This window comes from Rosa rugosa, chromosome 3, assembly GCF_958449725.1.
Source record: "Rosa rugosa chromosome 3, drRosRugo1.1, whole genome shotgun sequence".
Lineage (NCBI taxonomy): Eukaryota > Viridiplantae > Streptophyta > Magnoliopsida > Rosales > Rosaceae > Rosa > Rosa rugosa.
In genome coordinates, this window is record NC_084822.1 from 31437503 (window position 1) to 31509591 (window position 72089).

Sequence of the window (72089 nt, forward strand, 5' to 3'; positions counted from 1 at the left end):
GTTCAGCAGGAACGATAAGAATTATCGTGGTCTATCCCCACTATGTCTCATCTCGATCCCTGTTAAAGTGATGAGATCACACATCTGCTGCAAATATGCCTACAAGGAATGACGTCCCTACGAGAGGACGTAACGCCACCCTACACGGAGGTAGGCATGGCGCCAATGCCAAAGAAAGTGACACTCTGGCGTTACAGGCCATGGCCCCAGCTAGGATGCATGGGAAGCCCGTGGGTTCGAATGATACTTTGGCATAAACCAATCCTTGGATCATCGACACTCAAAATCCGTCTCATGAGAATCTTCCGGACTATGGTTATCGTTGGGGGATGCCTCAACGTCAGAACCTATTCCTGAGAATATAGAGCTCTATTAAAATTACACTAGTGTACATGAGATGTGGGATGGAAACTCTATCATGATTGATGATGTAATTGCGCATTTCGTTGCACATGAGTTTGTTGAGTCTGATGATATCGAACCACGCTCCGTTGATGAATGAATGCCAACGTAGAGAAATTTGGCCTAAATGGAAAGATGCAATCGAAGTTAAGTTGGATCCTCTAATGAAGAGGAGGGTTTTCGAGCCAGTGATGCCAACACCTCCTAACATAAAACCTATTGACCAATGGGTCTTCGTTAGAAAGCGTGTTGAGAAAAAGAGATGGTAATCTCGCTTTATGGAGCAAGGCTTCTCACAAAAACGCCCTGGAATCGACTACGATGAGATATATTCTCTCGTAATGGATGTCATTGCACTCCACTACCCTGTCAGTTTGGTAGTTTCCGAATAACTGAACATGCAGCTTACAAATGTGGTCACTACGTATCTCTATGGGGATCTAGATACGGAATGTACATAAAGGTTCATGGTGAACTTCATTTACTCAAGTCAAGTGGCTCTAGACCACGGAGTGCGTTTACAATAAGATTGAAACGCTCACTAAAGTGACTACTTGATTGGGAAGGGATATGCCCGCGCGTTTAAATAGCAAGTTTCGGATTCTATCGCGGTTCATTTTGGACATGATCTTCATTGGAAGCCCTTAAAGAGTTAAGGGAAACCGCTGAACATTTGAAATTCGATATTGAGATGAAGGATTTTGGGAGAACACGATTATGTCTCAATTTGGAACTTGAGCATCGTGTTGATAGATTCTTAGGTATTTTGACAAGGTCAAACCTTTAAGCACCCATATGATCGTCTGTAGTCTTGATCCTAAAAAGGATCCTCTTCGTCCAAAGGAAGATGATGAAGACATGCTAAAGGCAAAAGTGCCATGCTTAAGTACAATAGGCGCATTATTGTACTTAGCTCAATGCACAAGACCGGACATCTCATTTGCAATGAACTTGTTAACTAGATATAGCTCTGCGCCAATGCGACGCCATTGGATTGGTGTAAAAGATATCTTTTGGTACTTGAGATGTATGATTGATATGGACTTGTTCTATCCCTATAGAGAGACAATGGATTTGGACCCATCACACACTTGGAACGCCGCCATCACTGGCCTGCGTCCTCTATCCCCATCCCCAAACGATAAGTGTTTTGGAAGGTTTTGCTGATGTTGGGTATCTCTCTGACCCACACAAAGGTCATTCTCAAACTGGTTAAGTGTTCACCATGGGTAAGACCGCAATGTCTTGGAGGTCTACAGAACAGACCCTAGTTGTTATATCTTCGAACAATGCGGCGATTATTGCTCTTCACGAAGCTGTTTGTGAATGTATATGGATTGGATCCATAATTACGCATGTTCGAACAATTGAGGTTTGAAGTCTACCACAGATGAGCCTACAAGCATTTAGGATAATTGTAAGACCTCGGAAATTTGTTATTAATTCCTAAATGTTTCCTGGGATTAATAAAGTGTTCGTTTGTACGATTTCGTGGTTCGAGGGTGGAGTGGAATTATTTTCGGACGAATAATTATTCGAAGTGCACGTTTTAGGGGGTTCACAAATGTTGACTTTTTATACGTTTAGATTCTGTGAGAACTTCCTTCACGAAAGTCGTAGAGCACGTCGATACGAGTTCGTGGACATGAGGAACGCGAAAATCGGAGTTCGTATAAAGAAGTTATGGCTGTTGGAAAAAGTTTCCATTTTAGTTAAATAGGAAAAAAATCCAAAAATATCAGAAAATGCCAACTTTCCATTTTCGGAAAGTTTTCTCTCTCCCCGAGCCGATCGGCCTCTCACCTTCGCCGGCCGATTTCTTCCTCCTCCGGCCACCTTTTGCTTCGATTCCAAAGGGAATCCTGCTCTCCTCAGTCCCCTCTACACGTCTGTGGTGGTGATTCGTCGTGGGAAGCACCGTAGACGGTGCTACAAGGCCGGGAAGTTTGGCGGCGGCGATGCTTCGAACCCAGATCGGAGATCACGTTTCCGGCCACCATAGCCGGTGATTCTTGGGGGCTTTTGAAGCCCAGAGGACGTAGATGCTTCCCTCCAAGCGGCTTGCAACGATTCAACCTTTGGAGCTCGAATTTGGAAGATTGGGAATCTAGGGTTCTTCGAATTTCTGAACTTGCGAGATAAATTCCGGCCAAATGGCTTTGATTCTGACTTTGTGCTAGTTATGAATGTTTCAATAGGAGTTGAGATGAAGAACTTTGATGTTGGGAGTTTTGTCAAATTTTGACTTTGGTTTGGTGGCGGTGCCGCCACTGTGGTGGTGGTTTCCGGCAACCTCTGAGGCAGTTTATGTTCCTCAGTGCGATCTACTCGTCGATATGAGCGTTTCGATATATAGTTTGTAATTTTTGGAAATCGTATGAGCATGTTATGAATTTTCCACGTTTTAGGGTTTTCGGTTCGATCGGTTTTCTATCCGTGAGGATTCGGCCGTTCGATCTACTTGTAGTTTTGATTTATTGATCGTTGAAGTGTTCCGTAGACGTTGGATGGTCTCGGATGAGGATCTGACTGTTGGATCGTCGTATAATTGTGTTTTGTGAATTGTGTGCTTTGTGTTGTATTGAGTGTGGCCTTGATGTGATTAGGTGATTGACGGAATTGTGTGAGCGGAGTATGGATGATTTTGTGCTTGTCTTGGTTTGTGTGAAGACGCAGCAGGATTTGGAGGTGAGTAAATCTCACGGTGTTTCGGTTGATAAATTAGTTATGTTTTATTTTAGTATATTTTATTGTTAGCATGAAAAATCATTTTCGAAACAAATTATTTGTTTTAAAATATATGAACTTGATCGACAACGGTTCATGGGTAGGTGAAAACAATGTTTTGATATAAAATGATTTTCGAAAGGAATAATTTATAAAACTATAGTTGGTATTAGTGGTCATTCCTGCGTGAATGACTACGTATATATATATTTAGTGGAATATATATATGGATGGTGTGGCGTTGTGATATGTATATGTTTGATGGTTATATTGTTGAAAGAGTGAATTGAAAGTGTGATGTGACATTGTGAGTCGTGTGGGATTTCCTTAAAAGGTTTTGTTCTGAGGGCCAAGTGGTCCGAAGTCCGAAGGTTACAAGTGGTAACCTGGGTTTTGTTCTGAGGGCCGAAAGGTCTGAAGTCCGAAGGTTACAGTGGTAAACCTGGGTGTAATGATATCGGATGCTGTCTGCAGTTGTACTTCTTGGGGGATAACTTGTGTTATGGCACTCAATGGTACATGCTGTCTGCAGTTGTACTTCTTGGGGGATAACTTGTGTTATGGCACTCAAGGGTACATGCTGTCTGCAGTTGTACTTCTTGGGGGATAACTTTGTGTTATGGCACTCAAGGGTACATGTTTTTAAAAGTGAGTTCGGGTGGATTCTTTCCTTTATTGTCCATTGAGGGACTTGAGTTCTTTCTAGAGTGTGGAGTTGATTTCGGTTTTATTTGAATTGTTTGTTTTTATGTAGTCTCCTGAACTAAGTTATATGCAGGGATTACTACCTTTTGTATTGTTTGTTTTAATGTAATCTCCTGAACTAAACTATATGCAGGGATTACTATGGTTTCTTTGTTTGATTTTTAAGTAATCTCTTGAACTAAGTTTCTATGCAGGGATTACTATGAATTCTTTTGTTTGTTTTCATGTGATCTCCTTAACTAAGTTTCTATGCAGGGATTACTGATTTTGCTGAATTCTTATTGTGGGTACAGTTGTGGGTTGTGATCTGTAGTGATTGGAAAATGAATTGAGAGACAGAGCATGTGGGTTTTTAGTTGGGTTGAAATTGTTGAGCATGTTATTGTTTAATTTGAACTTGATGTTCTTGTTGCTTTAATTCTTTTCACGAGTTGAGAAATTATAAGCATGCGTGACGTGAGTCACTTTATTTGAGTTTACTCATACGGGCTTAAAAAACTTAACGGGTTTGTTTTGTTCAATCCCGGTGCACTATTCTATGGTGTAGGGTTTATTGTGCAGGTTAGAATATCGGGTGATCGTTATCGAAACTGAGGTGGACTTTCCGTCACGTGGGTGTAGAATGGCGCTCATACTTGTAGTCTTCCGCTGTGTAGTGAGTTGGTGAGAGTGGTTACACGTTGAATTGATATTCAGTTTGATTTGTAAACACTTGGTGATGTGATATTTGACTCTAGAGAACGAGTCGGTGTTGACATTGTGAGTTCAGTTTGTTTGTTGCTTAGTTTTAATGAAAAATTTTCTATGAGTCTTCTTGTGATTGTTTGTTCTCGCGTTTCGGATTTGAATTCCTTTATTCAAAATTTGGGGCATGACAATAATGCTGCTTGTTTTGAACGAATGAAGTAAGGCTACATCAAAAGCGTCAACACCAAGCATAATCAGCAACAACAGACTCTCCTCAAGATCAAAGTGAACTAGGTTCGATATGAGGACAGTGTGGCAGACTTGCTCACTAAGTCATTGCCTAAATTCCACTTTCGAGAAACATGTTGGTAGCATCGTTTGCGAAAGTTATCCAAACTCCCATGACCGTAGTCATCAGGGGGAGATGCAGACATCAGGGGGAGATGTCTACATGTATGGTCTTGAAACGTAAAGGGTGTGTTGTGCTCTTTTTCCCCTTCGACCGAAGTTATTTTTGTGCCACAGGGTTTTTGTTACTCGGCAAGGTTTTTAATGAGGCAACGAGAGGAGCACCACATTTGGGCGACACAAGGGGGAGTGTTCAAGTAAATCCAGAATATGTGTCTGGCCCAAACTCTAGGTTAATTGACCTAGTTGTAATAGGGTTTTGAATTAGAGATATTCACAGATATCCGATTAATTGTACGATTATCTTTCCTCGTACAACTCTGATTCTATGTCTTGTAATCCTCTATATAAAGAGGCCCCTATTATCAATGAAAGTACGGCTCAATTCTCTCCCAATTCAGTTTTCCTTAAACACAATTAAACTATTATTATTTTTTTCCCGGAATTTCCTTATATTGTCTATATAGTTTTATAATTTACCTAAAACAATTAAGTAAAAATAATAATTTCTATACATGACCCATCATTTAATACAAAAGTAATTCAAAACAATCTGATTTGGAATTTCCTTAAACTAAATTTATTGAATATTATGATATACTCATTACTCCATCTTCCAACCCAAAACCGCCCAAATTAATTAAGTTTGATTAATGATAAACGAATCATAGTGAGACAAATTTGAATTTTTCTTATTGGAATAATATTATGACTGATAGTTTGTCGAATGATATACTATTCCTAAAAAAAACCCTAGAGCGGCGGCAAACAACCCTCTTTGGGTTTTCTCCGATGTCCGTCTGAACTAGCAACACCGTGGCTTCTTGTTGTGGGTGTTGGGCTATCATCATCGAGTAGTGGTGGTGGGTTTCGGGATTTCTCCGATCTGGCGGTAGAGTTCTATAGGTTTTCTTCTCGCTTTGTTGGGATCTTTGTCGTGCGTCGAGGCAACACAGGGTGAGGGAGAGGCTGGACTGTCATTGACCGATTCCGATTCCGATTGAGACAAACACTACTAAAAAAACAGGATTTAAGGACGTTGAAACCGTGTCCTCTAATACATACGAGGACTCATTAAAAATGAGTCCTCTATCCGGGAGTCATTGTAAGTCCCAAACAAGGACACAGAAAATGTGTCCTCTTATCTATACGAGGACACAGTTTGTGTGTCCTTAAAGCTCTAGATGCAATGTCCTTAAATCCATAAGAGGACACCTAAATTGCATCCTTATATCTTCTAATATGTGTCCTCTATTCTATACTAGGACACACAAATTGTGTCCTAAAAGCTCTGAAAATGGAGTCCTTAAAACCATAAGAGGACACAAAAAATACACTCATATGTGTCCTTAAAACTAAAACAGGACACTTAAAAGAGTCATAGAGGACGTTCAAAACGTGTCCTTAAAACTTGTAAAAAACCCAAAAAAAAAAAATTAATTAATAATAAAAGGAAGCTTTCTCCAATTGTACACCCCTCAAAATACACCACCAAATGCAATATTAACTGAATCAAAATACACCATATGCAAACAAATTTATAAAGTATAACAAATTACAGTTCAACAATTCTAGTCAAGTAAATCAATGTCCTGCACCTTGTAGGTTTATAGTTGCTTAATCTGCTTCCCAATATCTTCAATCATAACCTGATAAATATAGCACAAACCAATATCAAGTACATATTAACACTCCTAGAGTGTACTTGTGAAGACAGATATATTGTGAAGACAGATACAACACAATGAGGTTATGAACATTAAGGATGAAACTGGAACGTACTTGCCATTCAGTTTGTCCCTCCGCAATTTTTGTCTACAGGCTTTAGAATGAAACACATTGCACGATCCGGACCTCAGACTGTGATGGAAACAGTACAGATAATTCAAAATTGCATCATCAAGAAGAGAGATCGATGGAAAAACTACATGGGACATGATGAATACAACTTTTATAAAAACTCAAAAACTGTACATGGGTAGTAATATATAAATTTTTGTTTCACAGGTCAGTAAGAAATAAGAATAGAACTGAAAATATAGGTACCATTTGTTCAACCCAGTTTTCTTGAGAATCTCAAAATTTCTAAATAAGCCATCAATGACCACTGAGATGATAACAACAACAAAAAATGAGTTCTTTCTTTAAACAAAGATACTTATGATAATTATTATACTCATTTTCTTGAAACAAAAATGAGTATAATAATTATACTCAAATGAAAGGAAAACCGCATTAAGTTGGTTAGTGTACTTGCATCAACATCTCCATACTTAAAGATTCCCAGTTTCCCACAGGAAAATGGACCTATTTGAAAATGCGCAAAACAGAAATGAGATGCCTTTATATACAAACATCACAGCAATGTCATCCTCTTAGTCACACACACATGAAAACAATACTTCAAAACTGAACTGAAAATGGAGAACACAGAAAAATACTCACAGGCGCACCGAAACAGAAACGAATACTTGACAACTGGAATTCAACAATTTCCCATATTTGATTGCACAAAGCTGAGCTTAAATGCCAACCCTCACAAAACCTACAAAGAAAAATATCGATCACCCACAAAACCAAAGTCAAAAGTGCATGCATCAAATTCAAAACTAACCAACAAAGGTCTAGATAGCAAAAACTCCTATGAAAGGCGGTGTTTTTTGCCGAGCCTCTGACTAATCTATTCATGACAAACAGAAATATTAAAGGGGATCCATATTGAAGCACACTGAAATATTAAAGAACACAATGATGTAAGAGCATCATGACAAATTGACAATGCAGAATTTTGAAACTAAACCCAAGAGCAGCCTTCCACTAACCAAAAAAAAAAACAGAGAAAAGAAAAAATTATACCCAACATCACTTACCAGGCCATGTAAAGGATGTATGACATGTAGTCTACCTCTCAAACGAGGATATATCATCTGTACCAAGGATAGATATAGAACACATGTTAAAATGTTTCTCCTACTTTCAAAATTACATTCAAAGGTTTTTAATTTCTTGGGCAGCCCATTTCAGAAACTACTTATTTGATAAAAATAATTACCTCTCAAACATCACTTTCAGAATATTGCTCTAGTCATTGCTTCAAACATTGTTGGGTCCTGTGGAATGATAAGAGAATAAAAAACCAATTAGACTAGCTATTACAGTTCATCTACTTGAGATTCCTAGTGAATATAAATTGATAATGAAAAAAGTTACCATGCCTTGATTAACTAACAATCTCAAGTATCAAGCTACTCATTATTAGGTTCCAATCTGTTGCACAATCAAGTCTTCATTCAAAATTCCTTCAATATCCAAATCTATATGAAATACAACCTAGAAAATGATAGAGTTTGAAGATTATACCTGATAAACAGATGAGAGAAGAGGGTGCCTCTGCTCATCTTGGCAACCAAACCAGCACCTAAATAAATGAAAGCGAGAAAAATAGAAATACCAAAATCAACAGCTACATATGATAAAACGAAACACATTCCTCAAAGTAAAATTTCAAACAAACTTGAATATACATCCAACCAATTTATATATATCTAATAATGAAGAAGTTGAAGAGAAACAGAACAACAGAATCTGAGAAACCCTTGGATAATCTTACCTGAACGGGATGAGTAGATAATCTCCCAGTTTCGATTTCGATTTGGGGTTGAGAAACAGAATCAGAAATCCCAAATTACATAGAAAATCAAAATCGATTTGGGGTATACCCATCTAATTCTGATTTGGATGAGAAGAAAGCCACCGCCAGTCAAGACTCTTAGATCGGATCCTCGTTAACGGCAACGGAGAAAGCTCGTAGATCCTAGTGAAAGCAAACCAACGGGGAATCATGAGGAAACAATTGTTACCCAGCACCAAAGCACACAGATCTGGCAAGAAGAAAACGGTATAGATAGATCGAGAAGGAGAGAGAATACTTGTCTGTGGTGATTGAATTCGATGAGGAAGAGATGCAGAGAGAGAGAGAGGTAGGTCAATGAAAAAATAGAGGCCAGAGTGGGAATTTGTGTGCAAAAAAACAAGTGGGAAGTTTAACTTTTGGAAAAGAAAAATCGGCGGGAGTGCAAGTCGGGGAGGGGGAAGTGAAATTTCGGGAGGGAATCGAAAACGCCAAGTACTGCAGCTCCGCCTTTTTTATTTCAATTGGATTTCAGTTTTGGAGCCCAATCTTAGGACACAACAAAAATGGTTTACGTGTCGTTAAAAACTGTCCACCCACTAAAAAAATTTCAATTTGAAGTTGTGTGTCCTTAAAAACCTTCAAGGACTCCACATAAATTATGTGTCCTTGTTTGGTGTCCTTGTATGTGTTTTTTCTAGTAGTGAAAGCATATCTGTCAGGGTTGCCTTTGATCTCAGTGGGGTGACGAAGTTGTTGGGCTGCAGCAGAGTTGAGGTCGGACTGTACCAGCCGATATTCTATCGAGTTTTGTCCCTGTAAGGCTTGTCAAAGAAAGATAGTGACGATTTGCCTGGTTTTGGTAGTCACTGATCGAGGAGAGATGGTGTGGTGGAAAGGCAAGCCGCCAGATGATTTGTGGCAGGCGGCGGCGGCGATGGCCTTGCAGCATGATTGGGCTTCTATTTACTCAGCTCGGGTTTGGGCTTGGGTCGTTAGGCCAGGGCTCAACTTGAGTCAGCAAATTTCAGAGAGCAAGAAGACCAACCTATTGCCGAGGTTGTTAGCTGCTGAGGGGACTGAAGATGGTACTACCTCCAACCCTAAGGGGAAGGAGATGGTGCTTTCTTAGATCTCTATATATGGTGCCTAGACATCTGGATGCAAGTCTTTTAAAGCAGGAATTTTCTCTATGAGCTTTTCTAAGATGTTTCTAGTTTTTAGTTTGTACCACAATTGAGTGTTGGCAAAATAGGCTAGATGATTGATTTTTCCTTAGGAAGCGAGTTATTCTTGCTTAGCTAGGCTTGCTCTCCAGCGAGCGTCCTTTTAGACTTTAATGAGTTTAGTATAGGTTTAGATAGGATATCTGGTGTTTGTACCAGGTTTCTTGTGTAAGAGCATCTTTAGCAATGCTAGCCATTTTTAAGTCAAATTTTAGCTAAAATAGCTAAAAAGTCATTTTAGCTAGCCACTTTAGAAATACGTCTGTATCAGTGCTCTCTATTTTAGCTAGTTTTGAATTTATATTATTTTTTAAATGAATATTAAATATTTTAAATGTATTTATAAATTACATAAAATAACTTAAAAGGAATATTTTAAATTATAGAGAGCCTCATCTCGCTCTCTATATTTAGGAGTGAGATAACTAAAAGTTATAATGGAGAGCCACTTAGGAGTCTGGTGCAGTTGCTAAAATAGATAAAAAGCTAAGCATGCTCTCCAAAATAGCTAAAAAGCCAAAATAGAGAGTCTGCTAATAAAGATGCTTTAAGTATTTGTTAGACTCTGGCCTGTTTTCATGGCTTTGATTTCTAATAATATCAAATCCTATTAAAAAAAAATGATATTCCGATAAATCCAATATTTAATAATCATTAAGGTGTAATAATAATTCTTGTCCATCCATACGATGGCCTCAATGCTGCTTCATTATTTTTTTGGCCAATACTACATTTTATTTTTATTTTGAACAAGATTACATTTGAACTTATTTGTTCCTAAGGATAGGGCAACTACTTGTGGTTGCACTATTTCCACCACAATTTTCAATTTTGGCACCCTTCGTCAGCCCTCCAATAAGTTCTGCAGGATCGTAAAAGAACTCCACCTTTACAATTCTCATCTGCTCATCCACCTGAAACCCGAGTCAACTAAAAATTAGCAACCAAGTAGAGGTCAAGAAATTATTTTTCCATAATATAAAGAGAAACAAAGCAAGTACATACGTACCGTGAAAACTGCGATGCCGAAGAATTGAACCAATTCTCCAGTAGGGGCATACCCTTTGAAAGGACCTTCCATGTAAGACCAGTGCCTGAACTTGTAGGCTATCACCGGCGGACCGGAATAGACCTCAAGGACCTCGATTGCAAATCCACGTGGAAAAGTAGTGGTGAAAAGCTTATGGGACGATTCTGCTGTTTCCTCAGCTGGTTTGTAGATCTGAAACTCCTCAGGTAGAGAGCTTTGCAGATCCACGTTATAGACTCCACCCATTTTCTTAATATCTTCAATACTCAGTGGTTCTTTCCCTGCAGAGTATATATGTATGTAAATTAACGTATATGTTTCATCAAAAGATAATTATTCAAATAGAAACAAGTAACAACAGAAATATATATACCATTCTGGACGAAAGTGAACTTTTCTGGATCAACAGATTTGAAGTCCTGAGGGTTTGCTTTGTGGGACATCTCCATCTCGTATGTCTTCAAAAGGTTCTGAACTCTTTCTTCCAGTGACCCAGCTGGCCATATCTTCAGTTATTAATGCACAATTCATTAGCTATATATTTTCAGAGAGAGAGAGAGAGAGAGATCGAACCTTGGTTCTGCCTTCTTCAAAGAGCTTGTTCTTCAAAGAGCTTGTTAACAACATCGTAGTTAGGAGGGGCACCAGATCTCCATTGTGTGTTCTTCTCTCCATCTCCATACATGTAAGAACGATACTTGTCTCGCTGATCAACACCTGAAGCTTCCATGTTGGAAGTAGACATGCGCCTAATTGGTTCCTTGAATATGAATTTTCATGGTACAGTTGACGGCATTTTATAGAAGTGTACGGTACATATATCAAAATGTGACATCATTGCTGAAAATAAAGATTGACTTGTAGACATAAACTGATAAAAGTGGACACGTTCCTGGTTTCATTTGATAGTATCAAACCTCTAATTTTTCTATTTCCCACATTTTCTCAATTGTGTTAACCTAAAACGTTGAGCTTCTTGAAATCATTTCGGGTTCTACTCATTATGCTTATTCTAATATGGGGTTTAGGCTTAATGCCCCCTCTTGTATTCGACAGTTTCTTTAATCAAGGCTTGAGGGCAACCGGCACCAGCCCTTATTTAAAAAAAAAAAAAAAAGTTGAACATCAACAATTAATTTCTTTATGTTAAGTTTCTTTAAACCCTTATATATATATTTATATATATATATATATATATGTATATCAGATCCTATCCAGAGCGAGGCCTCGCTCTGAAATTAAAGTGCGAGGTTGGAGTTTAGGGTCACTTTTCGGTCGCATATCCACATCTCGACCGTTCAGTTTTTAGATACTGATATATAGATCATCTCTGCAAACTTTCAGCCAAATTGCTGATCTCTAAGGTATCTAACTCGCTATATATTCATTGGAGTAACACTATTACATATACTCCATGCATGTTTCACTGTTATACACTTGATATATATATATAGAATCTTACTATGCTAAGGAGATCCGTTCCTTAGCTAAGGAACGGATTTTCATATTTTGATCACTTTTCGATCATATATTTACATCTTAACCGTTTAGTTTTTAGGTCATAATGTATAGATTATTTCTGCAAATTTTCAGCTAAATTGATAATCGTTAAGGTATCCAACTCTATTAAATCAATGAACGAACTGAATCTGTCCAACCTAAACTATTCGTGTTCATAATTGTAAATTGCAGTTTTGGATGCCTTAACGATCATCAATTTGGCTGAAAATTTGCAGAAGTGATTTATACATTAGGACCTAAAAACTGAACGTTTAAGATGTGAATATGTGATCGAAAAGTTGTCAAAATATGGAAATCCATTCCTCAGCTAAGAAACGGACCTCCTTAGCGGAACAAGCCTCTATATATATATATATATATATATATATATATATATATATATATATAGTAATTAGATCTACAAAATGATTAACTTTCAAGTTTCAATTAGTTACGAAAAGTGGATATAGCTGATATACCTAATTAAGTAGTGATATACATCACACCTGACGAATAATATGTCGCATATGTTTATATTTTAATGCATAAAAGAATTTTGATTCGATTTTAATTAATTTGATGGTTTGTACATACCCTCCAGTCCTCCACCCACTCCTTGTCTTGATTCCAACAAATCCACTATCATCCAAAGTAGTTATAGCTCCCAGACTAATCCTTAACTTCATATTAAAATATTTTATTTGACTATTAATTACATTATGCGACCAGGAAGGGTAGGAGTATAAGAAAATTCAACCCCAAAATTATTCTTAAACGAAATTTCTATATGCAAACGAAGAATTGGTCTGTGTTTTTTATTTCTTTTGTTTTTCCTTAATCTTTCAGTTTTGTTTTTTTTTTTTTCTGAAAAATGTCAATTTACCGAATTTGAGCTACACTAACGTTCATGAGTAAATACAACACATGGTTAAGCATTTGAAACAATAACGACTATTTTCAAGAGTTAAATTGTCTAAAAATTAGATATAGCTAGGCAATTTTTAACTTTTATTTCAATGAAGCTCTATGTTTATAAATCAAATTTAAAAAAATAACGCGCGTTGAAGTTGAAACATACGTTTAGAGTTTAGTTATTTTCTTTGTCCTATGACCTATCTAACTAAATATAATTAGATACATGGCCCCCCCTTTCTTTCGAGATTGTGGGTAGGTGCCAGTCACACCAAATCGACTGCCACAGAGGAACGAATATCGTCTAATCCTGTATCTAATTTATAAAAAATAAATTAAAAAAAAAAAAAAAAAACCCTTAACTCACCCCACCCTTACATATGTCAGTGAGAATCGAACACATGACCTATACAATGTTGGAATTATAATTTACCAACAGGTCACAGCTCACCGACATATAAAAAAAAAAAAAATAATAATAATAAAAACTAGAGATTTTAGACAAAGTTAAATTTGACTTTTATTTAACTATTCTGTTGGAATTGTATGCTATCTTAAAATTAGCCAAATTTAAATTGATTTCAAAATGACTAATCTCTTAAAGATGTTTCTCTGTTATCTCCCGTTGTATTATCACACTTAAAATATGATTACAGTTGTTATAGTAATTTACAATCAATATTTAACTCGCAAGCGAGTTTCGATTCAATTCAATCAATTTTATTAATTGCTAATGATTGATGAATGAAACTCGAACACAACCGAAGACGAGGCCAACTAAACCAACGGTATGTTGAATGAGGTATGTTGACGCATAAGTAGTTCATTTTGATTTGTTCTTCATAGTTTATACCCTCCACCCACTGCTTAGACCCTATCCCAACAAACCCACTATCTTCCAAACTACATTTCAGCTCCCGGCCCATCCAGACCCTAACCTCATATTAATGTGACATTTTTTTAATATCTTCTTGACTGTTCTATTCTTTTATCTTTGAATAGTAGGAGAATTCAATTCCAAGTTCCCAACAACTAGTGCTATTCTTTTATCTTTGAAGGAAATTGTATATATGCTAACAAAGAATGGGTCCTTTTTTGAATTCTTTTGTTTCCTTTATATAATGGAAGCAGGTGATTCAGACACAAACATAAAACTATGAAAAAAAAAAAGAAAAGAATAATTCCCGAGTCATGATAACATAATTCTTATATAGAGGATAAGGATTACAAGAAATAGTGAAGCATCAAAAGTCTTCTCCCAGAACCATGCACACTATGCAGAAGTTGTGGCCAAGCTGCACGTTTTCTGAGTAGTAGCAATACTAATAATGTCGATCCATAAGAATGTACCTATTAATTTGACTGGGTAAAAAACAATGATATTTTTTTGGTATCTTTGCAGTCTTCTTAATGGAGTTCTAGTTGACTTTCTTTGAATCTGAAGAACATGGGACTTTAGATTTATAAAAACAAGATATTACTGTCTGGACCTTAATTTGCATCTAGAACTCGTGTGAATTATTCCAAGGCAGCCAAATATGAATTCCAGTGGAGTATCCTAGATGTACGTTTCTTGATTATCAATGAATAGTATGTTATGGTATTCTTCTTTTGCTTTTTGTTCCTTTGTAAAGAAATTTATCTGTGAATAAATGTCTCCAAATTTTATGAAACCACATTATATAGCGCACCTTCCTGTAATTATTATTTTTTTGATCTAATCATCATCCATACTTCATTCCAGCAGAAGGAAAGTTACAACTTACAAACAGGGAAGAACTGTAGTACAAAAACCAAGAGACCTACTTCTAACTCAGTCAAATCATCTTATCTGAGCATAACCTTCTAAACTCTGATAAACAAAAATGGAGCTAAAAACTCCAGAACACCAATGAGGCTACAGATAACCATAAACCGGCAAACGGGCCATAGAATGGTTCGATCCAACGCCAGCATACCAACTGAGTCGTGACTCAGACCCAAGAAGGAAGAATGAGCACCAGTCATCTCCACCTCGTCGGCTAGTGAATACACGTGATAGAATCTGTTTAGAGGATCAACATCACAATAGGCGTTGGTGTTTGAAAGCATTGAAGCACAACAAGACCCAAAACGGGTCAACCACAAACAACAACAAAAAACTAAAACTAAAACTGAAGAAAAACAAAGTGCACCCGCCAGGCTTAGACCAAAGCTGGATCAGAGCTAAGCCAAATCCAGAAACCAAGCCAAGCCCAGATCTAAAAGCAGCTCACACCTGACCCAAACTTCGACCCAGACCTGCAACAACCTCAGCTACAATCTGGATCTCCCATCCAGTTCCTCCAACCTTTGCCAGTGAACCAACCGGCCCCCGATCAAGAACCGATGGATCACAACAGACCTGCAGCCTCTCCGCATGAAGCAATACACCAACCCTTGGGACAAAACGCCAACCCAGATCGAGATCCAAAACCGAAAAGATCTCCAATCTGCTCGACGGCTGCCCAAACTACCCGATCCAACCAACAACCGGATCGGGATTAACAACCCCCAAAACAGCCCTCTCCCCCTCTGCAGTCACCGGATCTGAAACTATTCGACCCTATCGCTTGATTAGCAAACTCAGACCGGCTCGCACCAGCATCTTCCTACACAACCACAACCCAAGGAGAGGAGCATTGGTTGAAAACAAAAACGGCGGGCGCACACCAAGGACTCTCCTCTCCCAGATCGGAGCGCTGCGGTGAGGGCACTGGCAGCGTCCGACCGGGAGAGAGCACAGATCTCACGCTTGGACTTTTTTCTCTAGGCGCGTTCTAAGGCGCGAGTGACTCTTTTCATGTATATGTAGAGGTTGATATCTTTTGTCTTCGTGTAATTATTTTGGTTATAGGGTTGCGTTGCTATGCAAATGCAAGGGTGAGATTATTCTGTTAAATTGATAATATCATTAAATTAAATTATTATTATTGTTTTGAAAAAGATTAATCAAGTAAATTGATATGACAAGAAGTAATCGAATTTACACTGTTGCTTTAGTTACTTATTTTCAAGAGATGTGTTCAATTCTTCTGTACTAGACTACTAGAGCATGTTGGTATGGTACAACGGCCTTCTAGCATGTTCTACTTTTATCTAGATTCAGACTAATTGTAGTTGATGTATACTCTCAATTTTATAAGGGATGTTAATCTAAATTATTACAATCGTTCATAGTTCAATTATTATCATTATTGTTAAAAAAAAATTCAAAAATTACTCGAACAAATTCGTAGTGGCTTTTGGTTTCTTCATCAAACGCTACTCAAACTAATTAGTCTTGAAGCAGACTGCAGTGTAGTGCATGCGTGCAAATCCGCACATGTAGCCATCAAGTTTAGCAGGATCTTTTGGGGTGGCTCATTGAAAACTTTGGGCTGGGCTACGTGGGCTGGTTTCTCCCTGCTATCTTGGATGAAGGTTGGGCTCGGATTCATACATTGCGTCCACATTGGGCTATAATGGTTTTTACATTCACCAAGCTCCTACTAATTAGTTGGCTTTTACTTTCAATAGCCCCTACTTACATTTGATAGGGCTATCCGGGCTTTGTTGTTGTCTACGTACTAAGTGTGTCTTGTCTATCTTAGCTAGTGAGGCAACGAACTGTTTGTATTTCTAAATGGACGTAGCCTCTTAATGATGGAACAAATGAAGTGTTTTCAAGCGGAAATATAGTGGGAAAGCTGATTTAGTTATTCTGGCTTTGATTTAACATTATCTTTTTGGTATGTCACTGTTATAAAGCAAATGGAATTGCCTAGAAAACGTACTAATTGGCACATGTTTGAATATATAGAATAAGTGGAGGCTTCTGTTATTATTCGAGATACTCTCGCATTGATTATTGTAATATGAGATCTAGGCATTATGTTCCCCTATTGTATTTAGCAATTTCATTAATCAAGACTTGAGAACAACCACAACAAGTCTTACTAAAAAAAAAAAGATAAATAAAATCACCTAAATATGATGTTTTAACTCTTTATTTAACATGGTATTCAAGCTCTTTATCCTTTCGATCATGTTATGAGCCCGATTTCATGGGTCAAACTTGAGTTTGGATTTCAGAAAAATGTAATGCTTGTAGCGTAAGAGTTTGAAATGAATGATGAGATCTCAAAATTGTGTTAGCTTAAGTGAATGAATGATGGCCAGGTTTTCGAAAGATGCCTATGTTGTAAAACCATATATACATGCTCACAACATATGCACATCAACTTGACAACAATCACAAAAGAACTAAAACTTACCTTCAGCAATAACAAGCATGGATTCCATCTTATGCAGCTGCAAACTCTGATCACTGAATATGGTCTTCTGTTACTTACCAACTTGCTTCTCAATGGACAGAACTTATGCAAAACGTCGGTAGTAATCAGGGACCAATTCATCTATATATATATATGTATATATATATATATAGGAGACTTAAACCTCAAAATGCTTCCCATTAAAGCATTCCTTATCGGATTAGGTTTCCTAGTTAGATTCCTAATGTATCACAACTTGTAGCCTTTCTTGTAGACTAAGCAATGGATTACTATCCTTAATGAATTGATACACTGCTTCATTAAGTCAGTAGTATTGATCTATAGTTTGTATCCATGTTAAACTAGGTTTGACATTTAGCTAATCATCAATTACTTTATGATGATATGTGTTAAGTCCATATTTGATCTAACAATCTCCCCCTTGGACTCACACATATCATGCTTGACGATTTGCACCAGAGAACATCAAAACCTACTTAACTTACTGAAGTGCGCGCCAGATGACAAACTCAAATCGAAAATCCATTCCAACATGGTCAGATCACAGTTACTTGTGCAGAGCAAGAAACAGTATACATTTAAACAAAAATGCAGAGTTTTAAAACCACTAACACAAGCTTCTGCAATCCACATATGTTCAACCAGAAGTGATACAATATATGTTAATGTGTATCAACAAGTAAGCATATATTAGGTCCTACTTTATGTTTCTAAAACCAGAAACTCAAGAAAATTTACTGAACACTGATGGCTTAAAATTATTGCTTGAACCTTAGCATCATGCTTTACATGATTTAAACCATCTGATAGCAAGTATGATATTCAAAACAATATGATAATTTCCAAAATAAAACAATAAAGATGCAGCAAAATCATAACTGGAAATACGTCAAAAATTTATTGATAATAATAAAATCTGTCATTACAAATGAGTTGTGATAAATAAAACAAAAGATCACAACTGAAAATACAAGAACTCAGAAACATTAGAATTTTAATTGCTCCAACTGGACTAACTCTCTACTGAACCTAAGAATCTAAATTGGCTAAAACTCCAATGCTTGCTATATGCTTCTGGAATGCTGCTATTGACAAGGCCTTGGTGAAGGGGTCTGCTAGCTGTGAATTTGTGTCAATACTCAAAACAGCTATTTCACCATGTTTTACTCTTTCTCTAACACTGTAATACTTTAGATCAATATGCTTGGAATTATTTGACCTTTTACTGTTCTTGCTAAAGAAAACTGCAGCCTCATTGTCACAATAAATCACAAGTGTGCCAGCCACAATGTGACTCAATACTTTGGTCTCCATCAAAAAATTCCTAATCCAAAGTCCTTCACACACAGTTTCATATACTGCAATAAATTCGGCTTGCATAGTAGAAGTTGAAACAAGAGTTTGCTTCATGGTTTTCCAAGCAATAGCACCTCCTGCAAGCATGAATACATATCCACAAGTCGACTTCTTGGAGTCTGGATAATTCCCTGCAAAATCTGAGTTTGAGAATCCAATGAGTTTCAGATCCTCCACTTGCCTATAAACTAGCATGTGGCTTTTAGTTCTCTGCAGGTATCTCAACACTTTCTTCCCAGCTACCCAATGCTCATGGCCTGGATTAGATTGGAATCTTGACAAAATCCCTACTGCAAAAGACAAGTCTGGCCTAGTGCAGACTTGTGCATACATGAGACTTCCTACAAGTCTAGCATAAGGCTTTGACTCCATATTTTCTTTCTCAACATCACTTTTGGGACTTTGCTTCTTAGTTAGCTTATCTCCTTTGGACATGGGGACTTCTCCAGCTGCACACTTCTCCATACCAAATCTCTTTAGAATTTTGGTAACATAATTCTGTTGAGACAAACCAAGTAGTCTCTGTACCCTGTCTCTTTTAATCTCAATACCTAGTACATAGGATGCTTCTCCTAAGTCTTTCATGTCAAAATTCTTTGACAGAAAGCTCTTGGTATCTTTAAGCAGTTTAATGTTACTGCTAGCCAAAAGTATATCATCCACATAGAGTACCAGAAAAATAAAATTGTTCCCAACTGTCTTCAAATAAACACACTCATCCACAAGATTTTCTGTAAATCCAAAAGTAGAAATCACCGAGTCAAATTTCTTGTACCACTGTCTAGAAGCTTGTTTTAGGCCATAAATTGATTTTCTTAACTTGCACACTAAGTTTTCACTTCCAGCTTGTACAAAACCTTCTGGCTGCCTCATATAAATCACTTCATCTAGTTCACCATTCAAGAATGTTGTTTTAACATCCATTTGGTGCAGCTCCTTATCAAAGTGAGCCACTAAAGCCATGATTATCCTAAACGAGTCTTTTGTATTAACTGGAGAAAAAGTCTCAGTAAAATCAATGCCCTCCTTCTGTGTAAAACCCTTGGCAACTAATCTTGCTTTATGTCTCTCTACATTGCCATTTGCATCTCTTTTGGTTTTGAAAACCCATTTACAACCTATAGGCTTCTGATTAGGGTCAGGTTCAACTAATTCCCAAACTGCATTTTGACTCATGGAATTGATTTCTGCTTCCATTGCTAGCTGCCATTGATGAGATTCACTACTTTCAATGGCCTGATTAAATGTAGTTGGATCATTGTCCTCTGCACAGTCCATTTCAATTTCTGCTTCTTGCAGATAAACAATGTAGTCACTCTCTCCCCCCCCCCCCCCATAAGTTGGTTTTCTTGCTCTCTGTGATCTTCTAGGCTGAGGATGTTCAGGATTAGGGTGAGCTACAGCTACTTGATCAGTTACCTGGCCAGTTACTTGGTCAGTTACTTGACCAGTTACAGTTACTTGGTCAGTTACTTGACCAGTTACAGGTCAGTTACTTGACCAGTTACTTGATCAGTTACTTGACCAGATACAGCTACTTGGTCAGGTACTCGACCAGTGACTTGATCAGTTACATCTTGTTCTAGAGGCAATACTACACTTATATTCTCATCTGACACAATTTCCTCAAAATCTGAAGTTAAATCCTCAAGGTTTGTATTGTGAACTTTTTCACTTAGAAACTTTACTTGATGTGTTTCAAAAATTCTAGGTGAATGATGAGCAGAATATAATTTATAGCCTTTAGATTTATCTGGATAACCTATAAAATAGCAACTAACAGTTTTGGGGTCAAGTTTATTCAAGCTTGGATTATAAATCCTAGCTTCTGCATGACATCCCCAAACATGGCAGTGATGAAAACTAGGTTTCCTGCCACACCAAAGCTCAAAAGCAGTCTTTTCTATAGCTTTGCTAGGTGTTCTGTTGCAAATATAATTTGCAGTTTTTAAAGCCTCACCCCACAGAAATTTAGGCAAACCAGTTGTACACATCATGCATCTAACCATGTTCAAAAGAGTTCTATTCTTTCTCTCTGCAACACCATTCTGTTGTGGATTATATGGTGTTGTGTATTGAGCTTTAATTCCATTGTCTTGCAAAAACAAGGCAAATGGACCCTATTGTTGGCCGGATTCAGTGTACTTTCCATAGAACTCACCACCTCTATCTGATCTCACTGTTTTGATTTTCTTTTCTAGTTGATTTTCTACCTCAGACTTAAAGATTTGAAAGGCTTTCAATGCTTGTGCCTTTTCTGAAAGTAGATAAACATAACTGTATCTAGAAAAATCATCAATGAATGTGATAAAATACACATTCCCACAGATAGTTTGATGCCTAAATGGTCCACATATATCAGTGTGTATGAGTTCTAATAAGTTTTGGCTTCTATATGCAGTCTTCTTTCTAGTATTAGTTATTTTTCCCTTAAAGCATTCAACATAGTCTGTTAGATCAGAAAAATCAAGTTCATTTAGGATGTTGTTTTTTTCACCAAAATTTTCAGTCTCTCTTTTGAAACATGGCCGAGTCTTCTATGCCATAAAAATGCAGACTTTTCATTTAGTTTGGTTCTTTTAACACCTGTTAAAGTGCTAGTACTGTTTGTGTTATTTTCAACAAGTAAAATTTCTTGTTGAGCCATTGAACAATTTAACTGTAAATAATCATTCATAATAACACCAGAACCAATTTGAACAAAATTTTTAGAAATAAGAATTCCATTACTATCCATAACAAGTCTACAACCAGATTTTACTAAAAGAGAAACTGAAACCGAATTCCTTCTCATGGAAGGTACATAAAAAACATTGTCCAAAACTAACAATTTTCCTAATACTAAATCGAGCTTTAAGGTTCCAATAGCCTTGACTGCCACTCTCATGCCATTGCCTACACACAGTTCACTTCATCACTTTTTGGGATTCTCCTCCTTATGAATCCCTGCAAAGAATTAGTAATATGAATAGGTGAGCCTGAATCTATCCACCAAGACTGTGGTTCAACATTTATAAGATTAATTTCTAAAGAAAAAACTGTATTAGAAAAAATCTTACCCTTTTTGGCTAACCAATTTTTATAGCCAGTGCAGTCCTTTTTCATGTGTCCTACTCTTTTGCAAAAGTAGCACTTGAACCTAAATGGCCTGTTTTCCTTGGCCACTGCAGCTGTTGAACTCTTAGTTATGGCTTTGGTAGGCTTGAGTTTGTTCTGGGGCTTTTTCCTTTTAGGCTTCTCTATGAGGTTTATGGCTGTAGCAGGTTCCTTTTCTTCCTTGATCCTAGCTTCTTAATCCACACAGATGGATATGAGTTCATCTAAAGTCTAATTTCCCTTTTGAGAGTTGTAACTGGTCCTAAGATGACTAAAACTGTTAGGCAAGGAATGTAGTGCATAATTCACTACCTGCTCATCCCTAACCCCCATCAAGAGCTCCCTGAGTCTGCCATTTATATTGATCATCTTCATAATATGCTCTCTAACTCCTCCTGAACCCATGTACTTTAGGTCATGAAACTCCTTGGTCAGCCTAGCTGTTTCTGCTTTTTCACTTTCTTTAAACTTAGCACCTATGAGTTCCAAAAAATCTGATGCTAGTTCAGGCTCTTCTATACTTCCCCTGACAGTCTTAGACATAGATGTTCTGATGAGGTTCTTAGCCATTCTATTGGATCTATGCCACTTCTTGTAAAGGTCAGTATCTTTCTTGGTGCTCTTTTCATTTAACTCTTCAGGCTTATCCTCAGTAAAGCAGTAGTCTATGTTCTCATGCATTCCCATATAATTTTTGACAGAGTCTAGTCAAGCTCTATAGTTGGTTCCAGTTAACATCAAGACACTATTCAAGTTCATGTAAGAGTTACCTAAGGAGCAAAACAAAAATTCGAGTGAGTTCTCAGTTTGTAAAGAAAATATGTTTAAGTTTTCTGTGTTTTATTTAGCTTTAAGCAACCAAGACAAGATCACACAGAAAACCTAAACAACCATACTTGCATTCATATCAGTCCATAACCAAAAATAATGTTAAGCAACACTTTTGAGCAGAAGCATAACATCATGGAGTTCTTTATCAATATGCCATGCTTAATCAAAACATGTTATCCAAGGAAATTCATCCACATCTTTAGACAGAAGAAAAATTTCCAAGTATCCAAATATATTTCCATTAAGCATGCATACTGCTGTCTTGTATTCTAAAACCACACTTGACCACTTCTTTGGAAGATAAAACTAAAGCATAGTTTTAAAACACAAAACACAATTTCAGTTTTGTTACTCGATCAGGTACTTGATCAGTTACCTGACCAGTTACTTGGTCAGTTACCTGATCAGTGTCTTCTACCAACATCAATGAAGAATGCTTTGTGCATCATAATCACTTATGCCAACAGAAAATCACAAAACATATTAGCTCTTTTACTTTATATTCTATCCAGATTCATCATTGCAAGAAAATTAAGCTCTTGTATCTGTCAACTTTAACAATGTGTAAACAATTTCTGGGACATTTTTGTTCTTCATACAATTTTACACAATCACAGATACAATACCATATCATCAATCAATTGAACATGCATATCAAATCACACATACACATTCAAAAACAATTGTTTCGATTCCAAGAAATCCACAGAACAATTAAGAAATTGTAAATTTCATCCGGTCACCATCTACTCTAACCTAACGCACGCCGAGAATGCTACTAGGGTTCTTGAGCACAATCAAAAACTCAATTATCATGCTATGAATCGAAACAATTTTCACAGAAAAACCTATTTTTGCTTTTTCCCCAATTTGCTGCAAAAAAATCTCAGCGGAAGCATGAATACGATATCCAGATGCAGCAAAACAATTCTCTTGGTATCTTAATTCACAGCAATCGGGGTTTGAATCCCTTCTGAGATGAAAACACCTCAAACACTTCCGAATCCAGTCCCATACCCTCTTGTTGATCGAAACTGACCGTTGTAGAACAACGGTCCTTTGTTCTTAAGGCTTCGGGTCGGGTTTTGGGCCTGGCTCTTGCGTTTGCTGCGACTGGGTCAAGAGATTAAGTAACTTACTTTGATCAGGCACCTGACCAGTTACTTGGTCAGTTACCTGATCAGTTATTTGACCCGTAAAGCAAAAACCCTTTTTATTTTTATTTTTTATTATTATTATTTTTTTTATGTTTGTTTTGCAAAACCCTAAAACGATTATCATATTTGTGAGCCTATGCTCTGATACCAATTGTAAAACCATATATATATGCTCACAACATATGCACATCAACTTGACAACAATCACAGAAGTGAAGGAATGGATGGATTTCAAAACTTTTTAATTAGTGCGGAATAAGTTTAACAATTAAACTACTAACTAAACATAAAATCCATTCCTTTAACCCATGATCTTGGCTTATTGTGATATGTATATAAAAAAAGCATGCATAGTAAGGAAGAACAAAGAGGGAGTTTATGTTCTACTCACCCTTGGAGCGTGATTTTAATCCGATCCAAGTGAACCACCAAAGTTCCTCTCCTTGATCTCTCCTTGTGTGTGTTTCCTCCACCTTGAAGCACCTTGAATTAAGAACTCCTTCTTATACTCCTTCTTGTGCTTGTAATCTCCTCCTTGATGTAACAAGTAAAGCCACAAAAATATATGGCCTCTAAGGATCTTCACCAAGTGAATCAAGAGATGAAGAAAGATGAAAGAAAAGAAGAAATTATGCAAGTGTTCTTCTTTCCTTTAATTTCTGAAAAATGGACCAAGAGAGAACTCTCTTTCTCTCTCTCTAATCTGAAAATAATAGTGTGGAGACACTCACATTTCTTTGTCCATGCTTTCCCTTTTATATAATAGGAAATAACTCCAATTACTAAAAGAAAAATATTGACTTTCATAAAGCCAATATTTTGGCTGGTCCATACATGTTATTGGGCACTAAAAATGTATCTTGGGCTTTCATTTAAATCTCATTTAGTGAAGCCCAAGTCCACACCAAAAAACCCGACAATCGTTTAGGCCCAATAGGTTCGGTTTTACCCGAAAATCCTAATTATGTTCAAATAATAAATCTAATTAATTATTTGCTCATAACCAACTCTTGTTTAATCTTCTTCATATACTATCTCAAGGATCCACTTATATGGTGTGCGATCTCTTAGGTTCTAATTAACAAGGCAGTGAAGTTTATAGAAACCATTCTATTTTGTTTACGAATCAAAAACTCCATTTTTGATTCTCCCTTGTTATTAGGATAATAAATGTTTATTAATCCTCGGGGACTTCACAAGTCATGAGTGACGTCTTGCAACATATCATGACTACCCTAGTTAATGTAGAATGACAAAGAACCTATTCAATTGGAATTACAATACAATACGGTCCTTCTCTAACACTATGTTCTAAATCACATCATCGGGGTATGGAATTGATATGTCAATCCCCTAATGTGATTTTCATTCTTATGTGATTCTTAGAATGTGATTAAAAACTCCTTTTTAAATCTCATTCAATGCTTTGGCCAAAGACTCATTGAATCACATCTTTGAACATACACCTTATTTACTTAAGGATAGAGATTCCTTGTTGTACACTCACATGTCTCCATGACCGAATTGATTATACCAATGAATGCATCTATTATATCCATTAAGGGACACAATATTATTGCATCATCAAGAGATAATCCATTCACTCATAAGACAACTATGGTGTCTCAGGTCAAAGGACTAATTTGTATTATTGCAATTTAGAGTTCAAGTTTGACATGTAAGTAAGACTCCATACAAGAACTCTAATGATCGCGTTCAGTATACTCTTTAAGTTAAGAGCACCCACATACTTGTATTAGTGTCTCTACACAAATGACAAGAGACATATCATCCTCCATATTGAGCATACATAGTATGTGCTAGTCTTTCCGGATTATCAATGTCCAAGTGATAATCCTATGACTAGGAACCTTTTAGGATAAGAGTGTGAAAGAGTAAAGGTCTCACACATCTAACTCTTTAGATTACTTTCTCTTTAACTCATATTCCTTGGACCTTGTTCAATCAAATATTAAGTATAAGCAATGAACAATAAACTTGCCATTTTGAATAATAATAATTACAATAATAATTACATCAAAATGATTGTTTTAGGACACAATTCCTTCAAAAAGAACTAAAACTTACCTTCAGCAATAACAGGCATGGATTCCATCTTATGTAGCTGCAAACTCTGATCACTGAATATGGCCTTCTGTTACTTACCAACTTGCTTCTCAATGGACAGAACTTATGCAAAACGTCGGTAGTAATCAGGGACCAATTCATCTATATATATATATAGGAGACTTAAACCTCAAGAAGCTTCCCATTAAAGCATTCCTTATCGGATTAGGTTTCCTAGTTAGATTCCTAATGTATCACAACTTGTAGCCTTTCTTGTAGACTAAGCAATTGATTACTATCCTTAATGAATTGATACACTGCTTCATTAAGTCAGTAGTATTGATCTATAGTTTGTATCCATGTTAAACTAGATTTGACATTTAGCTAATCATCAATTACTTTATGATGATATATGTGTTAAGTCCATATTTGATCTAACATATATATATGACTTAACCATTAGTTTTCGCTGTGGAAATTGATTGCCCGTGCGATCTACTTGTAATGTCACATATGAAGTGACATGTTGAAGATAGAAAAATCTTACCAACTGCAAATGAAACTATAATTTAAATGTGGATGATTCACTATACTAATTTCAGCAAGGTATTTTGGGAATCTCATTATTGCTTCATCCGGAAAAAAGTTGGTCATGCCTCGGTCATATGTAGTATTCAACGTACAGCTGATGAAAGTGTGCTATCAATTTAAATTTCGAGACGTGGCAGATGCAATTGCAAACACTAGTCATTGTGTGGATGTATCAAAGTGGAACCACTCTCTATCTGTTTCTGCCTCCAAGTCTTTCTTTTCATTTTGATGAACTGGTTGTGGATGTCCCCGGCCAGAGGTTTTATATAAAACATATATATGTTTGTAGGTGTTATTCGGTTGTTTCCTTGTAGTTCTTATTCAGTAGTACGTATCCAGCTTAATTTGTTAATACCAAAAACGAACGATTGGAACATAATGTGTTGGCCTGTCTGCGTCTAATGTATATTAGGGAGATTGTTTAACTCAAGTTCAGACTTGCCCAGCATGGATCTTGGCGCGCAGCCAAGTTCTTTAGAGCAACTGCATGTCTTTTTCAGTTGCTTGAAAACACTTCTGGCATCCGAAGGAAGGAATCCCTCGCGTTCACACTGTACTCTATTTATTAAAATGAAATCAAGTCATGATTTCTTCTGAGTTTATCACATGGGTGGTGCTATTCGCACACCCATTTTTTCTATTCACATACATCTTCTATTTATCTATTATTTTAATTTTTTTTTTTTACAAATTATTCTAACTACACTCGCTTGCAATTCTATTTTTTTTCTTCTCTATTTGGCAAGCCAATCATCCCCAAATCCTAAACCCTTATTTTCCTGCAGACACAGAAAACTTCAAAACTCTTTACGATTTTCTCTTTTCTTTTCCATCAAAAACTTCTCTAGCATAGTCATTCTATCTCTCTAACGTGATACTTTGAAGTTTAATTATGGCAGAACAAGCAACTTTAGACCTATCTTTGGAAAGAAAAAAATTTGATTTGCAATTGAGACATGGAAGAAAAATATGAATTTAGTGATCATTCGAGCCCCTTTGAATCTATCATTCCTGGTAAGATTCTAACTGAAATTATTTGGTGTATTTCAATCAATCGCTCTCCGCTAAAAAGATCGATTTCTCAGCGATTTGGTGGACTAGGAGCTTTAAATTTGTGCGTTCTGTTCATCTTAGTTTGATTTTGGTATGGCTTGCTTGCTAATCATGGTTTTGACTTGAGTTGATTGCTAATTTTGAAATTAGTGATGCTTTGATTTCATTTTGACTTTAGTCATATCATCACTCTACAAAATGTTTTATGTCACTAGGAATGGTATCTTGAATCAACGTTGCTTAATCAGATGTGAGAGGTTTTGGATCTCCTTTAGTTTAGGTGATATGCTTATATCTTTCTTCAATTGTGTATAGCAGTCATGATGACAAACCTAAATCCCCAAACTCAGTTACATTGTGATTTTTCATCTGAGCCATAATCTTTGCCACACTAATTACAGAACTTTTGACAGATTACACTTCATCATGCCCATCAATTTTTTTTTTTCTAATCAGCAATGACATTCACGAGAAAAATTGGTTTATTGTATAATGATGTTTAATTTATGATTGACTTGCCAAATAGAAAAAAGAAAAAAGAAAAAAAAATATAATAACAAGAGAGGGTAGTTAGGGTAATTTATAAAAAAAAATTATATTAAAGTAATGGAAAAATAGAAGGGGTGTGTGAATAGAGAAAATTGGTGTGCGAATAGCACCACTCTTATCGGATAATCTCTGCCTTTACTAATTATTAGACCTGGTATAAATAGTTTTGGAATATGTCATTGATGACCTTCTTAGGTTTTAATTTATTTATTTACTTTTTTATTATATATATATATATATTTCTTATAACAAAATTATATCAGATTTGTTTGCTCCTACTTGATTCATGAAAATCTAGAGTTCTGTAATTCTATATGATATCTCTTTCACTAGATTGTCTATTTGACGAGCAGTTCAGAAACGAATATTAATTGCATGTCATCCAAAAGAAAGGGAAGTGATATACCTAGACTGTTCAAAAACGAGTCTTTATTCATTTATAAGAGCCATAATGCATGTCTTATGATTCAAGAATTATTATATTTGATAGGTTCATCTATGGTGTATTAATGTACCGATACATCAAGTAAACTAGTTTAATACAAAAGCAGAGTAGCTTGATATAGAAGTGGACTAATTCAAAATCAAGCCAAACTAGTGTATTAATGCATATAACCAGAATATCTCTGTATCCAACATAACTTACATACCATAGACCTATTCATACTTGACTCGGTTAAAACTATGATAATAAAATGGCAGAAATATTGCCTCCTATATGATACATCAACGGGTTCAAGATTGAAGACAAGTAGTTTTCAAATTGGAGATGTAATGCAAGTTGTAATTTGAAATATTGTATTGACCCTTACTACTTAATTATAGAATGTCTTCATTTTTTTTCCCCCAGTAATAGAATACGGAATAGCTAGAGTGGGATAATCATCCAGCTAATGCTAAATAGTTATTAAAAGATGAACAAAATGCTTAGTGTCAAAGAATAAGATTTTTTTTTTTTTTTGGGATAATCATACATGAATGTGATGCTGATAAATGACATTCAAATTCAAAATGTATGTTTTGTTTTTTTTTTTTTTTTTTGTTTTTTTTTTTTTTTTTTTGAAACGGGGTTTGGAACCCAGCCTAACTGGGAGGCTCAACCCCACGCCCGAAAATATTATTAATAGAATAAGAATGATGATTGTACAGCGAGGGGGACATATTACCTACACCTCGAGTACTAGTACAAGAATCCTCAAAGAGAGCATCCCGGATAATCACAGGAGTCTCATCTAACCAGTAATCATCTAAGTAATCAACACTAGCAAGGTGTGCCAATCTATGGGCCACACCGTTTGCTTCACGATAGACAGAGTATAGATTAATAGAAGAAATTGCATGCAGATATGCTTTGCAATCCTCAACAATACAACCAACTTCAGAGTAGTCCTCCGTGGCACTTTTGAGTGCAGCAATCACCAAAGAGCAGTCAGTTTCAATATCAACATTGACTAATCCTTGATGAATGATGAGTAAAAGTCCTGCTCTCATGGCTTCCAACTCCATCTGAAAGGCGGATCTAGCATGGGGAAAGGGACGTGCAATTGCAGCGAGACATACACCATCTTCATTCCTGATGAGAGCCCCAATACCCCCTTGACCAGTAGCGCTGTGAAATGCGCCATCAATATTTAGTTTCAGCCTACCTCGAGGTGGCAGCTGCCACTGAGTTTTATGCCTTGACTTCTTCTTTGGTGACCCCGGATGGGCCGCATGGTAGTCCTCAAGGAGCTTGGTAGCCCAGGTAGCAGTATTCACGGGACAAAAGGAGGTCCCCTTCCAAGTAACATTGTTACATTCCACCCATATTGCCCAAACAAGCATGAAGAAGAGCTCTAGCTTGTGATTGGGCAGCAAATCATAAACATGCAGAAGCCATGCATGAACATTAGATGAAGGGTTGTTACGTACCTCAAGTTGCAGCGGGCCCCATAGCTGCAGTGCATCCTCTTCATAATTGTTGCAAAATACACATCTAGTATCCAGCTGCACACATTTTCGAGCCAAATTGACTCTTGTAGGCAGTATATTTTGTAAAGGAAGATAAATATATACACTCTCCATTTTACAATCCACACTCTATTTCCTTTTATGGTAACTTAAGTTTTATCTTTTACTAACTTAAATTTTGTCTTGACAATAGCATCCATGAAACGCGCTCACACGCCTAAGCCCTAGCCTCTCAATCCATGACTTCTCCTGCCATCTCTCCCCGCCCATAGATCGTCGGCGATCCCAGCAGACCGACGGCATAGCCGCGACCCTCATATGCCTCCATCATCTCCTCTAACCCCCTCTTGATTTCGCAATTGATGATCTCCCTACTTCTTTCATTGAGAACGAGCTTGCCTCAATTTGTATCTCCAAGGATCCCTTCCAACGCGGTCTGAATTGTTGTAAGACTAATCTAGTGGGTAGAGTTTTACTCCAACGAAATGGAATTGTCCCCAATGCCACAGAGCCTGCACAGCGTCTGCGCTTCTTCTGGCCATCCTTGTCAGATTGGATGGTGGCACCCTTGGGCAAGGGATTCTTCTTGCTGCACTTGAGTTCCTTAGAAAACATGCAACGAGTCTGGTCTTTAGGCTCTGTAAACTTGAAGCCAGGATTTTTTTGTTTGATTAAGTGGACGACAAGTTTTTCTCCAGTGTCTTACAAAAACATCCTTTGCGCAGGTGTGGGTTAGAGTTTGGGACTTGGGTTTTGCTTACTGGGAACACCAAACCTTGTTTGAGATTACACATGGAGTAGGTATGCCAGTGAAGCTTGATCCTAGAACTGCCAACCATTCACTTGGTCTCTACGCAAGAATCTTGATTGATGTGGATTTTTCTAGGTCTATTCCTCAGCAGTTACAGGTTTTTAGAGAGAATGGTAAAGTAATTGTAATTGGGATCGATTATGAAACCGTGCCAGAGTTTTGTGATGCTTGTGGAATCATTGGGCATGTAGCTTCAAAATGCAAGGCAAAACTGCAAGCAGAGGCCGATATCAATTCTTCGAGTCACCTGTGCCGACTTAGGGATGATCTATGGTTGGGTCAAGATATCGATCGAAGAAGAGAGCTTCACGGTCTCGTCGATCTCAAAAAACGGGGACCTATGAGTGGTGATCAGGCTCAGGGATCCTCTAGTCCAAGTGGAACGGGTCCAACATTGCATTCCGATGAGCAGGTAGATTTGGGGTCAGCTGCCTTAGTATCGTTTGACATTGAACTTACTCTACAGCAAGTTCCTATTCTAATACATGCTGTTGACTGTTCTTCACCACAAGAGCAGTCATCTTTAATTGATAGCAATCCTTCTGGTTTCAGTTGTAATCATCAGGAGCCTCAGGAGCCTACTTGTGAAGGCTCTACTACTCTCACAGTTGATAATAATAAGGTCCTAGTTCATTCCGACGTCCCGATATTGGAGGAAGCACTTCTGACCTACCTTATCAATCGTTGGAGGAAGGTGAATTCACTCCTGTAATCACCAAAAAAAGCTAAGAAGCCGTTGAAAAAGTCTGAGAAGCTCAAGCAGAAAGTGAAACCTAGTTCTAGTTTGTGTTCCTCTAGTTGTGCTCCCACTCAATTGGGAGTTAAACTTAAAATTACTAAATGAAAGTAATCTATTGGAACTCCCGTGGCATTGCTAATGACGACACACAACATGCGCTTACAAATATGGTTCGTACTCTTAAACCTTTAGTGGTTTGCATTTTAGGACCTTTTGTTGTAATTGATTCTATTCTTGTTTCCTATTGGAGGTCGATGGGACTTGTTCCAGTTGCTACTAAAGATAGGGGATCACAGGTCCCCAACCTTTGGTTTCTATGTCATGAATCTTTTAGGGTCCATCTACTTTCAGCAACATTGCAGAAGATCACTGTCTCATGCGACATAGAGGGGATTAATTGTTTCCTTACTGTTGTATATGCAAAAACCACAATTACTGGAAGAAGGCAGTTATGGCAGGACTTGACTACTGTTTATTCTCAAGCGGCTAGCTCTCCCTGAGTAGTCTTCGGGGATTTTAACTGTATCTTGGGGGCTCATGAAAAGAAAGGATGGCCTCCTCCATCTACTACCTCTTACATTATGTTTCAACAGATGTGTGATTGATGTGAACTTTTGGATATTCCAACTAAAGGGCCGGGCTAGCTTATACTTGGACTAATCACAATACTGATGTCAAATTGGATCGGGTAATTGGGAATTTGAATTGGTTGAACTCTTGGGCCACTATGGATTGTTACGCTCTCACCAGGGCAACCTCAGACCATTATCCAATTATGCTTTCATGTTCTAGACTGACAGTGCAGTTCAAATCGATGTTCAGATTTCAGAGTCTTTGGCTTCAACAATCAGGTTCTTTTGACTTAGTGAAAGATGATTGGGAATCACTTGAATTCTATGGTTGCCCTCAATTTGTCTTAGCTTCTGAGCTTAGGGCTCTTAGAGGAATGTTAAGAAGCTGGAGTCGAAACCAAATTGGGGATGTTCATGACCTAGTTCGCTCTTCCAAAGCAGCACTTGATGACATTCAAGATGAAATTTCAAGACTTGGCCCATCAAGGACAGATTTCAACGTGAGGATTCTGCCCAGTCCAAGTTCATCTTAGACCTCTCTTTGCAAGCTTCTTTTCTCCGTGATAAGTCAAGAATCATGTAATTGACTGATGGTGACAGGAACACTTCTTTTTTGCACAATATGGTCAAGCTAAGAAGGTTGAATAGACCATCTCTTTAATCATAGTGGATGGAGAAGTTATTAGTGACAAAGACGCGATGGCAGTCTACTTTGTGCAGCACTTTGAGAACTGTTTCTCTAGAGATCATTTTATTATTGATACCGGACCAGTTGAGAGGGTGATTCCACATGTAGTTACACAGGCATAAAATATCATGCTTCTTTCCATTACGACTTGTGATGAAATTCTAGCTGTTGTTAATGATATGGATAGTTTTAGTAGCCCTAGTCCAAATGGTTTTGTAGGTTGTTTCTTTAAGCATTAATGTTGGTAGATTGTTGCTTATGACGTTACTTTATCAGTTCAGAGTTTCTTTAAGGGTGGGTTTATAATGTTGCATTTCAATTTGAATTTGCTAATTTTGGTTCCTAAAGATGAAAAATGTGAAAGTGTTTTTGTGGGAGAATACGGAACGGGAACTAAGTATGAGGCAATGTAGAGAGGGAGAGAGAAATGACACAAGCATGTATAGTGGCACTATGCCAAAAAACGAATCAGACGAGAGTTTTTCACTGTCGTCTGATAGTGAAAATTGCTGTTGTTAATACTCCTGCCATCTGATGCATGTATCAGACGACATCGCGAAACTGTTGTCTGAATCAAATTTGGACAAGTGCTAGCATTAATATGCATGTTGTCTGAATACCAAAAAGGACAACATACGACTGTGTAGAGTCCGTTGTGCAAGTCATATTAAGTCGGCAGCAATCTCATGGTAAGTAACTTTTGAAGCAAAGTTTGACAAGATCAGTTGTGTAGAAACTGTTGTCCCTTTAAATGTTCTACATCATTTTTTTGAGATAACGCTGTTGTGTGAATTGAAGCAAAACAACAGAATTTTGTAGAAAGCATTATGTGTTTGGATTTGATACTACAGAACATGGTACTTTATTGTTGTGTCTTTTTTCGTTGGACAATTGAAAGTGTTTGAAAAGTATTGTAGTTAAATTGTTCATACAACAGTTTTTGAATTCCATTTTATGATGTTCCATTGTTAGACAACAATTTCTATTTGGAATGAAATGGCATGAGAGAGTCACAAGACATATATTACTAAAACCAATTGACTAACATATTCAAAAACACATCCATTGATTGAACATTCAAAACCAGTTCATTACATCATCATCCCAACATCAACATAATAATCCTACCTAAACATAAAGGCCAAAAACATATTGTACTTGTCCCTATACAGTTCCTTCCTCTTCCTTCTCAGCAACAAGATATGCAGAGTAGAACTCAATACCAAACTGGCCAATCATGCTAACAATAGCTCTAGCAACCTAGACTTCCATGATTTTTGCCATCACTTCACACATATGTCCCTGCACAACAATAGTGGATGACTGTACAAACTATAATAGGCCAGATTGCTCAGAAATCTAACCAAAAGCAAGACTATGAAAATCAGTTTACAACTGTTAGTTGCATCCAACATTCTTGGTGAAGTGATGGGGGTGCATAATCCTGAGCTACTTGTAGACTCGCACATCTGTGCCTGGGCAACAATAACAGAACAAACACACAGTAGTAATTTAAGTAGCTGAATATGTCTAAATTTGGCAACTAATTAGCGCTTATCCAACTGCTAACCTCGGATTTGTTCTTGGCAGGCAAAGAAGTTGGATGCAGATTTTCTTTTCCATGTACAAACTGCAAGAAAATTAAAGTTTGGTCAAGTCATTAAAAAAACAAACAATTTGCTTGCACAACTGAACAAATCATCTAAAAACACCAATCAGATTAAAGGAAAGTATAAAGGCAGCATAACCCATGTAATATAACATGGCAAACCATTTTCTACAGCAAGTGTAATCATTTTGGCATAGGATCTCTGTGTGTAATCAAACACTTTTTACTTTTATTTTTTCATTGCAATGCCAATCTACATAACTGTTTAGTTAAATGTACTTCATGCTTCATGCTCAGGGTGTAGCTAAGAGAACTTCTGGTGCTACACTTCTCCACTTCAAAGTTTAATTAACATAAACCCATCAACCAAAAGTCTAGCTTTTAATTTTACAAAGCTTAGTGAATGCAGAATCGCAGAGAATGACAGCAAAGTGGTTCTAAACAAAACTTAGAAGTAAATGCAGCTTTTCCTCCTCAAAGCAAGCCAATAGATCATCGGAAAAGAATATAATACACCTATAATAGTATGATTAGTTAACGATAAATAAAAGATAGAACATAATCAAAACTAATCCTACCTAAACTAATCCCATTATGTGTCATTTACAAGTCAATGTGAAGTAGCATGCCAGACCAAGATAGTACCCTCACCTTCCTCATGGGTTCGAACGAGGCCCTCAAATTTCATCGGAAACCTTAGCATTCTCGGCCTCCAGCCTTATGTGGCTGTTGAAGCCCCATTAATAGGGGGTCCAAGACCTTGGAAGCTTCCAGTAGAGCTTGTAGTTCAGATTGTCTTTCATACAACCTCTCTTGTTGGTCAAGCAATACTTTGATTTGGTCTGAAGAATAAAAAATGTGGAATAAGCATAAATTACAGCCATTTGAATATATAGGAAAAACATGGTAGAGCATTGTATTTCATTCATGAAAATTCCTACTCAAGTGAACTGAGAGCCTAATATGGATTACAAGACGAATCATATTATTTGCAATGACAAGAAAAACAATACCACAAAAATTGAGGATAAGTCGAACCTAATACATCTTATAAATATAAAGGCTTATGCAAATGTGAGGTATGGGAAAGGCAAAAGGTAGCCAGAGATACCCCTGTTTCGCTGCAACCCATGATCACCCAACCATTGAGGCAATCACTGCACCCTCCCTAAAATCCTAATAAACTGGACAAATGCCTCTTCCAAAATTCATGACCTTTTCAGAAACATCAACTAATCTACTCCATTGTACAATTAAACTTAACATTTCTACTCATATGTACTACAGCCTTAACAATATCATTCAACTTGACCCATTTTCAAAAAAGCTACTGTCTTTACGTAAAATTCATTATTGAGTGAGAATATTACTTATTTCTTGAAACTGATCATTCTGATTTATCACAATAGCCACGAAATTAGGTTTTAGGTTAATAATGAGCCCAAACTAGAATAGCAAAATGAAACAGATAAAAGAGTTTCAGAGCTGAAGAAGAAGAAGAAAGATGGCGGAGGATAATAAGCACCTTGGAAACTTAATTTGAATTTCAACCTCCACGTTCAGCAGCTCTTCTTCTAATAAAGCCTCTCTGGTGAGTTGGAGTAACAGTCTTGCAAATGGGCATCGTGGCCTCCATTTCTCCAAATCAAAGAGACCTAAGTAAACCCAGTCAATTCAAATCAAACAAAGAACAATATCAGTGTCACTAACAATCACAAACAAATGAATACTTAGATCTTGAACAAAATCTTTCAGAGACTCTGAAAAGAAATAAAAATCGAAAGAGACGGAGAGAGAGTAGGAAGAACCTTGAATCTGCAAACCCAGAGTACCTGATGCCGGTTGTGTTCGGTTCCTCCGTTGTCGGCGTTTGGTGCTCAAAGTCGCACCAATCGAGAAGGATGACTCCATGGGGGACGGTTGGACCAGTTGGGGTTCGGATCTCGAAGCAAGGACGTGGTGCCGTTGAACGAGAAGCACCGGCAGAGGCGATGGTGCCGGTGAGGGGACGAAGGCCGTTAACGAGGGAGAGACAGTAGCTGTGGAAAAAGAGCAGGAGAGGAAGGAGGAGACCACGAGGGTTTCAGGGAAGAGCGAGAGAGAAAGAACTCAACCTGGAGAACGAGCTCAAGTCGGAGAATGACCTCGTGGACAGATCGGAGAAGGAGCTCCAGGCCGCTCAGGTCGGAGAAGGAGCAGAGGTCGGGGGCGAGGGTCTGGTTGGAGAAGAAGCTGAGGTCGGGGGGGAGGGGGGGTCAGGTTGGAGACGCTGGAGTCGAAAGTGATAGTTTATTCACTTTGTGTGTGTATGTGATGAAGAGAAAGAGAGAGAGAGAGAGAGAGAGAGAGAGAGTTGGGGAGCTGGGCCTCCGAGAAGAGAGAGAGGTTGAATCGATCTGAACAATTATTTTTTCTTTCCCAAAATAAAACGATGAGGGTTGTGAAAAGCCAAGAGTTTAAATTTTGGCCAAAAAATGGGCGGGCAATGTCAATTGTCAAAAGAGGGAGTCAAAAAAATTGAGTTTTGGCTAAGTGTGGAACTCAGACAACATAAATTCATAGTCATTGTCTGAAGTAGAGTCGCACAACAGATTAAAACATCAATAAATAACTGTTGTCGGAAGCCATTGTCTAAAGGAGACTTGCACAACAGAATAAAGTAGCACTAAATCATTGTTGTCTGAGTAAAATCAGTCAGACAACATCAAAAATCAACCATTGTCTAAATACAAATTGCACAACAGTAAAGTATAAATAGATAACTGTTGTCTGTTGCCATTGTCTGAAAGAGAGTTATACAACATAATAAAGCATAAACAAACAACTGTTGTCTGAATTAGATTGGTCAGACAACATCAAAATACCATAATTGTCTAAATAGTAATTGCACAACAGTCAATGTAATAACTGTTGTCTGAAATAACTCACTCAGACAACATCAAAATATAACCATTGTCTGAATGACAATTGAACAACAGCAATGTAATAACTGTCGACTGAATCGAAAATTTAGACAACAGAATAATTCTTGCTGTCGTCTGATTATATCAGACGACAGTTAAAAATTTCGCTGTTGTTGGAAGTGTGTCGTCTGATTCATTTTTTGGCATAGTGTGGTTCACCTTGCCCTTGAGGCAAGGCTACGTCCACTTAGAGATTCCACTAAGAGTGAGGCCAAGTAGCCTTAGTAGTGATACAAGTATGGGGATCATGGATCCATCCCTTTCCAAGAAGGGGAGGACTTTCTCTTATAGCTAAAGGAAGTCTCATTCTATTCTATATTTCCGATGTGGGACAATAATACACATATTTGCTTCTCTTGAAGCCTTTTGGAGAGCACGGGAGGGTGGCCTCCAAGCGAGATACCGGCCGACCTCCACCATAGCGAGGTAGCCCGGGTGTCGGTCTACCAGATGCATGTCGTAGGCGGGACTAACTATGTCACGGGGCCCACCTACGAGGTCATTGGTTATGCTTGGCGGTATGTGATATAGGCACTATGTACAAGTCCCCCAATTCCCCGAGTAAGAGACGCTTTTTGGTTGGGGAGTTTAAATATGATGCCGCCAAGTATGAGTGACGACCTCGTTGAACGTCATACCCATACTAGTCCCCCAACTCTGTAAGCAAGAGTGTACAAAGAGCATATTGATTGCGCTAGGGCAATCAAAGAGACATTTGAGTCAAATGCATCGAGGTGCATGAATGTTTATATGAGATGCATGTTACACATTGTGTGTATGCACGTATTATGTAGTGTTGACATACGACGTATAAGTCTAGAATGTGTGTGGTTGTGAAAGTATAACGAAGTGCATATGATGTATAGATGTGTGATGAACGCGGTGACGCGTACATAATGATATGTATATGTTGTATGCATATGATGCACATGTGTTAGGACCGGGAGTGTTATTACTCGCCGAGTCCCCCAAGTCACGTAGTTAGTAAAACAGGAATTTGGATTTAGGTTAAGTTTGACGAAGCCGGTGAGGCTGAGAATGAAGCTCCGATATCGAAGTAACCATTGACAATACTAGCAAGACTATGGTTGACCATAATAGTCCCCCAAGTATAGGTTAGAGGAAGGAACTCTAACTTACTTAACCCGAACGTATAAGCCATAACCCGATTGTTTGGCTCATGTGTAATGGGAATGTAAGAGTTGAGCTCGCTCATGTTGAGCGGGTGTGAGTTTTGTCCTATGGTCTTATTAATGGGATGTAAAAGAAATTTAATTGTTCCGAACAACAATAGGATAAAAATTTCAATATTTCCATTAATAGACCATAGCACAAAAAGTATGAGCGTGAAGCTCAATGATAGTCCCGGTCGGGTATTATCTCCACTTGTGATAAGTGGTATGAATAAGTCCCCTAAGTGTAGAGAATGTTCAGGAGGTGAGATGACTCAAAAGCAAGGGACTGGACATTGGCTTGCCCCCTAGGTACCGCTCTCCGGGCAAGGACTTTGATGCAAGGGACTGGATCTTGGCTTACCTATTGGGGGTACCTCGCTCAGGGCAAGGATTTGGATGCAAGGGACTGGACCTTGGCTTTTTTAAGGGAGCTGCCCTTTAGTTATCCCGTCGGGATAACTCGTTCGAGTAGAGGATTTATGAGGGCCTGTAGGCCTCATGTACCCGGTGGGGTAGTTAGGCTTGAGCCTTAGCACCCTGTGGAATAGATAGGCTTCGAGCCTCTTGTACCCGTTGAGGTGAATGAGGGTTTGAGCCTCGTGTACCCGGTGGGTTTAGATAGGCTTAGAGCCTCTGGACCCGGTGGGATCACATGAGGGCATGAGCCTTCTTAACCCAATGGGGTTGAATGAGGGCCTGTAGGCCTCCTTTACCCGGTGGCGGGGCCCCGGGTAGAATGAGGACTTGAGCCTCGGGACCCGGTGGGATCACATGAGGGCATGAGCCTCCTAACCCCGTTGGGGTATCTCGCCTGATTGGAGAGGATTTTAAGTGCTACATTTTACACTTATGTAGTGTCATATGAATATATGTAGCAATTTTAATTGACGGGCAATTAAATAAAGCATAACATTAATACATAGTCATAATAGATATGATATCGAAATTATCAAATGTCGTAGGCATGTGTTTAGGCAAGATAGTTGGCATGCATGAATTATGTTCCATAGAATCAATCATGCTGGATATGTGTCATGAAGGTGATAATAATCATGCATGAATTGCATTTTGTGCCTTTGAAGTTTTGGTGAAAAGGACTAGCTGACCACATAGTCATATAATAGTCACAGGGAACAGATATTCAAAGCATGCGTGCATTTGAAAATAAGATAAGACGAAAGTACTCATCTGTAGCCTGAAGTGCATTGCAGGGAACAGAAGCAGTACGGGGTCTTCTGACTAAAATAAAAACTCTGTTTGTGATTTGGACTTTGGCTTCAATCAACCAAGGAGAAAGAACGGTATTCCGAGATCGAGATGAGGCATGCGTCACCTAGACCGAGGGGAGGTCAGGATGGGTCACCGGTAGGTGAGTTGAGTGCTGGGAGGAGCCACCGGGCTCGGTCCCGGCCGAGTGTCCCAGTTGCTGCCATGGTCATGGGTGAGACCCGGTGGGTTTGAGAGTGAAGGTTGACCTGTGGACTGATGAGTTGTGTCAGCGGATCTCGTATAGTGATACCGCACGGGTTAGCGATCTCGATGGGTCACCGAGATTTTGTCGTAACTCGTGGAGTTCCTAGATGGAGGGGGATGATGAACTTCACTCAAGTGGGACCGAGTTGACACCGGGGAGAGAGGTCACTACCAGGTCGAGTATGGAGTTGTTGCCATCATGAACTGATGGTACCGATGATTGTAGTCGAGAGGACCTTTTTTTTTTTTTGAATCCCGGAGTGTCTCTGATGCTTGAATGAGTTGGTGAAGGAGGTGTGCGTACCCGCTGACTCGTGAGAGTCCTGGAGAAGAGTGGAACTTGGGAGTGGAGTTGAAGGTACTTGGGAGTGGAGTGTGCACATACCCGCTGACTCGTAGTACCCGGTGGCTCAGAGAACCCGCTGGCTCCTCAGAGGCTTGGGTGAGGTTGAGGGTGAGGGGTGTCCTGCATGTACCCATGTACCCGGTGACTCGTGGTACCCGTACATGACTCTTGCTCAAGGTGTAGAGTGTCTTGCTCGTACCTGATTGGTGGTTGTCGTACATGTCCCTTGCTCAAGGTGCGGAGTGTCTTGCGCGTACATGATTGGTGGTTGCCGTACATGACCCTTGCTCATGGTCGGAGGTTCATACCCAAACTTAGGGCCCCTGCTTCTAGCGTCAATGTTTCTGTGGGAGAATACGGAACGTGAACTAAGTATGAGGCAAGGTAGAGAGGGAGAGAGAACTAAGTATGTTTCTGTGGGTGATACTTTTATTCAGTACATTCATAACATCCTAAAATCTGTCTAACATCCATAAATGTCAAGGGTCAGACAAGTGGTTTCTTTACGTGTTTAAGGGGAGTGAGGCAAGTTGATCCGTTATCGCCTCTTCTTTTCTGTCTAGCGAAGAAGTGCTTAGTCGGGGTTTATCTCTGCTGGTAGATGAGAATAAAACTAACTGCATTGCTGCCCCTCCTCTTTAAAGCCTCCTGATATGAGCATTATATGCGACATTTTAAGTGTTTTTCTACTCACATTTTGCTAAGCTATTTCCTTTAACTTTATCATATTAACTTAGTTTAGTGTTTTTAGGTACATTTGAGCTACAAACGAAGAAAATGAGATATAGAAAGCAAGAAATGAAAGAAATGAAGGCAACGAGGAAATGAGGCTAAAAAATGATCAAGATATGAAGAAATGGAGTATTCCCAATCTTATTAGGAAAATGAATCCCAGTTGAAATAGGAATCCTGGATTAACTAGGAATCATGTGGCATGAGGATTCCTGATGATACTAGGAAACCTGAGGGCACTAGGAGACAATGTGGCTTCATGATGATTCTAGAAGATAAAAGATATTTTGGCAAAATATCTCTACAAGATAAGAGATATTTTGGCAATAAATGAGTTCTAATTCAATTTGGCTTCTACAATCTAAAAGAGATATTTTGGGAGGAGTTCTAATTCAATTTGGCTTCTACAACCTAGAAGAGATATTTTGGAGAAAGGAAGAGTTCTAATTCAATTTGATTTCTACTTGCTTTTCGAGGATTTCTATTGGTAGAAGAAGTAGAAAAATATCAAGACACCAAGGCTATATTGAGCAATATAAATAGGAGAGAGTAGACATCAAAAATCATCTTTCAGACCCTGAATCAATTTCGCAACTCTCTCCCTTTATTCTCAAAGTTTTGGCCCCTCTCCATTGTTCAAGCTTTGAAGCCGTGAAGCAAGTTTCATCATCTCCATTCCATCCTTGCCGTGAGCCTCATCATCCTCCACCACCTTTGAAGATCTTCTTGCATTCTTGAAGCTTCTTTAAAAAGTGTAACCATGACCTTCTAGCTATCTTGTATTTTCGGTTTCTTTGTTTTGTAATGATAAAGACAACTTCACTAACGTTCTAGGATTTTGTTTTAAATGGATGTTTCGAAATTCTGTTAGAATAAAGAATATGTTTTGATGTTTAGTTTTCTATAGCCTTGAAGCATGAAAATATTTAGAATTTTTAAGTTGTGAATTGCGATTTCATTATATGTTCTTGGGTGTTTGTTGATTTTGTGCTTCAATCCCACCTTTCATGTTTTCGTTTTCTTTGATGGCTAGCTTAGGATTCGAATTACATGATTGATTCCAGATTAAGATATGCTAGCGTTCTAGGTCTTAATTGCTAAGTGAAAAACCTATAGTTCCTTAGGTAAATCAGCAAAGAGATTTGCATGTTTGATTAGCGTTCTAACTTGTGTGTTCTTTTTAAATCAATCAAACTTTCATGGCTCTTATTACGTTAAGTGTGTTTTGTTAGGGATTTGATCTCTCACTAGCATTGCATGTTTAGTAGGGTTAACTATGGTGCATTCATCTAGTTAATTTAACTAAGGAATGTAAAAAGAACTTTGTAGGCGTTCCTCTCTGTTCTTGATTGATTTCCCCCAAGTATATATTTCGATTCGTGATTTGCAATTTGATATTCTATTTTCGTGTTAATGGTTGATGACTACATCTTACATCTTATCTGTCCATCTAATCTCCTTGATTCATGGTTTGATTGATCATTGTAATTAGTTCATTAGATTAGAATACAAACTTTTCAAAACCCCTTTTACTTTATTATTTTCGTAAGTACCCTATACTTGTGAATAATAATTCTTTCCTTGATATTTAATTGACAGGAGTACCCTCAATCCCTGGATATAACGATCCTTACTTGCTTTATACTAATTAACAATTGACAACAGGGTTAATTTTGAGCTCTCATATTGAGTGTATCACCTCCTGCTCATGCCCTATTTGTAGACAATGTCATAGTATTCCTGCAAGGCAGTATCAGACAGCTTCGCAACCTTATGAATTTCATGGAGGAATACACGGTCAATTCAGGTCAATGTATTAATAAAGCTAAATCTAAACTGTTTTTGGGAAAGTTTGCATCCCACAGGGAAGATAGTAGTCAACGACTTCTAGGCATTCAAGTAGGATCCCTTCCTTTCACTTACCGTGGGGTGCCTATCTTTATGGGTTATCCCAAATCAGATTTCTTGATGCCTATTGCCGACAACGTCTGGTGCAAGCTTAGCTGTTGGAAGGGTAAGCAACTCGATCTCTTAAGCTAGTTGTTCAATTAATTGATTCAGTGGTACAAAGCCAGCTTCCAAGTATATGAGTGGCCTAAAGCTTTTTAGCCAATGTTCAGGGTTGGATTCATAATTTTTTTTGGAATGGAGATCCTCTTAAATCAGGTTTAAGCTTAGTTGCTTGGAACTCCTGCTATCTCCCAAATGCTCAAGGTGGCTTGGGCCTTAACAAATTTATTCACTTTGAATCAATCTTTTCTTCTAAAAATGTGTTGGGATGTTGCCTCAAGATTTACATCTTCAGCTAGATTTCTTCATGATCGTTTCTTATCTGAAGGCTTACAGCCTCCTTCATATTACAAGAAGTCTTTAGTCTAGCTGGGTTTGAGAAAACTTTGGCCGACTTTACTTTCAAGAGTGCAGTAGGTTGTTGGCAAAGGTGACACTATCAGATTTTGGCTTGATAATTAGTTGGGAGAGTCGATAGTAAAAACTCTCAACTATGAACTAGAAACTTGTGATTATTTGCAAGAGAAAGTCTTGGATTTTGTTTAGGATGGTAAATGGTCTTTCCCTAAGAATTTTAGAAGCTCACACCCTGATTTAATTGCCTCAATCTGTAGGGTGCTCTGCCAGCAACAGAAACTAATGATGTATTGGTTTGGGTGGCTGCTTTTTCTGGCTGTTTGTCATCCAAGTTGGCTTATAGTTCTCTAGCCAACCAGCGGCCCAAGCTTGCATGGGAAGAAAGAATTTGGAATGCTGTTATCCAGCCTCGAAAAAGCTTGACCACCTGGAAGATATTGCACAATCGGATTAATTCAGACGGAAAAGAGGATGCAGTGGATAGGTATTGCACTCTGCTCTAGATGTTACCTATGTGGCAGTGATGCCGAGTCTACTGATCATCTCCTCCTTAATTACTTTGTGGTACATCCAGTCTGGACTTGGTTATTGTATTTTTTCAGGTTGCACATTCCTCCAGGTACTTCCCTCACTAATTATTTTAATGATAATTTGCTGACTTCTCTTAACAAGTCTGCCAAGTTGCTCTGGTTTATTTCAGTTTGTAATGTCCTTTGGTGCACTTGGTTGGAGAGAAATAAATTGAAACATAAAGGGGGCATGTGTTGCTTCTTAAGCTTTAAGCAGCTTTGTACTACTTCAATCAAGGAGTCAGCAGAGCATGCTTTTAGGCCTTCCTAAGTTGCTACAAGTGGGTTACCTATTTTCACAATCCTAAGCCCGTCTTTTTTGAGCCCCAAGGCACCTCGTTACATCCCTGTCATATGGTATCCTCCTCCTTCTAACTTTATCAAGGTAAATTCTGATGGTTCATTCTGAGAGAATGGTATTGCAAGTTTTGGGGTGTTTTCAGAGATGACTCTGCACTATTTCTTGGTGCTTTTGCTCATCAAGTTTAATGTCCCAAGTGCTTTGGATGCTGAGGTAAAAGCAGTAGTGGATGCCATAAAGATTGCTACTCAATAAGGTTGGTCCAATTTATGGGTGGGAATAGATTCCATGCTTGTTGTCTCTTATTTCAGAATCCACACCTAATTCCATGGCGCTTAAGAACTTTATGGGCCAATTGTCATCTTATGGTTCAACAAATGAGGGTACATGTCTCTCACATCTTCAGAGAAGGAAACAAAGTAGTGAATGTTCTTGCTAATTAGGGTGCTCTTCATGTTGGAGTTCAGTGGTGGCCTGTCGTGCCACAGTTTCTAGTCTCTTCTTTTGGTCATGACTTCTCCTCTAGACCAGACTACCGTTTCTCATGATTACGTGTTTATGGACCCTCTTTTGGGGTTCCAATTTGTTTCAGGTTTATTGTATAGGGAGACGTTGTCTCTCTTTTTCTTTTTTGTCGAATTGGGTTTGGTTCTCACCTCCAATTTTGTTGTGAACTTTGCTATTTATTTTTTTAATAAATTCAAATAAGGGGAAGGATGGTGGGTTTCTGGATGTAGTTTTCCTCTCCCTTTGGAAAGGGTAGGCGCTAGTCGCAAAGACCGCTAACGAAAAACTAATATCGCCTAATTCCTTATTTATTCCTAAACAAACAAAAAAAAAAACCTTAAATTTTGTCTTTTTATGAGAATTTTGACCAAAGAAGAAAAGAGGGAGTATGAATTACAAATTACGGAGTGTGGATTTCACTCCCCTACTACTAATCCGAAATAGATAAGACAGTTGTCATAGTGAACCTTCCAGAAATAACACAAACCTCATCTAGAGCATTGGAAGCTCTAAGCCACCTTATATATTTTTTTTGCTCATAAGTCGACCCTAGTAGAAAGAAAAGAAAAAAGAAAAAAAAGGCGAAATGTCTCTTTACTGTAATTCTAGAGGAGTTAACTCCTCTTACCCCAACTAATTATTAGTTTTCACCACCACCCTTAAGATGTCTCATTTTGTTCCCTAATACCCAATTAAGCTTCTTCTTTTTTGCCCTCACCCTTTTGTCACATAGAGAGAGATAGTGGAAGAGAGAGAAGTCATAAGAGACTTTCTCGGAGGTTTATGGACTCTGCCGAAAACCTTATAGGAGGTCACCGACCACCGAACTTTGCTGGAAGTTACTAGATCGACTTTCACCGAAGTGGTTGTTAGAGGCAACTAGACTTCACAAATATTGGTCGCCGAGAACCTCTCCGAAGGTCGCTGAATGTTCCTTAAGAGGTCATCGGAGAGGTCGCCGGATATTATTATTGCCCCCTCCCAATAAAACTCCATAAAATTTTATTATCTTAAAAGTTTTTATTGGGGGGAAATAAAAGTTTATTGGGGAGAGGGAAGGGGACAAATCTCCCTAAAATTAGACAGGTGGAATTTTGATTGAGCAAGAAGATGAGGATACACAAGGAAATTCTAAGGCTGTCTTCACACTACCAGTTCAACATGTAGAGCATGCAAAACAGGTAGAGCTGCTAGCCATAAATGAAGGACTGAAACTGTTTTGTTCCTTCCCAGGACAACATGTCATGGTTGAAATGGACTGCCTCGAAGCTACAATATTGGACCTCAAATATCCCAGATATGATATGTTACCATATGAAAGCAACATGTTTCAATTCCAAAGTGACTGAGCACATTCATATGCCAGGATCAGCTTCTTCCGTATCTTCTTCCACCCATTTATATGTCAATTCCAGCTCCTCCGTCGTGGTCATCGAGGATGGATCAGATCGATGTCGACGAATGAACTGCATATGAGAAAGAGATCAGGCCATATACCTGAAACCCAAACCTCAAGAGCTTCCAAATTCCTGGAATAACAACACAACGTACGTAGTTATGTTAGCAACTAAAATCACATTGATTCATACATGAACACATAAAATGTTTTCAAACTTTGATATATACACAGGAGATTATCAAAACTACAGATTGTGACGACATGGCGTATGAAAGTAGCGAAAGGAAGATCTAGAGAAAAAGTTACCACATCGAAGAAACATTGTCGTAGGCCTCTTTCACTTCTTCAATGGAGATATGCCTCTTTTGACCTAGAACTGCACAATTCAACAAATTAAGAGAAAGAGAGCCCTAATCAGGGTCCATGACACACGTGATTGGAAATGAACTCGCTCTAATACCATGTTAAACAGCGACCCGCCATTATGCCGATATTGTCCAAACTTAACCATCGGAGCCACAACAACAGACTAACACTACCTTATCAATGCCTCGCGGATAAAAAAGGAGCAACCGGCGATTTTACTTAGACGAACCGCTGCATCACTAAGAAGATTTAGTAGGATAGAGTACGAGGTAATATTCCATTCACATTAACTACTCGTTAATTACATATTAATCATAATATGAGATAGAAGTTCTACACACCTGCCATAGTGTCACGGGCCGAATTTACACGCAGCGGAATTAGCCCGTGAGGCGCCAAGGTTCCTCTTGAACCGAGGCCAGCCTACTTCCTTCCTTCCTTGATACTCCATTTTTCTTTTTCTTTCTGTGTGCTTCTCTTGTCAACTTGACCATCTTCGACATCATCTTCTTACTTGTTGAGGTTTACCAACGAAAGCTACTCCCGCATGAGTCTCACATCTTGTGACTAACCGATCGCTTCCTTGTGTCATGATCATCTTACAGGACACTCGCCCAACCGATAGGCTTTCGTGTCATCCCGGCTTGCGTCAGCCCATTACTGACCCGCGTGCATCTCGCACGTCGATAGCAAGTAGCATGACCGTGTACCGAGACTAAGTTGGCATTCACACTTCTTCCTTGAGTCATTCCTTAGTAGCTTGCACACCTTCCTCACTTCGTGGGCATCACTTATGCGACCCACTCAGTCTTCAGCTCAAGGGTAACCCATGCCCGCGTACTTTAACCTTGTGCGCATCACTTACACACCTTACTTGACAGCACGTGCCGGCTTACTTCGTCTTGTGGCATCACTGGCACAACCCAATGAACTCATAGGCAACACTTGTTTTCATCCTGCACCTCATGAGCATCACTTGTGCAGCTCACTCGGCTCGTGGACACCACCTGCCGTCGTATCTTGCCTTGTGAGTATCTCTTGTGCAACCCACTTGGCTCTTGGGCAACACATGCCCTCATACTTCGCCTCAAGGGCATCACCTAAACAGCCCACTCGGCTCAAGGGTAACACTTGCCTGTCTACTCAAGCCTTGAGTGCCAACCTGACAAGCCATCGAGGCCTTGTGGCCTTTCCTATCTAACAAGGCTACCGTGTTCTCTTCTTGATGACTGTCATGGCTCCAAGGCATATTCTAGCTCGTAGGCCAATCCTCGAGAGGGCATGCCGTCTTGCTTGTTGGCATGCTGCTCGAGTGAGCGACTCATCCTTGATGCCCCTCTTAAGCTTCCTTCAGTCTAGCACGGGGTCGCCCCTCCCGTGCTTGCTGGCATCACTTGGCTTTGGGCAAGGTCGAACCCTAACACATGCCCACGTCGCTTGTTCCATGGCCAATGAGCACCACAGGGTCCCAACATATCTTCCGTAAGCCCACATGTTTGTCTAACGCCGATGGCATAAGGATCGCCCTCATACGAACCTCGTCCCCGTCGTCGACCCGCAATATCAGCCTTTCGGCCAATACCGTCCACGAGACTTCCTGACTCGTGGAAACATATGCCGCCCCTTTCTGACGACACATGCCCGGTCCCCTAGGCCCCCACGGGTGCCCGGGAGAAGCTCACTTAGTGCCTCATGAAGGCTTCTCCTTGTCCCAAGGCTCGCCCCTCTCGGCATTTCCTTCCCAAAGTGTCACGATAGCACTACTTTTAAGTGCGGCTCGTGACACATAGGCAAGTAGTTTTCTCAGAATACATATCATATAGTATTGCTATTTAATAATCGTTAAAATAGTGATAGGTGTTGATAACCACAATGTCAAGCCAAGAATAAAAAGTCACTTAAAATCACACGTCAAAATTAAGGTCACCATCAATTTGTATAAATAAGCTACTAAATAATTCATATTAATTTAAAGCATCCGAAACCACACATCGATGACAACTGATACCCATGTTGTCATCAACAGTACTATATATATCCATGTTGTCATCAACAGTACTATATATATATATCCATGTTGTCATCAACAGTACTATATATATATATCCATGTTGTCATCAACAGTACTATATATATATATATATTTATATATATATACAAGTGACAAATGGGGTTACATTACATAGAAAGTATCTCCCTCTACAAGAATATCAGTCATTATCCACATTTATGCAATCATAGAAGCTTAGCTAGCTCTATCTCTATCCAAAGAATGAAAAGAAAGATAATGGATCAGAGTAAAGGGTCAGAGATTAGATCTGCCATTGAAGAACTCTCGGTCATGGTTAAAGTTATAGGTGTAATAACAGTCCAAGCTGAAAATGGTGATCATGATGCTCATGATGCTGCGTTTATAAATCATGAGGCTGCTCATATTCCCACCGGGCCCTTTCTTTCTCTTTGCTACTCGCTTCTTCGAGTTCTTGGTCTCTCTCTCTCTCACCCCCCCCCCCCCCCCCTCCTCTCTCTCTCTCTCTCTCTCTCTCTCAAGAAGATCACCACTAGCTAGCTTGCATTTTACTCACTTTCTTCCCATCTAAATTTTGCAGATAAAATAGGACCAACGATGGCTGTTTTAAGACAAGATATTCATCAGAATATTCGGGTAAGAAGAAAACGATCTAAGCGCAATCTACTCTAATAACATTAATTACAAGCATGCTGAACATCGACCTGACTAGAAAGCTTTCCAACCTTAAATCGTATATGCTAGATTTTGCAACAAAAAAACCTGATTTTCTTGCTTTCTGGCTAGGATGTTCATGTTAGAATATATACCAAGATGCTTCACATATGATTTATGTTTCTCTCTGAGGCATCAAATGGGTTCATCTCTACGTAATTGCACTGCATCTCTCAAAATGAAAATTTTCTTTGACCTTAATTATTCTACCTCTCTTAGATTTTTTTTTTTTTTTTTCTCTTTTTCGTGTGTGGTGATGTTTCCAATTAGTAACATTTCTCTCTTCATGAGTAACATATGTATATGATGTCGTCAATTACATTTTAATCATTGAATGTGTTTTATATTGCTTATACTACAGAGCTTTTGTTGTATATTTGATCCGAAAAGACAGAACGATTAACAAATAAACAAAGCTTTGCTAAAAGACAATATACTTTTGGTTATTGCGTGTAGAGATTGGAAACGAGGAACGAATCTGATCCTTCAGCATATTCAAATATGGTTGAGATATTGAAAACAGAAGCCACGGACGGCACTGCAAGAAATCTTACAAGTTGTAGTAGAGCCTTCGTTTGGCTCACCAGGTAATTTGTCTGGTTTACCAGGTAATAATTATTAAACTTAATATTGTTTCCTGCCTTCATCACTGGATTTAAAAGCTAGCTGTATAATCAAACCAAACCCTTAGTTGGCCAGAAATAAAAACTACACTCTTAATGTATTAATTCTAGGGCTGGGCACGGGTCGGGCCGGGCCCGAAAATCAATAAGACCGAGACCGAAATTATCGGTTCAGGCCGGTTCGGGCTTTTTTAGAAATGAAGACTGACAAAAACCGAACCCATTCGGGCCGGTTCGGTCTTTCGGTCTTTTTCTGGCCCAGTTTCCAGTTCAACAAGATTTGCCTGTTTTCAACTTTTCCCTGTTTTCCAAACTGCACTTCTGCACTTCTGTGACTTCTGTCACTCATTCTGGTACCTGGGAGACTAGAATGCATATCCAAATATCCAACAATCTCATTAACATAACAATAATCATGCATTACTAGAAGTTTATACTTTATAGCTTACAACACAAACTCACAAATACATTGTTCATTGTCCAACAGAAAACAATCCAAATTATTCAATCATTTCAAGTTTTCAACCATGTGTTATTGTGTTCAATCAATTGAAATTCAAATTTTAAATGGTACTACAACTGCAACAGAAAGAGGGACACTTTTGCACAAATAGCTGCTCGGCCGGCTCCCTTGCTCAACAGGTCCAGAACTCCAATTTGCACATCTAGTAATTTCAACACTATATCCATCTCCACGATGCAAGCTTTGAAACACTTACTCTGGAGTTTCTGGGCAGCAAAATCAATTCCACGGTGACAGACATCTCCATCTGCTATCTAAATCAGCCATGGCCTTAGAAGTCAAGAAAATATCTTCCCTCTTCAGTGAACCCTCAAACACAAACCCACCAGTCCGCCATCAGTGCCATGTCCCAGATCAAGAGGATTGATCTCAAACCAAATTTTATCACAGATCAAGAGGATTGAAAAAGTCACAGATCAAGACGATTGAACAAGTCAAATTGAAAACCCTTAAATCTAGATTACTCACGGAACTGAGTTGCGAGGAGCGACGACGACCGCGACGGGAGAATCGAAACGGCTAAACGGCTGAGGCGAACTTCTGGAGCTTCGCATCTAATCAAGGAGTCGCTGGCGGAGGAGGATTTCGGAGACGGAGAGTGGTGCAGTAGATGGTAATGGACGGAGAGAGAGTGAAGGGTGAGACCGTGAGCGAGGGACTGAGAGGGAGATTTCAGAAATTGGGGCTGAGATGGTATCGACTTGAATCCTCGATACTATCGAGAGAGAGGGAGGCTGAGGTGAGTGAGGTTGGGTTACTCGACTTGCAGACTTAGCGTTTTAGGGTTGTTAACTTGTTATTTTTTTTTTAATATTTAACATATTATTATATCACCCAATCAAAGGCTGACATGTGGCAACTGATACATGAAATCGGGTCGGTTTGGGCTTTCGGGCCCTGAAAATGTGAAGCCCGAGACCGAACCGATTATATGAAATCGGGTCGGGCTTTAGACCGAACCGAAAATTCCTATATTAAAACCGAACTGAATCGGGCTTTTTTCCTCGGTTCGAGTCGGGTCCTCGGTCTTTCGGGTCCGGACGCCCACCCCTAATTAATTCTGAACTAAACCCTTAACGTATTAATTCTGAATCTACTTCATATTTTAAGGCTTAGATGATATCAACCCTAATTATTTTACTTCTTGCAAAACTCGATGACGTATGGACCGTCATGTACCATGCTCTTGTTTGGAGAATAATAATTTTTTGAATAGAATGAATTATCAAAAGAAGTTGAAATTAGTACCAACCCAGCTACCCAGCCAGCGTAATTAATCTTCACTTTGTTCATATAATTGGCAATCATTATTGATGCTCCATCTTCTTTTATTATAAACTAATAATTAGATTAATTGTTCCAAATATTCAGATCCTTGGATTTTACGGCAGAGTTATTGCAAAATTTAGCAGGAAACCCAGGGCAGAACATGAAGCAGGCAGTGGAAGAATCTTACAACCTCACTTTAAAGCCATGGCATAGATGGATTTCATCAGCTGCTTCTAAAGTATGTTACTTTCTTCTTTCTTCTTTCTTTTAAAGCTAGTAACTACTTATTTCAAAAAAAAAAAAACTAGTAACTACTAATTAGTAACTTGATTGTCCAAAAAAAAAAAACGTAACTAGTAACATGCATTTTCTCGTACCTTACATTGGGTGATGGAACTTTTAAACTATTTTAGTTTTTTTATTTATTTATTAGAACCTATGTTAGTTTCAAGCGAGTTCACTAGCCTTCTTTGAAATCCCTGCTGTTTACATCTAGGTCCATAGTTGTATATATGGAGGCCATTATCCTAGTTTGGACGGAAAGGTATCCTTCGGTCTAGTGGCTCTCCAATATGTTGGAAGACGTCACGACATAAATTCAAATCTTCCCTCTTGATTCAATATTACGAAGAAAGTTTGAACACATTTATGTCAAAAAAAAAAATGGAAAGGTGGGGCCTTATCGATTGCTTACAGGGGCCATATAATCAAGCTCAGGCATTAATTTATGACTTGGGCATGGGCCGGCTTGTACAGCTGTGCTCTAGCCCTACAGCCCGCGAACATGCATGAACTTCAACTTTTTTTGGTTTTTTAGACTGACAGATTAGTGTTAATGCAGGTAGCTTTAATGTTAGTGCCTGACAATGAGACCTTCATTAGTAGTCTCATGGAAAAAGATGAAAGCTATGACAACTTGAAAGTTGAAATGGAAACCTTGGTTTCATTACTTGTGCCTTATCTTGAGCAGATCCACTCCATTCTGGTAAAGTATATTCAAGTTAAAGTATAACAGATGTGGTTCACATATTTGATATCGAACTCGCTTTTTCTTTAGTGGTTGATAAATTAAGCTTAATTTTGCAGAGGTTTTATCACTTGGACATGTTAAAGGCTAACTGAGGTGACATGCATACATAAAGTAATATAGAGATATGAGAGTCACAAGTGAAGTCCCACATATGAACATGTACAAAGTGTATTTGGTTTGTTATGATAAAAAGAAAACCTTGTCTACATGTATGATCCAGTTATGCTTCAGTGCATATGAAAGAGCCGCTGGAAATGATCTCATCCGATGTATAATTAAAGGAAATGACACATATATCATGTAATTTTGTCTGTATCTCAATCCTAGCAACTGCAATTAATGCATATCCTTTTGGCTAGCTTGGCAATTCATTTCCTGCTCCCAGCGCATGATGCGGTCCATTTGCTTAGGATGAGAGCATTGTGTTCTATATATTGAATTATAAAAAGATATATTTGCCAATATGCTATCGTAGATTTCACCTTTGTGTTAATTTGCTACTTTAAATTTTATTTCAGTCAATTTATACTCTTAGGTTTTTTAAATTAGCGAATTTGCTATAATTTAGCTAATTTGCTACTCTGTGCTTTCAAAATTAACCAATTTGCTTCCATAAATTCTCAAAATTAGCCATTTGTTACCCTAAATTTTTGTAAGTAATTAATGTTTTGGACGGACGAATTAACGAATAATATGATGAAATGATAGTAAATTGGCTAATTTTGAAAACATAGAGTAGCAAATTGGCTAATTGTGGAAACATAGAGTAGCAAATTGGCAAAAATAATAAAAAAGCTTATCCTTGAGTTAAAAGGGATATTTCTCTTAGAACACGCCTCCACGCGCCTGTAACCTCGTGTCTGGTTTTTCTTCTCCGTCCGGCGGCACGTCCTACCGACGTCGTCATCTGACGGGACCGGTTGTTGTGCGGCTTTCTTGGCTGCTAGTGTGGTTGGTGCTAGGACGTTGGGTCTGGACTCCGGGTAAGGATGGGGACGGTAACTTGTGATGCCCAGAAGCGAGCACGGAGTCGATGGTGGTGGACGGGGTTGAAAGGGGGAGGCAGGCGGCCTACCCCGTGACGCAACGCTGACGCTCGATGGAGTAGTGGGCGGCCCGGCGAAGGGAAGAGGGGATCAGAGGTCTTTCGGCCCTGGGGAGATCGATCCGATCTGAGTCCATCGGTGGTGCCCTACCAGATCTGGTTTCGGGCCACCGGTGGTCGGCATCTCAGGTCCGGCGATTCGTTTGGCTTTAACGGCGGTGCTTCGACTACGGTCAGGGCTCGATGGGCGAATGGGGGTGGTAGTGCGACGGTGGGGATGCGGCAGGGGCTCGTTTGGGCCGGGTGGGGCCGGCCTTCCCACATTCTTGGACGGATCTTGGGCCTGGGTTCTGCTGTTGGGCCCGATCTGGGTTGTGTTGCTTTTTGTTTTCAGTTTTTTTGTTTGTTTAATTATAGTTTATTTTACGCTTTCAATAAGTCCCAAATACTATATGGTTTGGAGATGTGGGCTCTATCCCGGCTTGCGCACCTTGCGTACCATGTCTGCTCTAGGAAGGCGGCGAGTTCCTTGCTTTGTCAAATGGTCGCAGCCTCCTAGTGGCAGAATGAAACTTAGGGTCACCGGATTATATTTCCGGTGGCAACATACTGGGAAAGCTGATAATATTAGTAACTTATGGCTCCGCGTGAGCATTGTCTTTCCGGTTTGTCACAACAATTGTAAAGCGAATGGAGTAGTCTATAGTGCACTCTTCGCTAAATGGTGCATGTTAGAATGCATTTGCTTAGGTGAGATGCCTGTTATTATCTCAGGTAATTCTCTTGATGCTTATTGTAATTTGGGGTTAAGGCACTATGTCCCCCCCCCCCCCATGTATTCTATGGTTTCATTAATGGACAAGGCGTAAGGGCAGCCGCACCAGCCCTTATTTTCAAAAAAAAAAATGGCAAAAATAAAACCTAAAATAGCAAATTGGCACTATAGTAAAATCTATGGTAGCAAATTGGCTATTAAACCTTATAAAAATAGTTAACATCTAAGGACCATTGGCGAGAATCTGAAAATATGTGTTTTCTGGGTGTGATTGAGATTTAGGGACAGTAGATCATTTGTTGGTGTGATTGAGATTTAGGAAAAATTTCATTTTACCTTCCTGATCTTTACACCCTAAATTATTTGTCCTCATGCACTTTTACTTTCATCATCTGTGCCCCTGAACTTACCAATTTCAATCAATCTTGTTTAACTGTTGCCTTTCTTGCCAACTATTGTGTGATGTATTTTGAAATTGTAGTCACATATATGGGAGCTCATTAGATTCACATTTTCAATTTACAAAATACTTGATAAAAAGGTGCTAAATAAATATATTATAAAAGAAAGCCCAAACATAAGGAGGGAGACTTTTTTATCTCTGTACGCGCTTTAGGGTTTAGAAAAATTTTCCCTCTCCATCCGGCGGCTCGCCCTACGGGATTTGTTGTCGGACGGGCTGTGTTATCTGGGCTTGCTGTGAGGTAGTGGTGTCCTCAGTGGTAAGAATTCAGACCTGGATCGCTGCTTTTTGAGGGAGGTTGTGGAGGTGATCATGGTTGTTGTTGGGTGGTGGTCCGATTCACGTAGGCGGGTTTGGAGGCTGGTGTCATCGCTAGGTTTATCGATGGTCGCCAGATTCAGTGTGGTTAATTGGTGGAACACGGATCCAATTTGGAGCAGTCGAGGTTTTTGCCACCTTTCTCTGATTGTGATCTATTCTGGATTGGCACCGATTTTTGTTAGGTTAATGTTTCCAATTTCGATCTGGATTGGAAGGATGCAGGTCGTGGTGAGCCGGATTTGGAGGGCGAGGGTGGTGAAGCAACCTTCGAGAATCTGGGTCGGTGGCTTCCTGGAAGTGGCAGCAGGACACAAGTGGGCGGTCGGCATGGGCGGTGCTTGAATTAGGTTGGGCCCCACATGGCTATGATTTCCTTGCTAGTGTTTGGGCTTGGGCTCTATTCTTGGGCCCTGCGCGCACCAGCTTTTTCCTTAAAAATATTGTTATTTATTTATGTTATTTAGGTTGATTGCGCTTTTTATGAGTAAGAAGTCCCTACACATGTTGTGTAAGGCGAGTCGGGCTTTGTGCCTGTGTGTGCACTCAAAGTGTCTTGTCTGCTCTAGGTAGGCAGCGAGTTCCTTACTACCTCAAATGGTTGTTACCGCCTAGTGGTAGACTGAAGATAAGTGTCATCGGATCTCTCCTCCGGCGGCAATATAATAGGAAAGTTGTTTTATGATAATTATGCTATGTTGTAATTGGGTTATATATCGAGTTATCTTTCCGTTATGTCACTACTATGTCAAAGCAAATGGAGTAGCCAGTAGAGCACTCTTTGCTAGTTAGTGCTTGTTAGAATACATATTTTCTGTAGAGATTTCTGATATTATTTCAGAAAATATTCTGATGCTTATTGTTATCAGGGGTTTAGGGTTAATGGCCCCCCTTTGTATTCATCAGTTTCATTAATTAAGGTTTGAGGACAGCCGCACCAGCCCTTTATTCAAAAAAATACTTGACAAAAAAACTAATGATTGATTAAATTGGAGAGCACAAGAATTCATGTAAGAAAATTAAAAGTGCATGGCCACAACTAATTTAAAGTGTAAAAATGAGGGAGGTAAAATGAAATTAGCTCTTAATTAAAAGTGCATGGCGACGAAATTACACGATTATCACTTTTTCAATATGCGACGCAATTGAAAAAATAATTGGATGACGCTCTTTTAAAAAATAATTCATTCAAAATCTGTATTTCATATTATTTTAGGTTTCAAAATTTAGGATTTTAGACTGTAGAAAAAATCACCCCTGCTAGGTATCATTAAAAAAAAAAATTATTAGAGAGCGAGCTTGTGATATATGAATTGTAGATTTGTACGTTGGCAGTCTAAGCAAGGGTCTTACCTTCCTAGTAAAAGCTGCATTCCGTTAAATCTTATTCTGTTAAAAGAAATTGACAACTATTAAGGCACTGATTTGGTACCTATGCATACATGAATTGTATGAATTGTAGGTTGTGATATATGAATCGTAGATTTGTAGGTTGGCAGAATCTCCTTGTTTAGATTCTCTTCGAGAAGATTTCTCTTCACCCAGTTTCCACTTCAGTGGATTACTCCTCATCCATATTCGTCTTGAGGGGATCTCTCCTCACACAGATTCATCTTGAGGGAATTTCTCCTCACACAGATTCACCTTGAGGGAATTTCACCTCACCCAAATCCGCTTTGAGATATTTCACCTCACCCAAATTCGCCTTGAGGAGATGTCGCCTCACTCAAATCTGTCTTGAGAGATTTTACCTTGAGGCATTTTTTCCAAACAGATTGTGTTGCCTCTCTATTAAGCCATTTCCTGACTAGAAACCATTCTTAAATTTTACACCTCCACATAACCTTCATATTTAATAATGTATGTTTCTCTATGGATAATAGAGTAACTTTTTTTATTTTTTTCTCTTCTCACATTTTACAGATATTTCTTCATTTTATCTGGATATATCTAATATATCGGAGATATTTGACGATATTGGAGAAATTTCAGAGAAACGGTGAAAGATAAGATATTTTTCCTCTATGATATATCAGTCTCTCCAAAAAATAATATATTGGAGATTCTGTAGATATTTTAATCCCTTGCTCCATACCTATTTATTTGATCGATTTAGTTCATTTAGACAGGAAAATGATGATTTTGTACTCGTTATTGATGCTCAATAAGATTTTGGACTTTCCCCTAAAATAAATAAAAGTTGACTAGAATTAGAATCATAATCCAATAAGAAATATATTATCTATATAATAAAACTAGTCTAAGTAAAATAATTCAATTAGGAAAGAAAAATTTCACATCGACAAGAAAATACAAATAATATGCAATGAAGTTCTAATCGCATCACAAACAATAAACGACAATTCATATAAATCGTCGCCTAATTGGTTTTTGGCGAGGAAGTTCAAGTTGTCACATAATCATTAAGCGACAATCCATAGAAGTCGTCGCCTAATTGGTCTTTTGTGAGAAAATTAAAGTTGTTACATAAACTTTAATCGACAACTCGTACAAGTCGTTGTCTAATTGGTTTTCAGCGAGAAAGTTCAAGTTGTCACATAATCATTAAGTGACAACCTGTAGAAGTTGTCGCTTAATTGGTCTTTTGCGAAAAAATTAAAGTTGTCACGTAAACATTAACCGACAACCTGTAGAAGTCGTCGCCTAATTGGTCTTTTACAAGAAAATTAAAGTTGTTACATAAACATTAACCGACAACTGATAGAAATCGTCGCCTAATTAGTTTTTAGCGAGGAATTTCAAGTTGTCACATAAACATTAAGCGATAACCTGTTGAGGTCGTCGCCTAATTGACATTTTGTGAGAAAATTAAAGTTGTCGCATAAACATTAACCGACAACTAGTAGAAATCGTTGCCTAATTAGTTTTCAGTGATAAAGTTCAAGTTGTCACATAAACATTAACCGACAACTCCTGTGAATTGTCGCTAAATCAGTTTTCGGTGACAAAAACCTAGTTGTCACATAAAAATTTAGTGACAATCCGTAGAAGTTGTCGCCTAATTAATTTTTTGCGAGGAAATTAAAGTTGTTACGTAAATATTAACTGAAATTTGGTAGAAATTGTCGCCTAATTGACATTTTGTGATAAATTGGGTGTCGCAAAATGTCATATGGACGACAACTTTCAATTTCTCACAAATACCTACTTTATGCGACAAATTGGTTGTCGCTGATGGGATCATGTGCGACAACTGAAATTTCCTCGTATTTGCCAGGCTTTTACGACGAATTTTGGGTTGTCACAATGAAATTCCTCACTTTTGCTATTTTCTCTTGTAGTGGTCTAAGTTGTCATCTTCCATTTTGCTCTCTCAATCTGTTCAAAACAATAAAGGTCAGAGAGAGACCGGGTTTGCTTGCCTAAAACTCTCTGATGCTTAAGTCAGTAATGGTTGATAATATCGAGGGAAGAATTAGTTTAGAGAACTTATCTGTTGTAGAAAATTTCTGGCCTTATATAGGCAATGGAGGACGTTAGGCTCTGTCCATTTCTGATGTAGGAAGGATGTGTTTCCTTTGAGTACCTTTACACCGGGGACAGGACCAGTTTGGTTGGGCTTATCGTGGTAGTCCCCGTAGGTCCCGCTGGTGTTTATTGGAAAATAAGTCTTGTTTTGCTAGTATTATTTGCGTATTATGCAGGTGGTATGAACAAACGTACTCCAGCTGTTTCATAGTTATTATTTCGACGACTCACAAGTTCTCACTGAAGTTAAAAAAAAAAAAGTTTAGAAACAACTATTTGCATAAAATCATTACATAAAGGCCTCGTTTGGTTTGCAGAAAGTAAGCATCAGGAAAGGAAAGTTATTCCTTTCTTGCGTTTGGGAAGGAAAAGGAAAGGAAATTCTTTCCTGAAGCAAAGGAAAATAGAGGGTAAAATGGTTCCTTCCATACTTCAAAGGAATCATTTTCCCCCTTATATCCTTACATTTATTACTCTCAACACATTATTTTTTGGATTAATTTCAGTTTACCCCCAGAGGTTTGGGGGTGTCATCATTTCACCCCCTGTATTCTCAATTTTGAATTTTTACCCCCTAAGCTTTTCAATTTTCCTCAACCATGTCCAATGTCTCATTTTCCGTCCAAATTGGACGTTAACTCTGACTATTAGACCCACTTCAAGGGCTAAAATAATCATTTCGAGACAAAAAATTTAAAAAAAAAAAAAATTTCATTTCTTCTTCTTCCTTCGATCCTCTTCTTCTTGTCTCTCTCATCTCCGATGGGCAGCCCCAAAGACTCCTCCGATTCAGGCTGTGACATCAGCTCCTCTGTTCATCTCACCAGCGATTGCTTTCTCGTCTTCGGTGTGGATCCGTCCCTCTCCATCAAAAACAAAGTACTCTAGAGCTAAATCCTCAACATCCACCACCTGAAATCAACTCCAACCAAAATTCCAAACCAAACCCACCGCCCAAAATCCACAAAAACCTGCTTGAAACTCCTTAAACTGCAACACCAGAATTCAATCACTACACAATTCACCAACAAATCAAACTACAACCGCTTACCACGGAAATGAATAAAGCTTATTACCGGATGACGACGACCATTACTCTATCAATTCTTGAAGACTCAATAACAGAATGAATGGGCTTCCCGGCCATTCCAGATGGCTCACCATCATCATTAGACCGGTACTGATCCCCCACCTGAGTTTCTCATTCAATGAATCAAAAGCCACAATCCCAAATTACCAAGCAAGAAAAAAGCAATTGATTATGTTCAAAATCCAACCTTACCTTGTATGCCCAGCAATTGTGAGTAGCACGGGGATCCCTAACCTGAGAGAGGAAGGAGAAAGCGGATTGTTCGTCGGAGATGGAAGCAGCTATGAGAAGAAGAAGAGCTGTCGGACGAGGGGGGGGGGGGGGGGGGGGGTCAAGCTTTCAGCGCTGGCGGTGGAGCAAAAATGCAACGGCAGAGGCTAAAAATCGAAGAGCTTGGCCTAAACCCATTTTTCTCACATACCCAATTGAAGAAATTGGAAGCCTTTGGTGTGATGGGTGTGACTCGGACAACTCGCTCTCTAGCTCGGCGGACCACTGGTTGGCCAGAACGAGTTGTAGGACCGAGTTGGGTGTTGAGGAAAAGGAGAGTCTTTGATGGGTATTGAGGAAAGAGAGGCGGTGAAGGTGGGAGGAGCGGTGGCTATGGCGATGGGCATCGTCGTCCTCGTCAACGACGTCGTCTAGGGAGGAAAAGGAGAGTCATCTTAGTCGGGGACCATGGTGGTGGCGAGGCGGTGAGAAAGAGAGAGAATAGAGGAGATGAGAGAGACAAGAAGAAGAAATGATTTTTTTTTTTTTTAAATTGTCTTGAAATGACTATTTTAGCCCTTGGAGTGGGTCTGATAGTCAGAGTTAACGTCCAATTTGGACGGAAAATGAGACATTGGACACGGTTGAGGTAAATTGAAAAGCTCAGGGGGTAAAAATTCAAAATTGAGAATAGAGGGGGTGAAATGATGACACCCCCAAACCTCACGGGGGTAAACTGAAATTAATCCTTATTTTATTGCATTAATTACAAACTTTTTAACAACTTTCCTTATGTTACCAAACATCGGAACGGAAAGTTCTTCGGAAATTTCATTTTCCTTTCATTTCCATTCTCATGGGAAAAACGAAGGAATTACTTTCCTTTTCGTGAACTAAACGAGGCCAAAAAGTAGGGTTGGGCATTTAACCCCGAAAACCCGCAAACCCGGATCGGCCCGTCAAAGGCCGACCCGAACGGGCCGGGCCCAATTTTTTTTTAACCAAATGGTTCGGGCCGGGCCTTATCTTTCAAAACTGTCAAAGCCCGTCAGGCCCGTCATAGATTAAAGAGGACAGATGTTCATGTAGCATTGGTCCTCATATAAGCCTCAAAATCTTTATCATAGCATCATACACACAGGATTGCACTCTTCACTCAAATACCTAAACCTAATCCTCATTCCTCAGTTTTCTTCGTGTAGCCCGATCTGAACCCCGTCTTCGACTCTTCGTCTTTGTCTTCACCGGAGAGAGTTCACATCGCACTAGAGGCCGCCTCCGTCTCTCGGTTTCTCCCTCTCCTCCGCCATAGCTGTGAGGCCGAGACACCAAAATAGGAGCCCGTTGTTCTTCAGGTCTGCCATCTCGTTTTAGCTTCATGGGTTCCTCAGTTTATTGATAAATTTGATCTCTTTGTGTTCTTATTTGGTTTGTAGCTAAACTGGGATTTGGGTTTTTGATCAGTTCATTGCTTTTTGTATTTTGTTTAGTTCACTGGTTTTTGTATTTTGAGTGTTTGCTGAGAAAATGATGTCGATTAGTGACTGCAAATATGCTTCAATGGTTGATTATCTTGAGTTGCAGTTTCTGGTATTTAAGTTGCAGTTTTTTGTGTGTAGTGCTAGTTAAGTTGCAGCTTGAATGGTTCCTCAGTCCTCAATTCCATGTTATCTAAATCTCTTTATGATGGTTGTTGTTGTAGGCAAAAGCAAAACTATGGAAGCCAATTGATGGATGGTAGCTGTTGAACTGGTGGATAGAGAACTGAAAAAAGGGCTGCTAAATTGTTGTATTTGAATTAGGACTTTCTATTTCAATTGCATATTTGTATTTCAAACTTGGACTTCATATTTTAATTGGGTCATTATATTTCAAACTTTCAATTGCAGGTATTGTGATTGACTTGTATTTGAAATTGGATTTTATGTATTTTGGATATTTCAATTTGCAGCTTCAGCTTTGGATCTTGATATTGTGTTTTGATTTAAATCTGAACAGGTTGAAATGAATGAAATGAAATGAATGAAATCTGGTACATAGCAAAGTAGATATATATCCTACTAAGCAAAGGTAAAATACAGGTTTTTGGGCCCGAAAGCCCGCAAGCCCGGCCCGAAGTTAAACGGGTCGGTCCCTGTTTGTGTCAAAACGGGCCGGGTCTGGGCCCAGTAAAAAACGGACCGGTTCCGGGCCCAGTGAAATTATAGTTGGACCCGGCCCATGCCCAGCCCTACCAAAAAGTTTATGTATATAAGTTAGAAAGATGAATTATTTTTATTTTTGGAACGAAGAAAGAGGAATTTTGTGGGTTTAGTTTGTACATGTTTCTTTGTACATGTAATTCCCAAGGTTTTAAGTTTCTCCGAAACTGCTGAAATTTATGTCGAAATTTCCCTAAATTTGAAGTACCGAAACGAAATTCATATGCTATATCATTTCCGTCAGGAGTTTCCCGAAATTTTCTGAAATTTTTCGTACATTTCTGCGAAATTCTTAATTTCTGAAATATCTACACACAAAAAATATATTAAAAAATTCACACCGAAATTTTGTCCGAAATTTCTCTGAAATTTCTGTGAAATTCGTTTGTCATTGATAAAATATGAAATTTTTTTTTCCAATCAAGTTGAAATTGGATACAACAAAACCCTCTTTGCTTTATCTGGTACCAAAGTACTCATGCTCCAAGTCTCCAACCACATCATGATTCTATTTGCAATGAGGCAAATTATGGAAATGACAAGGGGAGTGGCAAATCATAGCACTACAACCAATATAGTAGTGATGATCATCCTACTGGTGCAAATCGTGAATACAATTCTAGAGCTAGGGATGCACAAGGAAGACACGATAGCCATTTGTCTCTAAATGAGTATGAATCACTTTCTTCAAGTCTTGACTCAATGGACATAGGAACTCAATATAGTGATAACCCTAACTCATTCCATTCTCATTCTCCTCATTCCATTCTCATTATCCTCATCATGAAATGAGTTCTACATCAGAAAGTACTTACGGAATTGGATCAAGCTCACAAGGTGGAAGCACATATGGCCTTTTTGATCATTCTTCGTCCCAAATGTCGTATGCTTCATACAATGAAATACCATATTGGGTAATTCCACAATATCCGATATATAGATTGCATGTGGGAAGAGATCAACACACATACATTACCCATGTGATAAAGTACCAAAATCATTTCCAAAATTCATGTACTTGGGAGCAGTATGTCAGTATTGTATGATACTAAATGGGAGCAGTTCAACTACATGGATCAAACTACATCGTAGTAGCTCTTATTACTAATACTTTATATTGCTTTTGTTGTACTTGTTCATTTTCATTCACGGGGTTTTAGTATTACATTCCCCCCGTTGTGTTTTTCTATTTATTAGTGAAAAAGGCATCATGGCCAAGCCTCCTACTGGGTTCCAGCCATAAAAAAATAAAATAAAAATAAAAAGTAAATCACATTCACATTGTCAATAGGCAAAATAACCAAATTACCCCCTGACTTTTCCCATGGCTGCCGATTTACCCCCTGACATTTTAATTTTGATTATCTACACCCTATCGTTATTTTGATTATCTACACCCTATCACTTTTCTAATTGTTGCCGATTTACACCCTATCGTTATTTTTTAGACTTTCCATCCAATTTTCCTATAATTTTGGTTAGCACGTGAGGGGCTTTTTCGTCTTTTCAACTATCACCCAAAAAAAAATTAAACAAACCAACACATCGTCAAAGAAATAAAATAAAAAAATACAAAACTGTTCTTCATTAAAAAAGGAAAAAAAAAACTTGCCCTTTGTCGCTTCTTCCTTGTCCATCTCTTCTTCTTCTTCACTCCCTTTATTTCAAGATTGGTCGTTAGCTTGCAACTGATCGCTTAATTAATATTTGCTAGTCACATCAAATGATTGGATGATCATATCACTGAAGGAGAAACGGTCTTTGATCATTTAGGTTTCTGGTATTCTTTTTCTTTGAAGGCCGGACTAGTCATTAATATTTCAAACATCCATATGAGAATTTGATCTTCCATATTTCCAGTTGGAGGGGTTTGTATTGTGTATAAGATAGCCATCGAACAAACTAAAATATTTATATGTATGGAATATGAAAATTCAAATTACAGCAAGCATGTGAAGGTCATCTTGATTGATTCAAGTTGGGATTGTGTTATATTGATCTCGATAAAAGGAACATAGAGGAAGAGGTCATGCTGAGAAGAAGGTAATTGCGAGATAGATAGAGAAGAAGATGAGAGGCTGAGGGAAAAAAAAAAAAAACAGTTGTGGGAGACGAATAGCAGTATTTTATTTTTTATTTTTTAACAAAGTAATTTTGTATTTTTTTTTTTTTTGGTGACAATTGCAGAGACGAAAATGCCCCTCACATGCTAACCAAATTAACGGAGAAATTGGATGAAAAGTCTAAAATTTAACTATAGGGTGTAAATTAGCAACATTTAGAAAAGTGAGGGTGTAAATAATCAAAATTGAAATGTCAGGGGGTAAATCGACAATCATGAGAAAAGTTAGGGGGTAATTTGACTATTTTGTCTTGTCAATATACATAACATTTATAATTACATATATATAGATAAAAACACTAGTTTAGCAACTTACTACAAAACACTAGTTTAACAACTTACTACAGTTTTAGTTAATTACTCGTCTATATTAAATATCACAATTCTATTATTTATGTATAATTTTAGAGAGGTTATATTGTAAATAGGTTTATTATAGGTTAGTTTAGTCTATATAAAAGTTTCATTCAAAAATATCATTTTATAAATGCAATTAATGTGATTTCTTTATTTTTAACTGAAATTTCCACCGAAATCGAAACTTTCTCCGAATTTTCCTTAAATTTGAAGTACCGATATCGAAACTGAAACCGAAATTTGAAACCTTGGTAATTCCTAGGGGTACAGAGTTGATAAAAGCGTTGAAGCATTCAATCTTTTTTTTTTTTTTTTATACAACAGTCATTTTTGTTCTTATCATCCAATTCAGTTATTTCTAGGGGTGGCAAAACATGGCGTCTTTCTTCTCCTAGTGCAGTAGTGCAGGTTGTTGACAGTGATGTTTCATTATTCACAAATTCCATAGAAAATTGAAAATTCTGGAGTGGCAGAGAGATGATAAAACCGTTAAAAGCTGATTCATATAATAATTCCACACAGTACAGCCCCCCAGAGTGATGCCTATATGGGCATAAATTATTGATGATAGAGTTTTACAAATTATGTAGTAGCTAGGTAGTATTTGTAGAACACTACCCAGTACTCCTTAGGATAGGGCAGCCTGTAGCAGTCTCCTCAGAAGAAGAACCCACTTTTGCACCCTTCAAAAGTCCACCAAGTAGCTGTCCTGGGTCGTAAAAGAACTCCACCTTCACGATTTTTTCATTCTCGTCCAACTGTAATTTAGTTCACCAGAAAGGCAGAAACAGAATCAACACTATTACAGTGTCCGGAAAATGTGCTAATGTGCAAAACAATGTCGGTTGAGGGTTCAAAGGTCATTGAAAGCCGGTTTAGGGTTTGAATCAGAAACTAAACTAAATGATAGCGACACGACTTTTTTACCTAAGCGCAACATCCAAACTTATAGAGATCGATCAGAGTACTGTACCTCAAAAATGGCCATTCCATAGACCTCGACAAGTTCTCCAGTTGGGGCATGGCCTTTGAAAGGGCCCTCCATGTAACCCCAGTGCCTGAATTTGTACACGATCTGCGGCGGCCCAGAAATGACTTGAAGAATCTCCAACGCAAATCCTCTTGGGAATGTTGTTGTGAAAGCCTTATGTGATGATTCAGATGTTTCCACTTCAGGATTATAGCCCCTCAGATTCTCAGGCAGTGTGGTCTGAAGCAAAGGGTTGTATCCTCCTCCTAGTTTTCCTATTTCTTCCAAATTTATCCCTTTCCTCCCTGCAAAACATATAATTTATAAAATGTCAATCTCGTTTTCAACAACCTCGGATCTGAATTTACTTCAATGAGTAATATATTACCATTTAGGCTGAAGGTGTACTTGTTGGGATCAAGTGTCTTGAAATCCTCAATGTTAGCTTTATGGAAAAGTTCCATCTCCCATGTCTTTACTAGGTTCTGCACCTTTTCTTCTAGTGACCCAGCAGGCCATATCTTCAACAATCAATCCATTCAATGTTTCACAGATTAAGTATATATCAATATCTGTGTGTACAAATTAAGATAGATAATCAACACAGATAGACAAAAATTAAGTATTGAACCTTGGTTCTGCCTTCTTCGAAAAGCTTGTTAACGACCTCATAGTTGGGAGGTGTACCAAACTTCCATTTGGTGCTCCTCTCTCCATCTCCATTCAAATAGTAACGATATTTGTCTCCCTCAACACCACTTTCAGATGCCATGGGATCAAAGAATACTAGATAATGTTTTATGGTTTGAAAGTTTTCTGAGAAGAGTCTTGATTATAGAGGCAAAATGATAGTATTTAAAGATAAATTTTAGCCCTAGCTACCACCACAAGATTTGTTAAAATTCAATATTTTGACTATTAGCATGTCTAGTCATCGGTTAAAATTCAATATTTTGACTATTAGCATGTCTAGTCATCGGTTAAAATTCAATATTTTGACTATTAGCACTAGACATGGTCATCGGTGACATAATTACAAAGTGATGTTACGTGCCTGCAATTGGCTGTTTGCATGTTGGGGTGTCCAACATTATAATTTAATGAAAGAAGATATTATCAGGGTTTCTGGTAGTGAGGTCAGTTACTAAATTGTGCCGTTTTCTAACTTTTCAATCATCTTCACAAAATATTGCATGATATTTTTTTATTTTTAAATCATCCTCACAAAATATTGCATCATAATTTAAATAGTTTAAATAAATAAATAAATAAATAACTCTCTTATGTGTGGATAGTTGATAACTTGATATTATTGGTACCTCAAAATAGCATTTACATGAACATTTGCACAAATAACCGTGAATTAATCATAATGTAAGCATGCCGAAACACTAAAGTGTGTTATGCCAAATTGCCATAATTTGGTTTAGATCGGAATCTTCTCTTCATTTTGTCTGCTTTCAACTTTGATCGGTTAGGTCCGGTTGTTCCAAAGAGTTTGCTTTGTAACTGATTTTCTGTATTAAAATTTAAAGAACAAAAAAGTGTGCAATTTGCATATCACAATTTAGATAATTTTTTAGTGACCTCCATTGGCCTTGCATTTTCTTTGTTTTTCAAGGAAGCTAGGCCACCTATTATTATTTATTTATTTTAATTCAAGTACTTCTCTATTCTATTCACAATCTTGCAATAATTGACTTTTGATCTTCAATTCACTCCACACGATTAGCTAAATGCTATCGCGACATGATCATGCTATTATAAGGCAAAGGCATGCAACCGGACTTTGATTTAAGGAATCAACATTGTTGCTTCCCTAGTAATATCAAAATCGGACAAAGATAAATCATCACTACAACAAATCTAGCCTATAGATACTATAATTTACCCACTTTTGGTGGCAGGACCCCACTATTCTTTATTTGATGACAATAAATAGGTCCATGTCTCATTTATTAGTGTGTTTTGATAGTCACCAACACGTTCATTTTTATTCTACCTCAGCTTTATCTCTTAAGCCGTCTCAGCCTCATCTCTTAATTGTTTATAATCTTTTACTCTGTACCTCAGCCTTATCTCTAAGAGCAAGTCCACCGGGCTTGATTATGCCCAGGCAACACGTCAAATTCTGACTTAGGTCACCAAAATATCCATTTTCTTCCTTCCACAAAGCCAACAGTAACTGACCCAGGCCTCTTGCTGGGTCAAGTTGGTGACCCAAACCATGACCCAGGCTTCCACCGTGGCCCAAAGTGAGGAGAGGAGGAGAGAAGGAGAGACGCGCCAAGCTATTCCGTGAACACCAGTCGCTTGTCTTCTAGCGGTTGTCTTCTAGCGGAGACAAAGCTGCAGTCGCGTGGCTTGCAGTTTTTTGTCGGCTAGTGGTGTGGGTGGCTGACGTGTGAAGTAGCCGTTGGGTTGCTTTGAATTTTGAAGGCAACGGTCAACAAATCTGGACCGTTGGTTCCTATTGTCAAAGAGATCTGATGGTGAATAATTAGTGAGCTATATACCAGGTTTAGGAAGGTGAAAAAAATATTATGTAATATAAACGGCAAGATTACAATGGTAAGAAAAAAAATATATACAAAATTTTCTATAAATACCTCACCTTCTATTTTTACCTCTCACACCAAAAAAATCATCTTTCTTACTTTCTCAAAATTTTTTGTTCCTCTTCCTCATAGCTTTCATCTTCCGAAATTTTTTTATTCCAATACGAGCATACAAGCCAATACGAGCGTACAAGCCAATACGAGCGTACAACCCGTAGCAGATCCAAGTATTGACGGGACGAGATGGTAGCCTATGGAAGACATTCAATTGTGCAAGTCTTGGAGATATGTTAGCCAAAATCCGGCAAAGTGTACGGATAGACGTTCGCAAACACTGTGCCGAACATTGGAATGGATATGTCCGATAAATTCAAGCTTTTCAAGGGAGGTGGAAAAATTTGAAAGTCGAACTTTATGCTTGGCATTGTTCGTTAAGGCAAGCGAAAAATCGGTACAAGAGTGGTGCAAATATGATTGATGAGGTATGAATTTGTAGTGTAACACGAATATTAATTTTTATGATTTTTTTAGTTTATATTAAAATTCAATTACTTGATACATTTTACTTTAAATTATTAGTTGATATATTTTGTTGATAATTATACTTTAAATTATTAGTTGATATATTAAAATTTAGTTGATAATTATACTTCAAATTAGTAGTTGATAATCATACTTTATACTTAAAATTATTAGTTGATACATTGTACTCACCTTATACGTACTTAAAGTTACTAGGTGATGTATTAAAATTTAAATAGTTGATACATTGTACCTCGTTTATATTTGTACTAATTGATTTTTTTTTTTTAAAATAACATAGCAACGTCAAGCACAAGATTTGTGGAGAGCTGTGATGACCAAAGCCAAAGGAAGGCCAAAAAGAGGTGATTTCAATAGTTTAGAATGTTACGAGGTTGTGTTGGGCTTTCAACAATTTAGTGACATTCCAAGCCATACCTCTTTGACTGGAGGAACCTCAAGGGGAGGAAGTGAACGGATGCACACACAACAATCCGTTCATGATTCTCATGTCAACTTGGACATAGATGCAGATGAGGTAAATCGATGTAACTCTCAATCCTTCGGTGAGGCCTCAAGGAAAGAAGGCTGCCAAAGAAGCTATCCGAAAAGGAAAGAAGGCATCTAATGATTCCAATCCTCTGACATCCGCTGTGGAGACTATGGCAATCAACCAAACATCAATGTTGTCGGCCAAGGAGAAACGCGATGAGGAATATGCTCGACATCTCCATGACCAACAACAACGAGATTATATACGCTTGCAAATGGATATGTGAAACGAGGCATTTAAAATGCAAGAGAGGGAAGAGCGAATTATGGAGATGAACACAAGTAAGATGACGCCAACCAAAAAGAAATATTGGCAAAGAAAGCAAAAAAAAGATAGCGGAGAAAGAAGATGAAGATGCAACCAATGGATCAAACTTCCCACAACTACCATTCACCGGTGGATGTTATCCACAAGCACCTTTTACCGGTGTATTCCCACAACCTCCTTTCACCGGTGGATACTATCCGCAACCTCCTTTAACCGGTGGCTTCCCACAACCACCATTCACCGGTGGATTCCCACAACCACCTTTCACCGGTGGAGTCCCTTCACCTTTCTCTTCGGGTGAATCCACCAACCCAACCCTAATTATGACCCCTCAAACACAAATTGGATTCCTATTAAAGATGAGGATGAGGAAAATTAGGGAGTTATATATTTTAAATAATTGTATTGTTTTTATTCCAATGCTTGGTCTTTCACTTATGTAATATAAATGTCAGGAAATGAAAATTTATTTGAAAATGTGGGTACATTGAAAGGAAGTCCTCAAGCAATAATACACTTACAAATGAAAAACACACAAACATAATTAAAAACACACAAACTAAATGAAAAAAGGATTAAATACTGTTTACTCCCTATACTTATAGGGTTTCATCGTTTCAGTCCCTGACCTTCGAATTTCACCTAAAAAGTCCATGAACTCTCAATTTCCTCCCAATTGGTCCCTGCCTTCAAAATTTTCTGTTAAAGTTGCCGAAAATGTCTATTATGCCCTCACTTACTTTTTTTTTTTTTTTTAATTTATTTTTCTCTGTGGATTGGAACCATCGTGATGAGGAGATGAACAGAAGGAGGTGAAAGAGCCGGAAGAAAAAGAGGTAAAAAGAAAAAAAAAAAAAAAAAAAAAAAAAAGAGGAAGAGAAATATATATATTTTTAAAGTAAATGAGGGACAATAGACTTTTTAGGGGAAGATAACGGAGTTTTTGACGGATGCTTGACGGTAGGGACCAATTGGGAGGAAATTGGGAGTTCAGGGACTTTTTAGGTGAAATTCAAAGGTCAGGGACTGAAACGATGAAACCCTATAAGTATAGGGAGTAAGCAGTATTTAACCCATGAAAAAAACACACAAACAGACAGTAGCCAATTATTCAAATAGCAGATCTAGATACACATGTTGCCTTTAACTTCCCAATAGTGTTGAATGAGATCTTCTTGAAGGTTTGAGTAAGTGAACTCAGATCTAATTTGTTGGTATCGATCCATGAATCCGTTCATATTATGACCATCTCTACCAACAGGATCAAAGTCATTACTAGTGGGTCCTTCCCATACCTCAGCAATCCTGGGCCTCATATTGTTCTCCTCTTCTTCATCGGACTCCAACTCATCATCGCTGTCTTTAGGTCGTTCATCCTCGACAATCATGTTGTGTAATATAATACAAGTCAACATGATGTATCGAAGGTCCTCTTTATCCCACCCATGAGCAGCTCCTCTAACAATAGAAGCAAAGGGATCAGTATCACTATAGTGTGTGGTGGGTGCATAACCAAAAGAGGGTTGGCTAAAAGTAGGGTAAAAAATTGGAGTTGGTCCCGCCATGTAATTGAAAGGTAAGGACCCAAAATTTGAGTGCTGATAATAGTGAGTTTGCATGTGAGATGCAGAGGCTCCTGTTGCTTTACATAGACTCCCATCATTATTAATACCACTACTAGGCACAGAAGAAACACTAGATTTGGCACTAGTGGTTTGGGCTACCTCCTCAACATTGATCATCTGGGAATAGACCTCACTAGCAAAGCCTAAAATAACATCAGCATCACCCAAATTTAATGGAAATCCAGAGTTAGATGGTTTAGAGGTACTACCCATTCGTCCCTGTAAGCTATTCGACGGAGCCGTCGTGGGGGCTACCGACGCTGCCACTGAGCCTATGCGAGGACTGCCTGTGGACGCTGGTAGAGAACCAAAGCTAAGCTGAGGTGACCCATGTTGTGGTTGAGGGTTTGTGGCCTCCAGCCGCATCCGCTTCATTTCCCTACTTTTAGCCAATAGCCTCCACTTGATGGTTCGAGTCCGGAGGGATGCAAAAAGAAGGCATGAGCAGGGGGTTCCCATGTGGGTTATGTCGTGATCTGGAATGGGTTTGACGACGATGGTGGCCCAGATCCGTGGGTGCCCCTTAGCAATTTCAATTTAGGCTGT

General features: G+C 38.5%; 3 protein-coding genes, 2 long non-coding RNA genes and 1 pseudogene across 5 annotated transcripts; 1 reads left to right on the top strand and 5 right to left on the bottom strand.

The window, feature by feature from the left end:
- Positions 1–7238: 7238 nt before the first annotated feature.
- Positions 7239–8499, bottom strand: LOC133741295 (uncharacterized). The gene is made up of 3 exons (XR_009861791.1): positions 8290–8499; positions 7800–8196; positions 7239–7474 (listed from the first exon to the last, which is right to left on the bottom strand). It is a non-coding gene; the product is annotated as an uncharacterized LOC133741295 (long non-coding RNA).
- Positions 8500–10412: 1913 nt separating this feature from the next.
- Positions 10413–11596, bottom strand: LOC133738481 (pathogen-related protein-like; annotated as a pseudogene).
- Positions 11597–29306: 17710 nt separating this feature from the next.
- Positions 29307–30287, bottom strand: LOC133737560 (uncharacterized). Its single transcript, XM_062165087.1, has one exon. The coding sequence runs from the start codon at positions 30285–30287 to the stop codon at positions 29307–29309; it is 981 nt and encodes a 326-aa protein (XP_062021071.1).
- Positions 30288–48969: 18682 nt separating this feature from the next.
- LOC133738523 (glycolipid transfer protein 3) lies at positions 48970–53442 on the top strand. The gene is made up of 6 exons (XM_062166078.1): positions 48970–49276; positions 49400–49455; positions 49990–50120; positions 52051–52186; positions 52790–52933; positions 53035–53442. The coding sequence occupies exons 1-6, from the start codon at positions 49063–49065 to the stop codon at positions 53068–53070; spliced, it is 717 nt and encodes a 238-aa protein (XP_062022062.1). The 5' UTR covers positions 48970–49062; the 3' UTR covers positions 53071–53442.
- Positions 53443–59231: 5789 nt separating this feature from the next.
- On the bottom strand, positions 59232–61119 carry LOC133739849 (uncharacterized). The gene is made up of 3 exons (XR_009860849.1): positions 60351–61119; positions 60145–60260; positions 59232–60058 (listed from the first exon to the last, which is right to left on the bottom strand). It is a non-coding gene; the product is annotated as an uncharacterized LOC133739849 (long non-coding RNA).
- Positions 61120–65531: 4412 nt separating this feature from the next.
- LOC133738482 (pathogen-related protein-like) lies at positions 65532–66847 on the bottom strand. Its single transcript, XM_062166038.1, has 4 exons — positions 66650–66847; positions 66407–66539; positions 66022–66323; positions 65532–65806 (listed from the first exon to the last, which is right to left on the bottom strand). Exons 1-4 carry the CDS (start codon positions 66788–66790, stop codon positions 65663–65665), a joined length of 720 nt encoding a protein of 239 aa, XP_062022022.1. The 5' UTR covers positions 66791–66847; the 3' UTR covers positions 65532–65662.
- Between the last annotated feature and the right edge of the window lie 5242 nt (positions 66848–72089).

What these genes read in the sequence shown, in the direction of transcription:
- LOC133737560 (XM_062165087.1), bottom strand. Translation starts at nt 30,287, where the DNA reads ATGGAGAGTGTATATATTTATCTTCCTTTACAAAATATACTGCCTACA.
- LOC133738523 (XM_062166078.1), top strand. Translation starts at nt 49,063, where the DNA reads ATGAAAAGAAAGATAATGGATCAGAGTAAAGGGTCAGAGATTAGATCT. An exon ending in TTTCATCAGCTGCTTCTAAA is followed by an intron (nt 52,187 to 52,789) that starts GTATGTTACTTT and finishes GTGTTAATGCAG; the next exon opens with GTAGCTTTAATGTTAGTGCC. An exon ending in AGCAGATCCACTCCATTCTG is followed by an intron (nt 52,934 to 53,034) that starts GTAAAGTATATT and finishes TTAATTTTGCAG; the next exon opens with AGGTTTTATCACTTGGACAT.
- LOC133738482 (XM_062166038.1), bottom strand. Translation starts at nt 66,790, where the DNA reads ATGGCATCTGAAAGTGGTGTTGAGGGAGACAAATATCGTTACTATTTG. An exon ending in TCGAAGAAGGCAGAACCAAG is followed by an intron (nt 66,540 to 66,649) that starts GTTCAATACTTA and finishes TGATTGTTGAAG; the next exon opens with ATATGGCCTGCTGGGTCACT. An exon ending in ATGGAATGGCCATTTTTGAG is followed by an intron (nt 65,807 to 66,021) that starts GTACAGTACTCT and finishes ACTAAATTACAG; the next exon opens with TTGGACGAGAATGAAAAAAT.